The sequence below is a fragment of the Protopterus annectens genome, chromosome 1.part1, assembly GCF_019279795.1.
Source record: "Protopterus annectens isolate FY-2018-M chromosome 1.part1, PAN1.0, whole genome shotgun sequence".
Lineage (NCBI taxonomy): Eukaryota > Metazoa > Chordata > Ceratodontiformes > Protopteridae > Protopterus > Protopterus annectens.
In genome coordinates this window covers 250,231,297-250,303,385 of record NC_056726.1, presented here as the reverse complement: position 1 = coordinate 250,303,385, position 72,089 = coordinate 250,231,297, and positions in this window count along the sequence as shown.

Genomic DNA, 72,089 nt, shown 5'->3' with positions numbered 1-72,089 from the left:
GTGTGTAACAATTGGGATGTATTCCCCACCATACGCAGCATACATGGACACACAAGCAAACACACATGGCAGTACAGTGAATCAAACACCTGCTATCTTATGATACGTATGACAGACATGCAGCAGTATTGCCCGCATTACAATGTGTACCAACACTACCTTTGGCAATTGTGCTGATATATGCACATGGAAGGTCTTAAGTGTTACAGGTGTGGAGTGATTTACAGTCAGTGACACCCTGACCGCTGTGTAGGTTGTATGTCTTCACCTTCAATTAACAGAAACATAACTTAGTGTTTGCAGATGTTATGGTAGGATGGCTTGTGACACACCTTTGAGCTGTCTTCAGCAAACATCCATCTGCAAAGTTGGCCCACCACTTTATGCCCACTCATCCATCCATACCTGATGTACATCTTACCGTACTGTCAGTATTTCACCATATACAGTTGGCAATGATGGGGCTGCATTGCAACTGCATGTTGTAGTAAGACATAGATCACCTGCAAACATCAGCTACTGCACGCGCATGGTAGCTGAATGCACACCACTACATGTACATGTGTGTAGGTCCTACATTCCTGTCATTTAGCCATGTTAGTTGGGATTGCAATTGGTGGACATGTATGATGACATACATGACACATGGACTGTTGTATGATATGATAGTTGCCATGGCTAACCAGTACAGAGGGAATGTTAACTCAGTCTACATTGCTATCACACCTTATGTACTGTTAGCATTCAACAGCCATGGGCCGACCTTCCATGTGCATGTGTGTAATTGCTGTAGCCACCTGTCTGCACGAAGGACAGTAACAGCTATGCTATGTACATATGTGTTGTGTGTGTGTGGGGCATATACATATCCATGGCAGGTACATGTATGTTATATCTAAACATGAGTGTGTTTATTGGTGTACAGCAACAGTCATCTGTTACAGCTGTATATAACCCAGGACCCCTGTTATGTGTACAGCCGACCTGGTTATGAACAGTGGTATCATTGCATTGCATAACACATGATGCAACTGTGTCAGTACATGGGTGGTCTGTACAGTTGCTGTAGAGCTAGGTACAGTCCACTGGTCATGGGTAACATGGTGTTGTACTAATGTATGTTCTGCCACATGTATGGATGTGTGTTGCTGGTCCAAGGACATGGTGATGTCTGAGGGCTACATCCTAGAATGCGGCTTTTGGCACTGTGATCTGCACCTGACACATCTGTGATGGCCTTTGAGGGTGTACTGGTCAGTACATGTGAGTGGCCTTCATATACGTGGGGACACCACCACCTGGAGCGGTCCGTAATAGTGTTATGACCCACACGTCTGTATCTGAGGTATACGGTGGTAGTGCTATTGTGCACAACTGAGCCTTCAGCCAGGTGTTCCTCACTGCACAGATGTCAGTATTCCCCATTGTTAGATCTAGACTGGCAGCTGTGATTATGGATGCTACACATCTAGCACTATTTAGCATACACATACAATGCAGTTATCCTCTAGGTGTTAGGGTGTTAACCTGGTCTCAGGACATTCATCTATGAATGGCATTATATGGGTGAAGTAGCCACTCCTGCAGGACATCACCACGGGTGGTATTAGTGTGCCAGGTTTAGATTGGTACATCTAAGGTGATGGACAGCAGCAGATATCGTGTAAAAGACTGGTGTCAGATATACGTAGTGCAGCATTCATGCTAACAATGACAACTATCGATACACTGTGCCCTTCCGTGTTTAGAATCAGAGTGCATACAAAACAGCCTTTTGCTACTAAGTGTGTGAGCATGCCCAGTATGACATTGTGTAGATGGACACATAGTGCATTCCAAATGGACGTGTGCTACTAAGTATGTGAGCATGCCCAGTGACACCTTGTGTCAGTTATGTGGCTCTATGTGTATGGGCATGGCCATTGTAACCCTGTATAGCGATAGTGGTCGTCCATGCAACAGATGACCATACCCCACTTCAGGATGGATTCCTACATTGAACACACTGGTTCACAGGTGTGTACATCATAACTGCCAGCATTCATGTCGATGTCTGCATTCCTAGAAGATCATATTGACAGTCTTGAAAGGTGAAGTGTCTGTGGGGCATCTCGTATCTATGTAGTGTTGTAATAGTGGTCCGTAGATAGGCAGTTGCCCTGATCACACCACTGGGGTGTGTTTGCCTCTGTCTGCCTGGGGACAGTAATATGCTATTAGACTGCTCACACTCCATACAATCCCTATCAGCATCTTTTCCATTGCTGATGATGTCATCCACCTAGAAGTATGCCTGTGGGAGTGCTGTGTCCCAGTAATTTCGGTAGCGTATTCTGTAACTGCGTCATGCTGTAGTGTGATAAGGTAGTTAGGTCTGTGTTCTAATCCCAGCCATGACAATTGTGTGTGTTTCCATCTGCCTGGGGACAGAATAATGCTTTTAGACTGCTCACACTCCATAAATCCCTATCGGCGTCTTTTCCATTGCTGATGATGTCACCAACCTTGAAGTATGCCTCTGGGAGTGCTGTGTCCCAGTAATCTCAGTAGTGTGTTTTGTAACTGCGTAATACTGTAGTGTGATAAGGTTGTTAGGTCTGTGTTCTAATCCCAGCCATGCCAATTGTGTGTGTGCGTTTCCATCTGCCTGGGGACAGAATAATGCTTGTAGACTGCTCACACTCCATACAATCCCTATTGGCATCTTTTGCATTGCTGATGATGTCACCAACCTTGAAGTATGCCTCCTGGAGTGCTGTGTCCCAGTAATCTCGGTAGTGTGTTCTATAATTGCATAATGCTGTAGTGTGATAAGGTAGTTAAATCTGTGTTCTAATCCCAGCCATGCCAATTGTGTGTGTCTGTGTGTGTGTTTCCATCTGTCTGGGGACAGAATAAAGCTTGTAGACTGCTCACACTCCATACAATCCCTATCGGCGTCTTTTCCATTGCTGATGATGTCACCCATCTGGAAGTATGCCTCTGAGAGTGCTGTGTCACAGTAATCTTGGTAGCATGTTCTGTGACTGCATAGTGCTGTAGTGTGATAAGTTAGGTAGGTCTGTGTTCTAATCCCAGCCATGCCAACTGTGTGTGTGTGTTTCTATCTGCATAGGGACAGAATAATGCTTTTAGACTGCTCACACTCCATACAATCCCTATCAGTGTCTTTTCCATTGCTGATGATGTCACCCATCTAGAAGTAATCATCTGAAAGTGCTGTGCCCCAGTAATCTCGGTAGAGCGTTCTTTAACTGCGTAATGCTGTAGTGTGATAGAATTGACAGGTTGGTGTTCTATTCCAAGGCATGACAGGTGTGTGTGTTTTGTAGTCATATCCTATGTGTTGGTATCTGTGAGTGGCTAGCTCCAGGATGTGTTGAGCATGTTTTGTTGTTTTCCTATATAGTGTCCATAAGTGTCACAATCACCAAAGAGACTAGGTTGGCAAGACATACACATACATTTGCCAATAGGTCTGGTGAGTAAATGTCAGCAGTCCTAATCTTTCCCTTAATACAGTCTGACCGGTGTGACGCAAAGAAACACACTTGCTTTGAACATGTGGTTTCCTTTTCATTCTTGTCTAATGCTTTGGTGGCACGTGGTCCATTGTTGTGATATATATTCTATATCTACATATGTGTGTAGATATATATATGTATATGTGTATAAATATGTATATATATATATATATATATATATATATATATATATATATATATATATATATATATATATATATATATATATATTTGTGTGTGTGTGTGTGTGTGTGTGTGGACATTAGCACACATAAATCTACATGATGGAATACATGTCCTATACTGTTGAATGCCTGTGCTGGATGATCTGTACGTGATCACCTCAGATGTATGTATATCTGCCATGGCTTAGTGGTAAAGCACATTGTCTGTGGTGTGCAGGGTCCTGGGTTCGAGGTGTGTAGAGATTGGTTATTTTGTTGCTGGGAAGAACAAGGGACATCAAATACGATGATAGTAAGGCACTTTTAACCAGTTGTGTGCGGATTTGCATGACAGTAAGCAGTGGTTATTATTTTGGAGGCTCAGTATGGGTCATGTAACTATATATCAGAAGACAATACTATGCAAATGAGGTGGAAAATAGTGAATCCCATTTATCCCCAGGGTGTGATGCAGATCCCAAGAGTGTATGTGTATAGATAGCTGGGTGCAGGACTTGAATATAGGTGAAAGAATGGGGGTGTCAGGCATACTGTACGTACATTGGAGTCCTGTGTCTTGGGATTGCTCCTGCCTTAGCACGCCAAAGCTAGGGGTGTGTCTATACCTGCCTAGTGCAATTGGGAGGGACAACAGCAGTAAGAGAGTAGTCAAGGTGAACAAGCTGCGCAAACAGGTGATAATTAGCACAATCAGCAGATTACAGGCCCAACCCGACCCAGAACACTACGATAAAGTGAGCAAGCACCATACAAACATGGGTTTCTTCCACACTATACACCACCGGTGTATACATGCGGGAAAATTTTATGAAACAATCCAACGAAATGAGAAGGGCTGCAGCAGACAACATAGACCAACATGTGCAGGAGGCTGAGGGTGGTGAGGATGTGAGGCTGCCGAACAACCCTCATTGAGGAGACAAAGAAGAATTTACAGACCTACCAGGGGCTACATGAGCTGGATATAGTGGAGTGCTATGGGTGGACAGAGACCTCCTACAGCAGATTGTTGAGCTGTGCTGATCACACCTGACACATCGAGCAGGCCGAGGGAAACCCATCCCAGTGGATCCAAGGTATGTGTAGGCCTAGATATACTAGCCACAGGTACCTCCCAAAGCACAACTGAGGATATCATGGGGATCTCACAGGCATCTGCATCCAGAGTATTCCACCATTTCCTAGATGCCAAGTCACCACATGCCAGTGAGCACGTACATTTCCTCAACACACATGAGGTGTTGACCAGCAATATGCATCTCTTCCACCAAATGGCAGACTACTCTGGGGTAGTGGGTGCTATAGCCTGCATGCACGTATGCATCAAACACAACCTGGTGAGTGAGGAAGGGCCTACATTAACCGCATGGGGCATCCCCTCCATCAATTGCCAGGTTGTATGCAATGCCCAGGGCATTATACTGAATGTGTGTGCTGGTCTGCCCTGGAAGCTATGATGATTCTGATATATGGCATCTGACACAGCTGTACCACACCTTTGCCAATATGGACATCCCCTACAGTCACCTAGTGGGGGATGCTGGGTACCCACTGGAGCCATGGCTGATGACACCATAATGAGGAAACACACAGGCAAGACATATAATTGAGCGTGTGTTTGGGATGCTCAGGTCATGGTTCCAGTGTCTGGACACATCCAGTGGAGCCTTGCAGTATTCACCAGCTACATGCACCCAAATTGTTATGGTATGTGCTATGCTACACAATATGATCCTGCAGAAACAGTTGCAGCAGGAACAGCATGTGGCAGGGCCACACAGCCCCCCCACCAATGCCAAGGCCTGTACAAGCACAGAGTGACTCTGAGAAGGAACTACCTGAGCCAGACCCAGTAGGCGAAAGGAGGCATGCCCAGTATGACCTGGCCTTGGCAAAGAGGCAATGCATAGCATATGCACTGACACATTAGGTACCCAGGGAATGTCACCCTCTCTGACTCGCATAGTCAGTAAAAGGGATGCCAAACATGACACTACATGTGCTCAACCATGTATAGGAAGTGCACTGTGTGCATCCGACATAGGCAGCCCTCCAGCAGCATCCTTAGGTCTGGCACACCCTCAAGGTAATTCAATCAACCTACCAATTGGCAGTTGTATTAGAATGTGTTTTTACCTGTAGCTATGGTATGGATGTGAGCATGCAAGGGAATTTGGTGGCTGAATGTTAGGGCAGCGGACAGTACATGTCCATAGTGGCACCATGATATCTGTAGCACATATCGGGGTCACAATAGTAGCCAGAAGTACACAGGGTGTCCTAACCCACTGTGGGTTATGGGCTGAACAGTGTGTGTGTCCTTACAGCCCACACAAGTCTCAACCAGCTGGACAGGTGTAGACCAACACAGACAAATGCTGTACAATGGCCTCTGAATATGCCCAATGGATGACCCCCCCCCCCCACACAGACACACACAGACAGACTACAGCAGGCCAGGCAGTTGGATGTAGGCTGTGAAAGCTAAGGCATCTGAAACCAATATGTTGGTAATTAAAGCTAGGATCTGGAGTATACTGGTATGCCTCTAGCCAGCACAGTAGGTAGGTCCACACACTGAAATGGAGTACCTGACATACCAGTACAGTAGTAGCAAAAGTGTACAACTGTCAGCTGTGCCCCCCTTCCAACGTACACATGTAAAAGTCATGTGCGCCTCCCCGGTGCTGTGTAAGAATGTGGATACAGTTGGATGTCCCCCCACGCTGTGCAGAAATGTAGTAACAGTCAATGCCACATGACCAATGAATACCCTGCAGACACAGCATGCCACCTGTCACTGTACAACGCAGGGGTCGGCACCACAGTACTGACTACCTGGACATGTAACACATGCAATCCAGTTGACCATACTGGGCATGCTCAAACACGTGAAGGTATGATGGTAATGTCAGTCGACAACATGCGTAACAGTCATACTGGGCATGCTCACACACTTAAACACAAGACGGCCAGGTCTGCAAACACCAGTGGTCCAGACATATCTGCCGGTACATTGCTATACTGTTGGATGACTGTGCTGTAAGGTATGTGTGTGGTACTGTCTATTGTTTGTATATTTACCATGGTGTATTGGTAATTCAGACTAGCTGTGTGCGCAGGGTGTTGCTACCAACACTTGCAAAGGACGGTTCTTTGTTTGTGGCCAGAACAAGGCCATTGGATACAGAGTGAGTAAGGCACATTGCAGCAGTTGTGAGCAGTTGTGCGTGGGTTTGTGCGGTGTTAAGCACTGCTGACCTCTGATTACAGCTTCTCATACTCGCATACTGGTAGCCAAACATGCTTACACTCGCTCGTTCCCTCACTTGCACATGCACCAACATTGGTGCTTGCATTTGTCACTCACTCTGGGTGGGTGCGATTCCTTGTGATGCCTATGACACCGGACTACATGATTACAGTATTGGGTATGGCTGACCATTAGGCGACGGCATGGCATTCAACTGTACGGAATCGGCGGCCTGTCCAGTGAGTTAATCATATTATATGCGTGTTCCTTGTACAATCTGTTCCCATCTGGCTGATACATGAGAACCAATACTCTGCAATGCAGACAAGTAAATGTGTTTTGGGAACCATATCCATCTGTCGGGTCATGCTACCGCATACCTATTGAAGGTTTTCTACCTTTTAAATTGGCCAAAGTGAGACTTTAGGATTAACACCTGTCCCTCTTTGCGTGGGACAGTCCCTCATTAGCCGTATGTGTCATGCAAGAATAATCTAGGCATAGCAAATGTCCTGATTGCAGGACAATATTATATTCTACGTTTCTCTTATAGTTGCATGTAATAGTTATTGTATAAATGGCACTTCTATATGTTATGTAAAGTAGCATAAACAACTTGACTGCTGCTAGACTAAGCTTTGATTTGTGCTAATACATATATTTCTGTACTATGCATGGCTGTAGGTATGTTCTGACCTGGTACATCTGACATTTTTACGGAGCAGGCCTCACTTTGGCCATTTGGAAAGGTTGTAGCCCTATAGGACCTATATGTAGAGATGTCAGATTTGGCAAGGCAACACATACCCACAGTCAGTAGAAAACTGACTACTTCACCGGTTTCATAAGTAAAGGTTATTCTTGTAGCATTATAGCTGCTAATACTGTTTCCTATAACAGCTAGGTGTTTCACATACAACAAAATCGTTTTATGCAACCACTACAGACAATATATGGTTTCTTTGCCCAAAATCACAGGCCATGTGCCATAATAACATTCATTTTGCAGGACACAACTACCCAGAGGGGAGTGTCCCTCACAAAGGCGAACAGGTGGTAACCCCAAACTATTATGCTATCATCTACCTAAGGTAGTCGGCGGAATATGCACTTTCTGTCACTAGCAGACCTCACATACGAATGGGAGAGAATGAACACTGTATCACTGTATCAGGGACACTGCATGACACCCTCAGGGACACATTTAGATGATTGGTTCTATTAACCTGACACATTGGCAGTCACAGGACATATGTATTCATTCACACTTGTCAAGGTACATGCTGTTTATGACTCATACATGTTGTCATTAGTCATTATGTGTATTCCGCCACCTGCCCACCTAATATCACTAGTTCTGGAAGTGTTTAGTTAGGACTGTGTTAGATTCTGATTCGTAATCACGGACGTCCATGATAATCGGGTACAGGGCATTGATATAGTCCCTATGTGTTCCCCCAGTGGTTTACGGACTATTCAGTAGATGTGTTCTTCAGGTTTGAGAGGTATGGGCATCTGCTATGCCCACATAGGAATATTAATTACTTCCATGCGGCAGGCATAATACATCTCTGCCAACCAACACCTGCACACTTAGGCCCATTATTACATATCCATGATTCACCTACCTGACACCCCTCTACAGCACTCATGACTCATACTTACTGTGAGCGCAGCTGGGGTATGAACACACCCCTACACACTACACACTCTCCCCATCACAGGACACATGTTGTACGTTTTGTCAAACCATGTGTTATCAGACTTGCACAACCTACTGTTCCGTGTATGGCTACATCCTGGTCACATCATTCATTATTGGGTTGCCTATTAGAGAAATTTTTGGTGTCCCTCAAGGGACCCCGTGATCCATGTTTAAAGTGTAGAACTTGCAGATCTCTCCCACTGGTACTTTACTGCCGATGGTCTGGAAAGCAGCAGTGTATTTACCTTTATTGCGTGTCTGTATGTCTCACCGGCCTAGCTGGGGTGGTGTGGGAGGTAGACATTAGTTGATTGGACCTCCCACTAACATATGCCCGGTCTGAACATATGTTACCCATAATTGCTGCACAGTAGCCTAGGTATATACATGTGTATATCTACAGTAACATATATATATATATATATATATATATATATATATATATATATATATATATATATATCTATATCTATATATATATATATATATATAGATATATCTTTGTGTGTATATGTGTGTGTATATGTATATATACATATGAATAAATAAATAAATAAAATAAAATAAATGTTGTCATTAGTCATTACGTGTATTCCACCACCTGTCGAACTAATATCAGTAGTTCTGGAAGGGTTTAGTTAGGACTGTGTTAGATTCTGATTCATAATCATGGACGTCCATGATAATCAGGTACAGAGCACTGATAAAATCCCTATGTGTTCCCCCAGTGGTTTACGGACTATCCAGTAAATGTGCTCTTCGGGTTTGAGAGGTATGGGCATCTGCTATGCCCACATAGGAATATTAATTACTTCCACTGGGTGGGCCTAATACATCTCTGCCAACCAACACCTGCACACTTAGGCCCATTATTACATATCCATGATTCACCTACCTGACACCCCTCTACAGCACTCATGACTCATACTTACTGTGAGCGCAGCTGGGGTATGAACACACCCCTACACACTACACACTCTCCCCATCACAGGACACATGTCGTACGCTTTGTCAAACCATGTGTTATCAGACTTGCACAACCTACTGTGCCATGTATGGCTACATTCTGGTCACATCATTCATTATTGGGTTGCCTATTAGAGAAATTTTTGGTGTCCCTCAAGGGACCCCGTGATCCATGTTTAAAGTGTAGAACTTGCAGATCTCTCCCACTGGTACTTTACTGCCGATGGTCTGGAAAGCAGCAGTGTATTTACCTTTATTGTGTGTCTGTATGTCTCACCGGCCTAGCTGGGGTGGTGTGGGAGGTAGACATTAGTTGATTGGACCTCCCACTAACATATGCCCGGTCTGAACATATGTTACCCGTAATTGCTGCACAGTAGCCTAGGTATATACATGTATATATCTACAGTAACATATATACTTACTGTGAGCGCAGCTGTGGAATGAACACACCCCTACACACTGCCCACTCTCCCTGTCTTGGGACACATGTACGCTTTGTCAACCCATGTGTTATCAGACTTGCACAACCTACTGTTCTCTGTACAGCTACATCCTGGTCGCGTCAATCATCATAGGTTCGCTTGCATGGTGAATTTTTGTTGTCCTGCAAGGGACCCTATGATCCATGTTTAAAGTGTACACCTTGCAGATCTCTCCCACTATTTCTTTCCTGCCGGTGGTCTGGAAAGCAGCAGTGTATTTACCTTTATTGCATGTCTGTATGTCTGAACGTCCTAGCTGGGGAGGTGTGGGAGGTAAACGTTTGTTTATTGGACTTCCCACTAACATATGCCCAGTCTGAACATATGTTACCCATAATTGCTGTAACGTAACCTAGTTATGTACATGTGTATATCTACAGTAATATATATATAAATATATATATATATATATATATTTATATATATATATATATATATATATATATATATATATATTTTTTTTGTGTATATATGTGTATATATCTATATGTGTTGTATGTGTGTATATACTGGTGTTTCCCTTCACATTCATTATGAATGCTTTATTGTGACCATGTTCATTCACTCATATATCTGTCTGTACATACACATACATATACACCTACATACCTATTTACATTTCCTATACAGTTGAATGTCCACCGCGCATCCCTGCTGCCTTTACCTCCCTATATCCGAAGGATATTATTCTGGCCATCACATAAAATTAGTGGCCCTTACATGGCTTGTACCCAGAAACAGACACACATTAGTCACCGGTTTAACCACTACACCATCCGTGGTACATTCCGCATGGATGGCAGTTAGGATATATGACTTCACTACAAGTATTCAATAGTACTGGCAACAAATGTGACAGTTGGTTGGTGTACATATGTGTACAGACCTTTCAAACACTCAGGGACTAATTTCAACAGTGACAGGGACAAGACAAGGACAACTCAGGGACAATCCCGGACACTTTTACAATATTAGTACTATTAACTTGAAATGTGTTGACAGATTCAGAACATATGTATTAATATTTATTTTCTGAAGTTAAAAGCGTCTGTTACTCTAAATTATTGTCATTCATTCAAGTGTCATTCAACACCTTTCCTCCGAAGGTCACTGGTTTTAGGAGGGATTAAGAGGCTGGCCAGTTATTGTGCGAATTTTCTGACCATTGCTAGGGTTGCCACATTTTCATATGTCCAGGATGGGATATATTCGGAACACACCAGATTTTTTAGGCCAACACATACCCACGGTCAGTACAGGGTTTAGAACTTTAATTATTTTCCTAGATGAGAGCTTATTCCTGTAGCAGTTTAGTTACTTATTCTGTTTCTTGTAAGATTTACACATTTTACATACAGAAATAACTGTTTAGGCAACTGTTACATGAAATATGTTACATAGTTATTTCCTACAATCACAGAACATTTGCCATTGTATCATTCTTGGTTAGGACACACCTACCCAAACAGGGGACTGTCCCTCACAAAGAGGGACAGGAGGTACCTTGCTTACGTCAGTGCCTTAATCACCCTATACCAACTGCCACTATGCGAATGTGTAAAGTATATTTTCTCGATAATTCATGTGGGGAGCCATGCATCACGGGCAGGTGTTTGATCCCAGGTAATAGGTTCTGCATGACCGGCTGAAGGTGGAGCAGTCTCGTGAACCACTACTGCACGTACAACTTGTGTCCAGATGTCTACAGGATTGGACATCGTGTTGTGATACCAAGTCTGATGTTTAGACAGGATACTTATCCCATGAGGGCTATCCAAAAATTGAACAAGCCAATAACCTTCGATTTTTTTGGATTTACGAAAATGTGATAGGATTTTACATGCAAGGGATACATAGTTTGCAATTCTGACAATGCCTAGGGTGACACTGCCTACTAGTAGTGATCACTATGTGCAGATATGGCTGCGCCAAGCTAGCAGCGTGAGTATGGCTGGATGTGGTGGACGTTCAGGAATGGGGGGGGTTGTGTGCTGTAGAGGGGATGATGGGTATTCAATTATGCATCCAGGTGTGTTGTAGTTGGATGGCTCAGTTCCATCCAGACCATTATGTGGGTATGTGCCGGTGACGTTTCTATACATGTGTATCGCACATTTTAATATTCATATGTTTGTGTGATTGTGTTCTACAGTATGGCCTATCAGGTTGTATTGCGGATGTGTATGTTTGTTCTTTGTGTTTCTTTCTGATTCACCCACTCCTCCCACATACACCTCCAGTTCACCTATTGTGCATCCAACACATTCTCACCTTTGCAGATTATTACATTACCCGCCCCCCCCCACACCCATATTCCACATACTCCATCCATCCCTTCTCTGGTTGATGGCCCATGGCAATGTCAAGGGAACACATTGCATGCACTACATATCTCTGGTACCCTGTATGGTTGTGAGGACTACCCTAGCATTTTTCACCTTCCACATGCTGTACATCACACACATAGGTACACGCAAATACTTATCTTTCATGACATGGTAGGTAGACCTGGGTAATACCCATTCATCTTTGACACATCCTGACAAGGACAGCTTGGACTGCAAATGGGCAGATTTTGGCTGAATGCTCTGACCATTGGTAGGGTTGCCACCTTTTTATATGGCCAGGATGGGATATATTCTGGACACACATCAGATTTTACAGGCCAACACATACCCACAGTCAGTACAATGGATCGTACTTTTGTTTTATGCCTAAATGTAAGCTTATTGTTGTAGCAGTTTAGATGCTTCTTCTGTTTTGTTTACTTGCTTATTCTATTTCTTGTAACATGTAGGTATGTTACATATGGAAATAACTATTGTATGTGACTATTACATGAGATGTGAGACATAATTATGTCATATGGCTGCAGGATCTTTTACATTTATAATGGTTTTGGTATGGACACAAATGCCCAGATGGGTACTGTCCCTCACAATGTGGGACAGGTGGTAACCCTGACCATTGGGCTAGACTTAGCTATTGGTGGCACGCTAACACGATGCATTTCGCTTCCACTTGGTATAACTATCAACACTGCATTAGAATATGGGCACGGGGTTTTAAATGTCATTTGTTCGAGGGATGGCAACTAGATATTCGGCTACATGCATTTGTGTTTGCTTCTTATTTTTGTGTTCGCAAGAATTGTCTTGCATGCTTTGCATACGTTTCAGTATCCATGAACACTGACAGGTGTGATTACTATTGCAGGCAGGCTGTAATATTCAGCATTTTAGGTTGCACGTAAACAGCCGACATTTCCACACCTCCATGCAGCACTTCAACACGCCCCATGCACTCGTGCATGTTTCCTATGCACGTGGAAGTGGCAGCAGTGCACCTTCATTAATATGCATGTGGTGCTGCTGCACCATCTCTATGCTGCACGGTCGGCACAAGGCTAACACCGTCCTTGTGCCGAGCTTCATGAATCCCGGGGAGAGTCTTGGAATTAGTTCTGTTTAATTTCAAAATATTACATTAAGGTAATTTACAGGTCAGAATTCACTTTGTTGCTAAAAAAAAAAATTCCATTTTGTGTTATAGAACAATTCCAGTCACGCTACCATATTGCTGAGAGGAAACCATTTGTTATTGGCAATTCCAAGACTCAATACATGTTAAGGAGGGATGCCTTAAGTATAGAATAAGCCAGAGGCCACGTGCGTTAAGATGCCAACTTAATACACTCTAAGTTACAGTCAAGAAAGTTCACAACTATTTCTATAATATCACTAGTTGCTACATATAACATCAGCTATTGTTGGTAAGCTTTAAAATCGCGTCTACAGCTGCAGACAGTTATGTGGCAATTATAATTACTTCAAGGCTCCAGTTTTGGTGATAGGGATAAATTAAGTATGAACAATAATTATAAGAGGCAATTTAGTTATGCAGTTGGACTGACAGTGAGATGCAAGTTTAAAAGAACAGAGTCAGCATTCTCACATCCTCAGAGCTTCCCTGGGCCAAGCTCAAAGTGTGGGGTAGGGGTAGGCAGAATGTTGCAGAATGCCAGAGTGTGGCTTATGAATGTTACAGTTGATGCCGGGAGTTAAGAGGGAAGTAGAAAAGTATAGTCTTACTGTTCTAGTGATGTACATAGGAAAGATGTGGACATTTTTGACGCAGTCTAATTTGCAGGAACAATCAGTCAGTAAGCCACTATGTTTTATGTTTTACTGTTTCCTTTTCTAGTTCTGTTTAATTTCAAAATATTACATTAATATATGTGCCTAATAGAGGTTGTGAATATTGCAAGATAATAAATTGGACAACTACCAAGGTTCCAGAGAAAGGTGGAGAGGGGAGGAGTGGTCTGGTAAAGCAATATAGAGAAGGAAAGGAAGTTAAAAAAAATAAATCACTAAGTTTCAAGTATTAACTATGGGCAAGTATCTCTAAATAAAAGAAGAAATCAGTGATGAGAAAGGTTTACAACTAAACAGAATGGAGCGCATAGGGATTTTATTTGACCCAGTTATGTGTTACAGATGACTGTGCAGGCCATGCTGTATCTACAATTATATTAGATTGTCATATAATACATATGTTTCTGTTTTATGTTGTTTTTGTTTCTATAATGTTTTTCACATGAAGAAATCAAAGGTTGTAGGGTCTTGGTTAGGATCAAGGCCAGTTGGTAGGCAAAGCAGAGTGAAACAGACATATCACCTTTCTGTCTCATGTTGTTTTTGTTTCTATAATGTTTTTCCTGTGAAGAAATCAAAGGTTGCAGGATGCAGGTTCTTGGTTATGGACAGGGACAGTTGTTAGGCAAAACCGAGTGATCGGATGTATCACTATATCATATGATGCAAGTTTAAAAGCACACAGTCAGCGTTCACTCATCAGTGGAGCTTTCCTGGGTGAAGCTCAAAGTGTGGGGTAGGGGATGGTTGAATGCCAGGTTACAATCCGCATATGTTCCCAAATCCCTGAATATTGGGACCACTCTTAGCGGTGTGTTTTCAGTGAAGTAGTTTTCTAGGATGGTTGATCTCCCAAAGGGTATTATTATACATTACTTGACAATGAGTTTTAAGCTGTGGCTTTGGCATCAGTCATTTGACTGTGTTAGTCTTTCCTGTTAAAGGTCAAGCAGAGGTCTTTGTGATATCTGAACTCATGAACACTGGTTTACCAAACCTGTGCTCTAACCCCTGAGATATAAGGGGCCAAGAGTGTTGGCATATTGGCTGGGGTATTTACATCAGAGACACAAGGTTCTGGGGGTTGATTTTCACCTTTCATTGAACTTGACTAGGCTTAAAATGCTCCACAAGGGCAGCTAGCCTAGTACTTATCTGTAACCCTATGAACCTAAAATAACAGCAAGCCTATCCAACAACTAGTGATCAAAATCAAACCCTGTACCTTGTATCTCTGAGGTAAAGATCTTAAACATTATATCAATGACCTTGCACATCACCTGATGATACTGCTTGTGTATGTGGGTGGCATAAATAAGAGGTCCTGCACTTGACAGTTATGGACCTACTTTCATGGTAGCTAGTGAAACAGCCTAGTGAGGTTCATGAAATCCTGCTTAGCTTTAGTCTGATTTGTAGGTGGTGGTTGGTCATATTAGTTGTCAGAAATATAAGAATATTGTAGTAAGGACTTGACTTTGACTGAAGTATTCCTCTTAGAAGTTCCATCTGTTCTAGCTGTGCAGTTTCTGTGTCACATCATGGTCTAACTCCAGAAAATGTCACTTAGAAAGATACTTAACTTTGTCTCATTGGCTGTGCAGTTGTTTTGAATTTACCTTTCATCTTAGAATATAGACAAAGAAGAAAAAATGGAGTGATGTTTTTTAACAGTATTCTTGTAACATCCCCCCACCTTTTGAAGAAGGACTGCTTAAGCACACTTTTCCTAATTTTGATGTATCTCTTTTTCTTACAGAGCAGTTTATCAGCTCAGAACAACTTCAGAATGAAAGAGATACAGTTAATTTTTTAAGATGAGCATATCACTGAATAAATACGTTTGTTATATTAATTGTGAATATGATTACTTTCTCCTTATTCTAAGTCATGAAGTATATTTTGGCAAATAATAGTAGAAACCTGTGTGATAATAATATTCAGAGTTTATCTGCTAAACTACACTAATCTGGTGTGACAATAGGAGCATATGAGAGCTAATGAGATTGTGCACTGTATCATCATGTATACAGGAAGGTGGAGAGATGCATAGACTAATCTTAAGGGCCATCATGTTCTGATATCATTCCACAGTTTAACATTCAGAGATGGGTCTGACAGTCCCTTAACTCAGGCTTGTATGCAGATTTTATGCCGGCTGCTATAAAATGTTATTCTGTCACTGACATCCAAATAAAAATTCAGAAATAAAAGTATTCAGACTTTAATAACAGTAACACTTTGGAATAAACATATGTCATAGGAAGTAAACATGAACAGCAAAAAATAAAACTGTCAGTAAATATTGGAACATACTGAATGATAAGCTTTTAGGAAGAGAGCAATATAACAGATATATGAGTAACAGTTGTCAGGGACACAGAGCAAATCAGTCTAAAGTGCTTAAGCATAACTGCCTGTAAATGGAGAAACAGTGAAAAGTGCTAATAAATGAAGGTAAATTAAAGGCAGTCACAAAATAAATGAAAGAGCTACATGGAGTGATCTTACCTAGGGCCTGCTATGCACTGGAGAATGAAGCAAAACCAGATTAGATTTCCTCATATTCTTTCATGGATCTCTTATATAAGGACTGCAACAAGGACACTTAGGATGAAAACCACCATGTTGCAGACATATTTTTGCCATATTAACTTTATGTAAGATTTTTGATTCTACTGAGGGTTATTCCATATAGGCCAAATATTTCTCTCTGTGGAGTTCTTGAGAGTACAGATAGTATAAAGCTCCAAATAATTTTAGCTTCAATGCCTGTGTTGCTAACAATAAGCAAATATATAACTTCTGCAGATGCCAATAATGTAACCTTCTGTTTGTATTCTTTGTTGTCAAGGGTGGTATAATCTCCTACTGATGTGATTATTTCAAGTACTATCATGTACCATAGAACTATATGAAAATAAATGCAGTGCACTAAAATTAACTACATACTTTGAAAAGGTAACTTGAGACATTCTCTGTCCATATTTGTCATACATGTAACAAGACTGAACCTTTATTTTCAACAATTAGTAAACAAATTGAGGGTAATTCAATAAACCTTACATGGACCAATTCTCCTTGTAGGAATAGTGTAGTGGCCCGAACATGTAATGTGGCTACCAAGCAATCCAAGAGACATGACTGGGGACATGTAAAAGCGTACAGACATGGAGGTGTCCGCAGAATGCAAATCACCTCATCTGCTGGTGAAAAACATGCAAATTAGGAGATTTACAGATTAAGCAAGCATAAAGGCACCCGTGTAGGTGCCATGTTAGCAGAAAAAATGTACGTGCTTGCAAACTGTGTACCAGAGTATAAATATAAAAGTCCCATACATATCTCTAAACCTCTTACAGCAAGAAATCTGTACAAAGCCATAATTAAATGTGGGCAAAGGCCCCAAACCAGAGACAATTTTTAAATATTGCACTTACAAACTTAGAAAATTGATAGAATAACAGGTTTTGCAGTAGCATGAATTCTCTGAAGGGTAAGAAGTCTGAAACTCAAATGTCTGTCATTAGTTTCTAACTTCAGTCTTTAATGATTTGCCAGTAATTTTCCAGACAAACGCAATGTTATGAAACATGGACCCAAAATATGAGGCAAACATCTGGACATTCTGCAAAAATCTGTACAGTTGAGCTGTATGGTCCCCTACCCCTGACACACCCGTGTTCCTATAGAACTGCAGTAACATTTATGTTTGTCAGGTAATAGCAGCAGACCACACATTCTGAGGGCTGTCCCATTCAACTTGCTAACATGTTCCATTTCTACAATATGCAGGGTCAATGTACTATGTGTGTGGTTAATAGTGTCAGGAAGTAGACATCACTGACAGTTGGCTGTTGTGGCTTAGTGTTCTAAGTACATTACTGTGGTTATAAGGGTCCATGGTTCAAGACTGCCTGTGCCTACTGTTTTGCATGTCAGCTACACCTGCTGTAGGAGTTCTACAGACTGTGAAGTCAATATTTGTTACTGCAGGAAATCTGGACAATGGAGGGACAGGGAGGCCACAGATATGGACAGTACACAGCTCTGAGTAACCTAGTAGATGCCTAGTAGAACAGCAAGTTGTGACAAGTCAGACTAGTGTCAGGATATAAAGGCTGTCATGTAACTGTGTCAGTACTAACAAGTCAGTGGCCACCATCCATACCCCACGAATGACAAGGTTTCCCAGAATGTCCACACATATGCTTCATATATCTGTTCTGTTTATCATAACATTGCATTTGTCTGGCAAACTATTGCCAAACCAGTAAAAGTTGATGTGAAAACATCAATGACAGACAGCTGATACACAGACTTCATACCCATAAGAAAATCCAAGTTAATACAAACCATGCTACCAACTGTCTATGTTTGGAAGAGCAATATTAAGATCCTGTCCCCATGTGAGGACCTCTGTCAGAATGTTATATATGGCCCTGTCCAGATGTCTGGCTGTAACAGTTTGAGAGGTATGGCCAACATGTAGCCTTATAATAACAGTGCGATACAAACCATCTGAGGACCAGAACAGATGTATTGGGCACAATGCTGGCCAACCTATTAAATAGGTACAGTCAGAGGTGTACAGTCATCCATCTTAGATTTGTGTGAGTGTCTCCCCATTACATTACTTTACAGATGTCATCCACCTTAGATACATGTGATTGTGTCCCCATTACATTACTTTACAGATGGAATTCACCATAGATGCATTTGTGTGTGTGTGTGTGTGTGTGTGTGTGTGTGTGTGTGTGTGTCCATTACATTACTTTACAGATGCCATCCACCTTAGATGCATGTGTGTGTGTGTGTGTGTGTGTGTGTGTGTGTGTGTGTGTGTGTGTGTGTGTGTGTGTGTGTGTGTGTGTGTGTGTGTGTGTGTGTGTGTGTGTGTGTGTGTGTGTGTGTCCATTACATTACTTTACAGATGTCATCCACCTTTGAAATGTGTGTGTGTGTGTGTGTGTGTGTGTGTGTGTGTGTGTGTGTGTGCCCCTATTACATTACATTACAGATGTCATCCACATTAGATGCGCGGACATGTGTGTATGTGTCCCCATTACATTACTTTACGGATGTCATCCACCTTAGATGCATGTATGTGTGTGTGTGTGTGTGTGTGTGTGTGTGTGTGTGTGTGTGTGTGTGTGTATGTAGGTGTGTGTGTCTATTATATTACTTTGCAGATATCATCCATCTTAGATGAGTGCATGTGTGTGTGTGTGTGTGTGTGTGTGTGTGTGTGTGTGTGTGTCCATTACATTACTTTATAGATGTCATCCACCTTAGATGCATGTGTGTGTGTGTGTGTGTGTGTGTGTGTGTGTGTGTGTGTGTGTGTGTGTGTGTGTGTCCCTATTACGTTACTTTACAGATGTCACCCACCTTAGATGCGTGTGTTTGTGTGTGTGTGTGTGTGTGTGTGTGTGTGTGTGTGTGTGTGTGTGTGTGTGTGTGTGTGTGTGTGTGTGTTCCCATTACATTATTTTACAGATAACATCCACCTTAGATACACCCTTGCACATTCTCCAGGTGTATAAGCTCCATGGTGCATATGATAAACATGTACACTATAGTACATACAGCTAGGTAGTTAGGGGTTTGAACCTCAATGCTGCCAAGTGAGATACTCTAGAGGTGTGGGTGTGTGTAAAGCTTATCTCCTGTGTGTTTTAAGGCCTGTTCCAACCTGTTGACTGCCCCCATTGCATTACTTTGCAGGGTCTGTTGATGTCATAAACCTTAGATGCACTGTCTAACACTCTTCAGCCCATAAGTCTCAACTGTACAGAGATTTGCAGAATGTCCAGACATTTGCCTCATATATTTGGTCTGTTTCTCATAAAATTGTGGTTTTCTGGCAAATCATTGTCAAATCATTGATAGTTGAAGTCAGAAAATTATGACAGACATTTGAGTGTCAGACTTCATACATTTTACAAAATGAATGCTAATGCAAATCCTGTCATTCTATCAGTTATCTAAGTTTGTAAGAGCAATATGTAAAATGTGCCCTTATTTTCGGGCCTTTATTCCCCCCATTATTGAAAGCTTTGTCCAGATTTATTGCTCTAAGAGGTTGAGGGGTATGCCCCATACACATAAGCTCCGTGGTGGACGTAATAAGTATGTGGTACTATAGTGTGTACAACTAAATAGGTATGGGTTCTAATCTCAATACTGGCAACTGTGTGAGTGTATGTGTCTGTGTATGCATATCCCCTGTAGCAGCATGGCTGCCTTGCCTGTATGTGTCTGTGATGGTTATACCATTTTGTGTGCCTGTTCCACCCTGTTAGCTCCATCATCACTGACATATTCAGGGGCTACAGATGTCATCCGCCTTAGATGCAGAGTTAGAAATGTTCAAACCCAACAGCACTGTGGCGCATACAATACCTATGATGGACTACAATGTACATGACTAGATAGGTAGGTGTTCTAATTTCAAAACTCACAACTCTCTGTGGATGTGTGTTGGAATGCATGTCCCCCTGTAGCAGTGTGTGTCTGAGATAGTTATACCATTTTAAGTGTCTGTTAACATTCCAGTGGCATTCCTTACAGCACCTGCAGATGTCATCCACCTGAATAGTAGTGGCAGACACTGCAAAACTATATAAGCCCTGTGGCACATATGCTATGTATATAGTACTATCATATGTAAAACTAGGTAGGTAGGGATTCTACTCTCAACAAGGGCAGTTCATGAGTGTGTGCGTGTTTTTGTGTGTGTGTGTGTGTGTGTGTGTGTGTGTGTGTGTGTGTGTGTGTGTGTGTGTGTGTGTGTGTGTGTGTGTGTGTGTGTGTGTGTATGGATATCCCCTTGCAGCAGTGCGACTGTATTAGGGCTACCACCATACTTCTGGACCCCTTAGAGAAAGACATCTGGATAAAGCCATACATAAAAGTGGGACAAACACCAAATATTAGGCTCAATCTTTAAATATTTCTGTGACAAACATAGAAAGTAGATGGCATAACAGGTTGTGCATTCACATGCACATTTTGAAGGGTATGAAATCTGACAGGAAAATTTCTGTCATTATTGTCTAATGTCAGTCTTTAATTATTTCACAGTAATTTGCCAGAAAGCCACAATGTTATGACGATGGAACAAAAATATGTAGCAAACAGCAGGACATTCTGCAAAACTCTGTAGAGGTGAGAGGTACGGCTGCCACCTGTCCCACCCTGCAGGTTGCAGTCCATGTTTGGCCAGGTGCAACCTGTGGCTACAACTCAAACAATGCAGACGTCCCCAGAATGTAGCTCCAATAAATATTTCCTAAAGTTGACTACTAGTTGCATAAACCAGTTGTTTCACATCAGAAGCACCTTAATGTTATGAGAAATAGCATAATCTAAGGTAATGTGAAACAAAGAAGCTGTCATATTGGCAAACCAAGGGAAGTCCTGTCTGTTGCACTTGCCATGGGTAATTTATATTCTGCCAACTGTCACAATACTACAAGACACGTCCCACATTCCACATTCGATAAGGTGGCAACATTACTCTGTGTTGCCTATGTGTATGCAATATGTAGACATGTGTAGGTCCTCTGAGTAGCTGCTGCCCACAATGACCCACATGTATCTAGGCATGAATGCTAACTGCCACAACCCATATATGTAGGTACCGCCTAAGGCTGTGGCAACTGTCAGTAGTGAGCTGTCTGTCACTGACACATAAACTGATTTTAACACACTGCAATGGGGTCATACAGTGGGTATGAAATGTTGCTAAAGTCCTGGCCTCAAGCTGAATGCAGAAAACAGTACCATCATACCATACAGTGAGGACATGGCCCCACTGTTTCCCACATCAACAGGAACCACATAAGCACACAAACTGCATTGATAGACTTGGGTACTCAGTTGGATTACATGGTTGCATTCAGACATCAAGTAGTGGAAGTGGTCAGAAATGGCTGGTATGTGGTTCACCACATATGCAAAGGGACTGCATCCAGACAAAAGTTGGACATTTCCTCTTTATAGTCCTCAGTCAGTACAACAATACATTATTATCATGGCCAGTCTGGTATGTACCTATGCAGACATCTTCAGTAACTGGAAAGGCTATATTAACACCCAGAAAGGTTATCCATGGCCTTCAACACCTGTTGCATGCAGACAGCCTTGAATCAGTAGTGCCCAACTTGGTATCAGACAGGTTTTCCACAGGTGGGCTGTGGCATGCCTTGATGAGAATGTTGTGCGTAGCCCTTCAACAGCTGCCCCATATATGTGAGTCTACCTCTGTGTGCATTACCAGTACAACAGGCCAGAATTACATATGCAACATCAAAAAAAAAAAAAACAGCTGGAGAAACAATTTTGTCTCCCAGAGGCTGCTATATCTCAGGAATGCACTTCCCATACTTGTCAAACAGAATACCATGCACACCCTCATCAAGTGCATCTGTGATGAGCGGATGGGAAAACAAGAATCTGTCCCAGGGGTCTAACCTGTGTCCATCAATGCCAGGGGCAACAGGTGCTGATTGATGATTCTGTTGGTGATAAGGTAATGGCTAGGCTTGTAAGGGACCCAGGGCCAGTACTCTAGTAGCCTTCTATGGACCTATGAACCTGTAATCCTACGGAACTCTTATTATGCATGCAAGATTATGCTGTCTGCCTCCATTGAATCTCATGCACTGGTCCACACATAAGCACCTATGTAAACATGCACATTTACAGCCATACCTTGGTGAGGAAAAAGTCTCTGCATTACCACTATGCCTTCATGAGCCTCTGTAATGGAAGCAGGTCCCCAAGATTTAGACACACAGACACCTGGAACAGAAACAGAATAACATCTGCAGACAACAGTCAGCAGTACTAACAGCAATAAAGCATCGTGGCACAAAGGTACATACACTTTGATGTGTACACATGACAATTGCCACCAGACAGAACCTTACACGTCATAACACTACTACACTACAAACTGCAATTAACTGTACTATATTCATTCTGTGCATCAGACATATATTAGCATGTCCCTGCATCGATGGTATGGATAACAGTGAAGTGGCACAGGTATCATCACATGCACAGGTTATGGTGTGGGGTTGCCAAAGGCCTAGGCTGTGCCATACAGCTGACATAATGTGTGTACGTCTGGAGTGGTTCTGGTCAGCTGGGGCCATGGAGAGGAGCTGTGTCTGTCTGTTGGTAACATGCATGTAACAGTAATGTGTCAAGCTATGTGCTAGCCCTACATGAGGGTATGTTGGCCAGCTGTGGACTGTACATGGCAGAAAGTACAGTTCACCATCTCTGGCCATGAGCATGGGAACTGGTTCTGCCAGGACTGGCACTGGCACCACAATGCCCAGGGCCAGATGTGGTACTACTTGCTGATGGTGACTGGTGTCTGCTGAGTCTGTGTCCCTCATGGGACCACCCAGGGCCATGTGCCCATGGCCTGCCACATTGTGGTATGGACAGAACCCTCCCTTCAATAGTGCTGGTGGTACTGCTACTATGGGATTGTGACTGTGCACAGCCATGTGGGCTCTCAGCTGATGTTGTTGCTGACCTACGTCTATGTGTCCAATGCCCGACTCCCACCACATGATCCAGCACAGACATTGCATGGTTGAGGACTGACAATGTCTTCCCCCACTGTCTATCTACTACATCAGCGAAATGATGTAAGGCATCACCAGTGCCATGGAGGGAGTCATGCATGCCAGGCAATGTGGCATCCATGACCCTGAGCATCCATCTTGTGTACTGTTCAGAATGTGCCTGTGCACCCATGATGGACTGAAAGATGCATCAGATGACATGTGCTGTGACACCTCTGACAAGTGCTGGATGAGCAGCAGTCCTCCTTTGAGCAGCCCTGTCAATCTGCCTGTGTGGGACCTCACCAGCTCTCTAGCTATGACTAGTGTCTACAGTTACAGATGACATAGTCGCCACAGTCCCCTGTTTGATGCCACTGCCCTCTGACTGACAAATATCTGTGGCTGCTGGGGACTGGCTACATGTGGGCATACTGACTGTGTGCAGGGACATTGGGTGTGGAAGTGGGATGTCAACCAATGGGACAAATTCAGCCTGCAACAACTCCATCTGTGCCCCACAATGGCCAGCATCATCATCATCATCATCAGAGTCTGATGAGACACTGACATCAGGTTGTGAGGGGGCACACTTCAATCCCCATGGTTGCCTGTGAGGGGAAGACAACATGGCTACATAAATTCCTGCACTATAATGTTTGCTAATCTACACACACACACACACACACACACACACACACACACACACACACACACACACACACACACACACACACACACACACACACACACACACACACAAAGGTGAGCTGCCACAAAGGGATTATACAGACCACACATTCTGCCATGCACAACACACAACCAGACCACAACAGACACACTCTAGACAGGCCCTCAACAACATGCAGTGCAGCTACATCCAGTTACCATTGCTAGTATTGTATGCCTGTTAGATACATGACAAGTCAGAGTATTTGAGTGACCTTCCCCTAAAACACAGCGCACCCATTTATACAATAGTAATGCACCCCTGTATAGCAGACTGACTACACCTTTACAAAAATACATGCTAATATGTTACAGCTCCTGCAAATATGCTACTGTGATTACTTCAACAACTGGCTAAGCTTCTGGTGTCATTCAAAGGGGATCCAGTATCTGTTTTCCTGGGATGACATGATTGACATACCATGATGCTTTGCCAGAGATGGTCTGCACCTGTCACCCCTGGGATTCAGGTTACTGGCTATGGCTCTTGCCACCCATATAGTGTCTTTTTTAGGCAAAGTTCAAGGGACAAAACCACCACCGTAACAGGTACAAACATGCAAAATATGAAGGTAATGCTACTCAATGCTAGAAGTCTAAACCACAAAATGCACTCTTTCGAGGCACTGCTAAAAATGGAGAAAATTGATATCTGTGCAATAACTGAGACCTGGTTCAAGGCTCCAGAGACCACACCTGCAATACCAGGCTACAACTCTTACCACACTTTTCGGCTACCAAACCAGGACTGAAACACTAAAAGTGGAGGAGAATCCATATTCACCAAGAATATTCACAACACCAGGCTAGTTGCCCAACACAATGTGTCTGAAATTCTCCAGGTGCAACTAACACTAGGTAAGACTGCGATCCAAACTGTAGCTTGCTACACATCCCCCACCATGCCCCAAGATTTTCACTACACTTTTCTAAACATACTGGAAAATATTAAGATACAACCAAACACCCTAATACTGGGTGATTTCAACTACCCTGCCATTAACTGGGAAAACTACTTATGTACCAATACCTTTGCCCAACAGTTCTTGAAATTTATAAATTCCAATGCCCTGGATCAACTAATCCTTAGTTCCACCAGGGGCTCCAATATCCTAGATCTGGTCATTACCAAAATGGGAAATTGCTGCTCCTCACCTTATGGTCACACCCTCATTGGTCAGGTCAATAAGCTAATCACCCTTGACATCCACATCACACCCCATCCCCCAGTAAGGAACTCTCCATAAAAATCTTCTCCAAAGCCAACTTCATGCTACTCAAGCCAGAAGTGACAAACTTCATGACACCCATGTAGACGGGAACTGAAAGTTCGACTGCTGAATCCTACACTAAGGCACTGTACGAGCACATCCACTTGTGCATGAATCATGCCATCCTCAATAGAACCAAGACGCTCTCCTCAAAAAAAAGAAAGCCAATCTGGTGGTCCCTTGCCATAAACAAATTTTAAAGAAAAATGAAGAAACTGTTGCAGAAAAGAGGAAAATCCCAGGATGCAAATAAGTCCCTTACTCACCTCAGTAAGAAACTGAGAACCCTCATAAAATCCTCCAAAGCTAGTTATGAAAATAAAATTGCCAAAGATTCCAAAGACAACCACAAGGCATTCTATAGCTATGTCAAGAATCTAAATGGCAATGCTCAGATCTGCTCTGAGCTACAACAGAATGGCATTAAATATACTGATCCCAAGGATATTGACAATATCCTGGCAGATCGATTCAGTGCAAACTTCACCCCCCTCTCATCCCCTAAAGGGCCCATCTCAATATCAAAAGATTGCCAAATGCTGGTAATACGGGCAACACAGGTAAAAAATGCACTCTCCAAAGCTAAGAATACAGCATCCATGGGACCAGACAACATCCCAGGCTGTGTACTACATGAACTACAAAATGAAATGGCACCTCACCTAAGTGTCATGTTTAATCATAGCCTCACCTCAGGCTTCATGCCCACTGAGAGGCGCACAGCTACTGTTATCCCACTCCACAAGGGTGGGATCCACCTTGGATCCTGGGAACTATCACCCCATCAGTCTGACAACCTGATCTGCAAGGCCATGGAATGCATTATCATGGATCTTATAAACAAAGACATTGACAACCTTCAAACACTGGACCCCACACAGTTTGGGTTTGTGAAGGGCCAATCCTGTCTCCTGAACCTGATTGACTTCTTTGAATCAGTCTCCAGAGCCATTGACAAGGGTAAGGTGGTCCACACAGCCTATCTGGAACTCGCCAAGACCTTCAACACCTTCTCCCACTCTGGAATCATAGATAAACTTACTAAGCTGGGCATTAATCCCTACATCACTCGGTGGGTTGCCAACTGGCTTACTGACAGAACCCACCCTGTAAAAGTAGCTGACTCCAAATCCAGCTCCAGACAAGTGACAAGTGGAGTACCTCAGGGTTCAGGACTGGGACTTCTCTTGTTTGGCATCTACTTCTCTGAAGTACAGGCCAACACTAAGGGACTCTGGCTAACAAAGTTTGCAGATGACTGCAAACTGAGAGCCATTATTGAATCCCCAAATGATGTGGATATTCTACAAAAGGGCCTTACAGAAACAGATGCTTGGTCCAAGAGTCATGGGCTCAAGCTCAATCCACAAAATGTATAGTTATCCCCTTTGGGAAAAAACATGTACCCATGTATTACCACATAGGTGGCAGTACACTAAACACTGAAAGCGTGATAAGAGACTTAGGGACACAGGTCGACAGTGGTCTCATCTTCGATAACCACATCACCACAACAGTCAAGAAATCCTTCTATGTGGCACACCTCATCACTAAGGGCTTTTCATCCAGAAAAAAAGAAGATCATTGTCCCACTGTACTCATTCTTCATTAGACTCATTATAGAATACAATGCCCCATTTAGTATGTACCTCCCAAGACATCTGCAACAACTGGAAAGGCCACAGAAATACCTCACTAAAAGAATCACAGGCCTAAAGCAGATGCCCTATTCTGACCATCTAAAAAAACTCCACCTGTACTCTGTCACATATTATCTACTCAGAGGTGATCTCTGCTTAACTTACAAGGCCATGTCAATCCCAGAGCTGTTGGACATACTACACTTAAAGAAATCCCAGTCCCTCAGCAACACACCCTCCAGAGATCTAAACCTTGTCATCACAATGAACAAAATCTGCTGGAGGGATAGGTTCCTGACCCAGAGACTCCCCAGACTCTGGAATAGACTGCCCATACATGTCAAGTAGAGTGCCTTTTTGGCCCTCTTCAAAAGGAACATTGATGATTGGATGGGAGATAGGAAATTCACCCTGGGGATCAGCTCAGTCACCCTGCTAGACAGGGGTTCAGGGAAGTAAATACTTTGGGAAGAAATAGCCAGGGAATTGTTATGGCTAGGCTTGTATAGGCCCTAGGGTCAATAGCCTAGTACCAACCTATGAACGTATGATGCACTGCAGTGAACCCCACCACAAGTGAACATGCAAGTATTGCAATATGGTAAGCTTAACAGTAGTGTTCATGGCAAACTGGCAGCTGTTAACATGCCTAGGGTATAGATGAGCCGTAACAAGACAGTTCCGCACTCACTGGCTACAGGATGATGGTCCCCAGCCACACCAGAGGTACCTATGGATTTGTAGGGGAGCGGTATTGTCAGCAGACACACATGTGGCATTGGTGCAGGATAATATGTGCATTTATCAACATGTACTGTACAAACTGTGATACTACCCAAATTGCTGACATTCACAATGTGTGTTCACACATGGGCATTACAAAACCCCACCCACAAATGCAGATTGACCTGACATATGTGTACAGGTATGCGGAGGCTGCCACTATGAATGCTACTATATTAACATAATGACCACTGGCTCTTATCTGGACACTCCTTGGCTGTGGACTCTGTAGCACCCACCTCCACAACATATGTTGTGATAGTTTGTTGTGAGCTGGTGGCTGAACCCAGGTTTGCCAGGAACTCCTCTGTGGCTGAGAGTGGGGGTTGTATAGCAAGCCCTGTCCTGGTGCCAGCACAGTCCCTGGCCACAGCTGTGCTTTGCCATGCATGATGTATTATATATGTAGTATGGTGCCAGACCTGTTCATAGCTCCTATCCTGGTAGCCCACATCATTCACCATTGCTATTAATTTTGCCCACAGTGCAGTGTGTTCTTGCTGGCTATGGTGAGTCCTTGTCAACAGCACCCAGTAATGGAGTCTCAGGGCATCAATAATGGCAGCAGTCTCAGCTTCTGAGTAAGGTGGATTGCAACATTTATACATCCCACTTGAATGACATGAAGAGGGGAACACATCACAGGACCACATACATTGCTCACCATTATGTACACACCCTACACATCCACATTTGCCACCACTATCCACCGCTAACTCTCACATCATACCCCGCCTTCTATCACCACAGTATGTATGTGGCTATCAGCAACATAGTGGCTATACATCATGCATTGCCCTCCTGATCCTGATGTTTCATGCTTCTTGCTACATGTGCTATGCGGTGTTCAAATGTATTTACCTGTTGCACCTATTACTGTTTGTTCATAGCCTGTTTACATGGTATGCTGTGGTGTTAGCCTCCTACTGTTGTAATAAGCTCCTGGGCTGTAGGCCCACCCCTCAGGTCTCCCTCGCCTTCTTCCCTCACATTCTGGACTATATGACAGGACAATGTCCTACAGTTTCCCTTGCCAGTGTGGTTGATATCGGTGTCCTGGCACAGTGTAGCACCTGCCTCATGTACATGGATGGACAAACATCTACAAGCATCATCAAGGAACACACTGTGTGAGAGATGCAATGACAGTAGAAACCTGCAGTCCATGCTCTCTCCATGTCAAGGTCACATATCTGTCCCCAAACAGGTTGTCAACACAATCAGTACACCTCACACACCACCCACACCTATACAACACACACACACATATGCAGTGGACCTCAACATACACATCTGCAAACAAGGCAAAGCTACACGTGAATGACACAGCCATACACAGCTCATACCATGCATGGCCACACCTGTGTCCCACAGTCACACAGGCATCAGTACATGACAAACATGTTATAGGTTCATAGGTTCATAGGTTCATACTAGGCTATCTGCCCTAGGGGCCAGAGGTAAGCCTAGCCAGGTTATGTGGCTTTCTTCCACCCTTAGGTTGAAGAAAGAATACTATACTCATTAGTTTGCCGTGCCTCTGTCCAGCAGTGATACAGAGATGATGATCTCGGGTAAATGTCCTCGATCCTCATCCACAAGAGCCAAGATTCTTGAACAGAGCCTCATCGAGCTTCCTCTGGGATTCAGCATGGAAGTCTCTGGGTGATGAATCTGTCCCTCCTCCAGCATGTCCTTCCTATTTATATCCGTGTTGAGGTTTCTCTCTCTCTTGTGGCTGGCTCTGGTGGATTTGTATTTTTTGTTTTGGAGCATGTCCATTAATTCCGGGTTGGACATGGCCTTGTATGTCAGGCACAGGTCACCTCTGAGCAGACGGTATGCGACTGAATATTATATGTTATATGTTATACATGGGATACTTCATTGTGAGACACAGTGATGTGCCTCTCACCTAGCTTTATATGTGGATGGTAAAGCTTTCAGGTTTAACAACCCTTCCTCGGTGCAAGATAGACTAATCATTCTCTTCCACAGTTAAATACATTTAAATACAACATTCAATTGATTATTCAATAAAGCACAGCCAATCAAATTTAAGATATCTTTATGTATATAAAATAGCTTATAAAATATATATTAAAAAATAAGTTCATAATTCTAACTTATGCACAACAATTTATAAATAAAACTACTCTGAATAATTACTTTAAATAAGACATTCTATCTTTTAGGACAGGCTTTAATGGAATTTTGTATTTAAATGTATTTAAATGTGGAAGAAAATGATTACTCTATCATGCACTGAGGAAGGGTTGTTGAACCTGAAAGCTTTGCCTTTCTTGTTTTTATGAATAAACTTCATAGTATGCAGTTCCAGTCATTTCTTTTTCTGTGATTTGGTTACCTACAGACTGTTACTTCACCAATATTCTTGCTTCTCCTGTCGCTATGACTTTGTACAAATGTTTTGGCCATACCAGTGATTTTTCAGAGCACATCCACCACTGCTACTACCATTACTGAAGATGAGCTAAGGGTTAATGGATTACAGACTACGTGATCGAATCCGTTATTATCGATAACTAAGGTACTACTACAAAGGCAAGAGATGAATTCTACCAATATGTCTGATGACTTCTTTCAACAGCTAACTTTACTTGAGCAGAAGGTAAAGAAGTATAAAGTCTTGCAAAGGCAACATTTGAATTTCATGGCTTATCTAGATATGGGGATAGTACCCCGAGTACTACGAATTTTGAAAATGCCTTCATATGGAAATTCTAATCCTGTGCTTTTAAAAAGATGACAGGAGATGAACTTAAAATGATCCTTGAATATATGACACTTATGCATGATTTTTTTGTGGGCATAGAGAATGAGTTATGTAAAGAAATAAACAGTATGAAAAAAACACATTTTTTCACTACCAACATTTCTGACTCATATTGCTGAATATAATAAAATGTTAGAACGAATACATAGCAATGATCGCTACCTTGAAAATGATAAGCAGAAGAAGCTAAACAGAGATTTAAATGATTTCTCTAATGGACATATTTTCTCTTGGCCTAAAAACAAACAGCAAGAGAAATCTAGAGCTATGAATGCAGCTAATTCATCAACTGAAATTAGTGCCTTAACTAAGAAGAATTCTATGTATTCCCTTGACAATGTGTCTGTACCTTTAAATCCGACACAAGTTACTAACATAGAATCAAATGTAGTGGCCAATGAGGATGATGCTAATATGACACAACCTGTTCTAGAGACGTCAATGATGCAAACAAACATTCAGACGTTGGTGACATAAACAAACACTCAGGGAACCTCTGGTCCTGCAACGACATCAGTGAACAACTCCAGTATGGTGGATTTTCAGTGAAATATAACTACTTGCCAGCTAAAACTACCAGAAGAGGTACAGACAACAACGATAAAGTGTTTCCATTTGAGAGGTCACTCATTACAATGAAAGCGAGGGAGATCCCAGAGCAACCAGAGGTCAGTCAACAAGAGACCACAGCAGAGACGCAAGTATGTAACTTCATTACTGAAAATAAATGCTCAAAAAAATATGTACAATCTGTGACAAATAACAGTGTTATTGTAAATCTTTCTCAGCTCACAATGAATAATTCCATTTTATCATTATTCAGTAAGGGGCTAAAATTCATTCCTGCAAATGTTGACCATACAACAACTACTTTGACTGATTTAAAAACTTTGTCTTAATATTAATCTTAAACTTATTTTTAATAATTCTGCTATGCTTGAAAATAGAGTTCCAGTACATTCATTCCATTTAGTCATCCTATACTATTAGCATTTCACAACATTTGCGAAATACAATTATGTGAATATTATGATAACCATTGAAACTTCAAGAAGTTCTATAATTTAATGAAAAATGAGAGAGAAGCTCTTGAATTTTTATGCAGCATTGATAATGTTATTATTAAGGAAGCAGATAAGGGCGGTGCAATCATCATTATGAGTAGAGATGAATATTTGAAAGCTATACATTTGATTTTGGCTGATGATTCTGCTTTTAAAGAAATATATAATGAAGTGAAAAGAATTATTAATAACATCAATATATCTGTTTTTGATTTACAAGCTATGAATGATATAAGTGGTGAATGTTTTCAGTTTTTCAGTACCATGTCCTAAAATACCTATACTATATGGCCTTACCAAAATCGACAAAACTATTGCTGAACCACCAATATGACATATAATATCTGGAATGGGCTGGTCTACTGAGCTTATTTCATTATACCTACAGAATGCCTTGGCATGTTATTTAGAACATGTTAGAAATTATATAAAAGACACTGGCAATTTTTTTAAACAATTATATCACTTTTTTACAAGTAGAAAACAGAGACCATTCTTATTTGTCATACTTGATATAAAATCATTGTTCACAGTGATTCCTAAAGGATATGGGGTAAATTCTATTTGTGAATTATTATGCAGATATGGTATTTTGGGGTCTATATTAGAACATCGAAGTTTCAGAACTTCTAATGTTCTAATATCGACACCTACTAACCGAAAAATGATAAGACCGAAAATTGAAAACAGCAAATATTTTACTAGGGAAAAAAATTTGCTGATCTGAAACACATACACACAACACAAACACACCAAACAAACAGCTATCCACACACATACACCTACATTTTACATCTAAACCTACACTAAACTGTATATACACCACTATCTACCCACTTACCTTAACCCAAACCCTAACCCTAAGTTCTGCCACTATCACACACACACCTCACCCACGCCCTAACCCTAACTCACCTATCCCTCCCTAACCCTCACGTCCACACATTTGCACACTTACCTGACCCACACCCTTACCCTAACTCACCTATCCCACCCTAACCCTTACATCCACACAATCGGACACTTACCTGAACCTGACCCTAACTTTCCACCACAGAGCTGAAAATAGCGAAGTGACAGGAATGGACAACCAAATTCTTTCCCTAGGAAAGAACTCGGTTATCTTAATTTTCGCTATTTTCAGCTTTCGGTTAGTAAGTGTCGATATTAGAACATTCGAAGTTCTGAAACTTCGATGTTCTAATATAGACCTGTATTTTGTCAGGTAGATAGATAGAAAGTGTTTGTGAATTCCTTGAACTTGTCTTAAATAACAATATTTTTGTGTTCAATAATATGTACTATCATCAGACTTCAGGAGTGGCAATATGTACTCCCACTGCCAACACTTATGCAAATCTTGTGTTGGATAAATGGGAAACTGAATTTGTATATAATGCTCTGAATAGGTATAGCTCTAAAGTTACCTTTTTTAAAAGATTTGTGGATGATGAGTTTTTTTTACTTGGGAAGGCACTTATGATGAACTGAATGAGTATTGAATATATTAATAATAGCACTAACCTCTTGCATTTTTCTATGACTAGTTCATTAGATAATACTAAATTTTTAGACATAGAGTTGAGTAAAAATGGAGATGAGATACAAACAATGGTGCATAGGAAACTGGTTCATAAAAACAAATATCTCCACTATATCTGTATGCATGCTCCCCACATTTTTAAAAGAATTGTTAAGGGGCAATATACACGTATCTTTTAACTAAATGCACATGAAAATAGATGTGTACAACAAATGGACACTATTATCAATGAATTTAAACATAGAGGTTATGATGAAAAACTGTTATATGATACAAAAGAAGATGTTATGAGGGTGAGAGATGTAGAATTTCCACCTTATTTTAGTGACAAAAATATTGTGAATAATAGTGTTAGATCTAAAATAAATGAGAATATCCTTCGATACCCCACCACATATAATAGATGCAGTGATGGTGTAAGAAATACAGTTTTTAGAAAAATGGAACATTTTGAGAAGTGCACCAGAATTTTTAGATATTATTTATCATAAACCCAGCTTCTCTTATCGTAACTGTATGACTTTAAAACAATTATTATGCTACAAGGATATTAAATGTGGAAGTAATAATCAACCCACTATAAAAAAGGAATGTTTCCTTGTTTCAGTTGTAGCTTTTGCACATTCATTAATAATGAAGGTAACGTTATACATTTGGTTACTGGGAAAACATACACTGTAAAATGTTTTGCTGCTTGTAATACCCCTAATATAGTATATTTAGCAAATATAAGAGGAGGTGAAATGAATAATAAACTTAAATTGAAAGAATACAAAAATAACCACCACTATCTAAGTACCTGAGTCCAATAAACCACAGAATCCAACAAGTAAAAGATAAAAAATGGACACAGATAATGCTTCGGGCTCCAGTATAAAAGTCCTTGTTTAATAAACACAGTTACAAAAATACACAAACGCTTTCACAATATGCTGAGGAAGCATATTGTGAAAGTGCTTGTGTATTTTTGTAACTGTGTTTATTAAATGAGCCTCCGGATTCACAAATCCTCCGTGTAAGACTTAATAAGTCTTACTTGTAGGCTGCAGTTGAACGGTATGACGTCAGCGTGCCATGAATATTCATGAGGGCACGCTGACTCAACCGTAAGTCTTACACAGACTGGGTAGGAAAGCAGGGGGTGTGTCCGACTGCCAAGCAGAACGGCCATGCCCCTGCAAGGTTTGTAAAAGGAAAATGAAAGTATACAAGAGCGAGTCCGCTCAAATGTCCTTGTACTCAACACCACACTCCCTGACATTGTAAACCCCCATCACAGTTATGAAAAGTAAAAAATTAATTTTATTTTTTTTAAATTCCAAAAATAGCCGCCTGTATTTGCGCGTATGTGCGTGGGTGTGCCCACTGCTTAGCTGTAGTTAGCAATTCCGACATGGAAGAGCATAAGAAAGAATGTTTATGCAGCTCTCACCAAATAGCAATAATGTAATGGTAGAGTGTTCACACAAAGAAGAGGCATTCATGGTTCGAGCCCCATCACTCCCCTTCTTATTTATGTTTTAAATCAGTACATGGAATAATACCTGACACGCATGATTAAAATATCAGTAAAAAGCACTGAAATTGCCAAAGTATCAGTGAACAAAATATTACATTTTTAAAGGATCCTGATACATAATTGCTTGCAGTTAAGCAGCGCTTTACCCAGGGCAATAGAGTTGCCCATAGTTTAATAGCACTTTACCCAGCGCAATAGAGTTGCCCAAAGTTTAAGAGCGCTTTACCCAGCGCAATAGTGGTGTCCATAGCAAAATAGTGCTTTAACCAGCGCAGTCTGTTTGCGCTGACATGCATGCCGCGCCAACCAGCACACCATAGGGCAACGTGGAGCAACATAGAGCAAAGTTGCTTAAACACAGCCACACCCCCAGCCTGTCTGGACAGTATGAAAATAAAAGGAATGACAAGGTTCAAATCCAGGACTCTGTGCATCCTAATCAAAGCACAGAACCACTAAGCCATGACATCTTAGGAGAAACAGCCACGGTTAACATGCATATACTTAGTAATGGTAGATTAACCATTACTAAGCAGGTCTGCAGTCAGCCGAGAATTTTCAAAAATGGCCAATCACAAAAAAGTGTGGGAAATGTGGTATATTTAAGCACCATAGGTGGGAATACTCACCATAACTGATTGTAGCTCACATCTGCAGTTAGAATGGCTGGTGCAGGAGAGGGTACACACTTCTGAGCACAACGTTTGGGCATCGAGGAGTCAAAATACATGGTTTGGCTCCTTGTCTACCATCATGAGACAAGACTCCTGCAGGGCCAGTTCCAAGGGATGGAGTACAAGGCAGAGGCTTGGAACCGGTTAGCTCATGACCTCACCAGTGTCACAGGCATTCCTCGGACTGGTGAGCAGGTCCGTCACCACCATGCAGACCTGAAGAGATGGAAGCAGGACTGCCTGAACCAATGGATACAGGAGGCCCGTGGGATGCAGGATGCCCCACAACTGAGTAGTAGCCATGGAATGCAGTATGTAGGAATTGATAATTGATTCTGTATAACGGATAGGTATGTCTCAGTATCCCTTAATTTACTTTAATGCTACAGGTGACCGTGCTGCGAATCAGCAAGCCTGTGCAGATAGGCTGCAAAGGCTGCGCCACCAGGCAGGTTAGTGATTATTCTGCATATATTGTTATATAAAATAGGGGAGAGAGCATGAAATAAAGTGTTGTAGTCCAATAATACAGCCATAAATGGCCTGAATAACTCTTCTGCATGTACTGTCAGATAAAAAAGTCAGAGAGCCAGAAAAAGTGTAGTGACCCATTAAGAAAGGTAACATATGTCCAGAATAATATCTCTGCAGGTACTGTCATATAAAATAAGTGAGTGAGCCTGAAAAAGAGTGTTCTAACCTATTAATAAAGGTATAATATGCCTTGAATATGTCTTCCATATGCACCGTTATAACAATTAAAGGAGTGAGCCTGTGGAAAAGTGTGTAATGTCATTAATAAAGGTCTAAAACCCAGAGTGTGTCTGTGTCACTTAGTGTGAAATGTTGTTGTACACTTGCATTATACAAATAGTACTGTTTTAAAAAGTGCTGGCAATCCAGAGTTGTGCAGTCCCATATAAAGTGGGTGATGGAAGTACTAGTAGCTGTGAAGCATATATACAGTCCTCAACAGTCATTTACTGGCTGGCATGCATAAGTAAATCTGGCACACGAGTAGCATGTTAATTTGTTCCCCAGAAATGTGAGTGTGTGTTTCAAGAAATGCAGGGTTCTGTACAAATTGAAGTTAAAATGTCATGTGAAAACATACAGATATGTAAATTAAGAAATATAAATGCAATCAAGGAATATGTAGCAGTAACATCTGCATCTTGGACAGTTAGTATGTCAGATATAGGTCAGGCATATATTCAACTAGCCAAACCCATTATACAACCTAATGCATGGTGGCAAGTGTAATAATACATGTAGGGGATATACACCAGCAGTCACTAGGAACGTAGTGTAGAGTAAAAGTAATTATAAGATGTTAATCGAGGTTTTTTTCTACACCCTACTCTATGTGCATAAACCATGCAATTCTACACCTCAATGGTTATGTGTAATCTTAAATATTTGTTGGGACATATGTCCTATTGTTCTATGAATATTTGCATTCACGTTGATGCAAGTGCCCTGTTCAAACCCCACAATCATGGTGGCCTGTTGCTACCAAACATCCCTGCGTGCTGTTGGAATATCCACTGTCGTTCAATATATGCATGTGTTATGTTTGCTGTTCAACTGTTGGAACATTGGTGTGTTGGGTTAATGGGAATATTACTGCATGCTGTTACAACTAATCTGGAATGCTGTTGTTTATGTTGTAATTAAACACACCTAGTTCATAGGTTCATAGTTCATAGGTTCATACTAGGCTATCTGCCCGAGGGCATTTACAAGCCTAGCCCATCGTTTTGTGGCTTACGCCACCCCTTTAGTATGGGGAACTATACCCATTATTTTGCTGTGCCTCTGTCGAGCAGTGACACTGAGGTAATCCCTGGGGTATATCTGCGATCTCCCATCCATTGGTCAAGATTTCTCTTGAACAAGGCCAGCGAGGTGCTCTGCCTCACATGTACCGGGATTTTGTTCCACAGCATAGGGAGTCTTTGGGTGATGAATCTATTCCTCCAGCACGTCCTATTAATAGCCGTGTCGAGGTTTAAGTCTCCGCCTTGTGGCTCTGATGGATCTAGATTTTTGAGGTGAAGCATATTCATCAAATCTGGGTTTGACATGGCCTTGTATGTTAGGCAAAGGTCACCTCTGAGCAAGCGAAGCGACTGAATAGAGCTGGAGTTCTTTCAGTCGGGCAGCATAGGATAGATTTTTGAGACCCTTTATCCTTTTGGTGAGGAACTTTTGTGGCCTCTCCAGCTGCTGCAAGTGTCGGGTCAGATACATTCGAATGGGGCATTGTACTCAATCATTGGTCTGATGAGTGATGAGTAAAGGGAGACTATAACCTCCCTTGATCTAGATGAGAATCCTTCATGATAAGGTGGGCAATGTAGAAGGTCTTCCTAACTACTTTAGCTACATGGGTGTCGAATGACAGACTACTATCAACCTGGGTCCCCAGGTCCCTGATAACTTCTTCTGTGCTCAGTGGATTGCCACCTATTTGGTAGCTAGGGGTAACCTTGTTTTTCCCGAAGGGTATGACTATGCATTTTTGGCATTTAACTTTAGGCCGTGGCTCTGGCACCAGTTATCCGTTTCTGTGAGACCCTTCTGAAGGATATCTGTGTCAGATGTGTTTTCTACTATGGCCCAGTTTGCAGTCATCTGCAAACTTTGTCAGCCATAACCCTCCTGTGTTTGCTTGTACTGAAAAGTAGATGCCAAACAAGAGTGGGCCCAGGACTGAGCCCTGTGGGACACCACTTGTGACAGGCTTTGAGTCTGACATGGCGCCAGCAACTCTGACCCTATGGGTTCTGTCACTCAGCCAGTTTGCAACCCATCTTGTGATATATGGGTTAACATTTAAGCTGATGAGTTTTTCAATGATACCCGAGTGGGGTATTGTATCGAAGGCCTTAGCCAGATCGAGGTAGGCTGTATGGACTGCCTTACCCTCATCAATGGCTTTGGTGACTGTTTCAAAAGTCAACCAAGTTTAAAAGGCATGATCTGCCTTTGACAAAGCCAAACTGGGTTGGATCCAAAGTCTGCAAATTCCTATGTCTTTATTTATGAGGTCCATTATGATCCTCTCCATGGCTTTGCAGATAAGGCTTGTCAAGCTAATGGGCGGTAATTTCCAGGGTCGGTGGAGGCACCGCCTTTGTGAAGTGGGACCACAGTTGCAGTGCCACTCCTGGCACGTATCCAGAGGTAAGACTTTGATTAAACAGCTGTCCTAGCTGTGGGTTTAATTCCTCATTGAGTTCGTGGAGCACACAGCCGGGGACACCATCAGGTCCCATGGATGCTGTGTTTTTGCTTTGGAGAGAGCAGTTTTCACTTGGGCGCTGGAGATGTTTGGGGGCTGCAATCGTTTGGTATAGATATCTCTCCTTTTGGGGGGAGAAGTTTGCACTGAACCTGTCAGCCAGTATGTTGGCAATGTCTGTAGGATCAGTAATCTTCACATCATTTTGAACTAGTTCTGAGCATATCTGGGAGTTTCCTCCTAGGTTTCTAGCATAGCTAAAGAAGGCCTTATGATTGTCTTTTGAGTCTTTAGCTATTTTTCTCGAAATTTGCTTTGGATGATTTTATGAGAGCTCTTAGTTTGTTACTTATAGTGATCAAGGGTGTCTTACCTTTTAAGGATTTTGCTCTATCTTGTAGTAGCTTCCTCCTTTTGTTGTAGAGTTTGTTTATGGCTGGGGTCCACCAGACTGGACGCTTGCCTTTGGTACAAAGAGTCTTTGTTTTGCTTGGGATTGCCTTATCCATGCAGTCCTGCAGGTGCTGGTAGAAGACATTTGTAAGTGATTCAGCGGCTTGAGTACTGTTTTCCGCTGGCTCGGGGCCTTAAAGGAGACCACACTAGTCTTTAGAAGTGTGAAGTCGGCTTTGAGAAGTTCTTTACTGTGGTCTTTTTATTTCAGGTGGGGTGGGATGAGGACCTCCAGCGAGATTAGTTTGTGATCTGATCTCACCAGTGAGGGGTATACTTCCGGTGTTGAACATTGTGCTCCCATGTTCGTGATGATGAGATCAAGTATGTTATCTCCTCTTGTCGGAATGGTGACTAGTTGTTCCATGGCATTTGAGTTTATGAATTCCAGGAACTTTTGGGCTAGGGTGTTTGGGCTTGAGTAGTGTTCCCAGTCTATATTTGGGTAATTGAAGTCACCTAGTATGATGGTGTTTGGTGATACATTTATCCTCTAGTGTTTTCAGGAAGGCCATGTGAGGTTCCTGAGTTTGTGAGGGTGGCCTGTAACATGCTACAATTTGCAGAGCAGTCTTGCCTCACGGTTAATTGCACCTGGATGGTCTCCGATGCATCATGCGTTGCCACTAGTCTTGAGGTGTGGGTGTCCTTGATGAATATGGATACTCCCCCTCCTTTCTTGGTATTTTCCTGATTTTGGGGCCGGAGCATGATATGAGGTAAAACCTGATAGCTGGGGTGCTCTCAGGAGCCTTGAACCAGGTTTCTGTCACAGCACAGACATCGATGTTCTCCATACTGAGAAGGGCCTCGAGTCGTGCATTTTGAGATTTAGACTTCTGGCATTGAGCAGCATTACCCTTAGTTTTTTTCCTTTTTTGTGTTCTAGGGTGGTAGGTTTAGAATTTGAGCCTTGCCTAAAAAGGCACTATGGGGTGGCAAGAGCCTTTGCCAATATCCGAATCCCAGGGTGACAGGTGCAAGCCGTCCCTTGCAGCGTGGCTTGTCCAGCATGTCATCCCAGGCAGACAGATACTGGATCCCCTTTGAATGACACCAGTGTTTAAGCCAATTGTTAAAGCTGATCATCTTATCTCTGTATTGTGGCATCATTCTTGGTGAAGGTAGGATACTGCTTTTTAGTTATAGGATACGCTGATTAGATCAGTAGTATAGGTCGAGGAAGGTAGTTTCAAGGGAAAATTTGAAGAGTGGACTTTAGGTAGCCCGAATAGTTTAAACCTGCTTAACCGGTGCTGCCCTAGTGTGCAACAGTGGCAGCTCAGCTTCATCGGCGCTAAATCGCTAAATCGCTTAATGCTTGGCAAAATGCTTTATAGCAGGGGGCTGGAAAAGACAGGAAATGACCCAAAATGGCCAATAAACTACAAGTTACTGCCTTAAACCACTCCTCTGAGGACAAACAGGCAGTTCAGTACTCCCTACTCCCACTAGTGAGTAAAGAAACTACCCCTTGACCAAACAAGGAAAATGGAGAAAACAGGAACCAAGACAAAGCCCAGGGATCAGCAAAATCTGGTCTCTGGAACACTAGTTAGGAAAGTATGGAAAGCAAGGATATATATTTTTTTTTTTTTTTTTTTTTTTTTTTTTTTTACAGGAAAGCAGAAAACACAATAAATGCTATGATTTTCGATTAAATGCTATCAAAAGCTAGTACACTTGAGTGTATTAGCCTGTAGTTTAACTTTTAGGCAAAACTTAAACTAGCAAGTGCAGTAAACAGTTTTAGCTTTTAAACACAGTAAAAACAGTGCAAACTTGATAAAATAAGCAGAAACAGTAGTCGAAAGGCACAAAAAGTCGAAAAAGCCAAGAAAAATACTTAAAATCTGGAAAGGTAGTCTTTTCTGGTCTCTGCTGCTAGAGGAACACTGCTGGCCACCACGAGGAGCTGTGCCGAGTTCTCAATAGCTGGAAAAGCCCGCTAAAGCGTGCTTTATAGCAGGGGGCTGGAAAAGACAGGAAATGACCCAAAATGGCCAATAAACTACAAGTTACTGCCTTAAACCACTCCTCTGAGGACAAACAGGCAGTTCAGTACTCCCTACTCCCACTAGTGAGTAAAGAAACTACCCCTTGACCAAACAAGGAAAATGGAGAAAACAGGAACCAAGACAAAGCCCAGGGATCAGCAAAATCTGGTCTCTGGAACACTAGTTAGGAAAGTATGGAAAGCAAGGATATATATTTTTTTTGTTTTTTTCAAGTTCAAGTTTTTTTTTTTTTTACAGGAAAGCAGAAAACACAATAAATGCTATGATTTTCGATTAAATGCTATCAAAAGCTAGTACACTTGAGTGTATTAGCCTGTAGTTTAACTTTTAGGCAAAACTTAAACTAGCAAGTGCAGTAAACAGTTTTAGCTTTTAAACACAGTAAAAACAGTGCAAACTTGATAAAATAAGCAGAAACAGTAGTCGAAAGGCAAAAAAGTCGAAAAAGCCAAGAAAAATACTTAAAATCTGGAAAGGTAGTCTTTTCTGGTCTCTGCTGCTAGAGGAACACTGCTGGCCACCACGAGGAGCTGTGCAGAGTTCTCAATAGCTGGAAAAGCCCGCCAAGGCGTGCTTTATAGCAGCGGGGCCGAAAAGACAGGAAATGACCCAAAATGGCCAATAAACTACAAGTTACTGCCTTAAACCACTCCTCTGAGGACAAACAGGCAGTTCAGTACTCCCTACTCCCACTAGTGAGTAAAGAAACTACCCCTTGACCAAACAAGGAAAATGGAGAAAACAGGAACCAAGACAAAGCCCAGGGATCAGCAAAATCTGGTCTCTGGAACACTAGTTAGGAAAGTATGGAAAGCAAGGATATTTTTTTTTTTTTTTTTTGTTTTTTTTTACAGGAAAGCAGAAAACACAATAAATGCTATGATTTTCGATTAAATGCTATCAAAAGCTAGTACACTTGAGTGTATTAGCCTGTAGTTTAACTTTTAGGCAAAACTTAAACTAGCAAGTGCAGTAAACAGTTTTAGCTTTTAAACACAGTAAAAACAGTGCAAACTTGATAAAATAAGCAGAAACAGTAGTCGAAAGGCACAAAAAGTCGAAAAAGCCAAGAAAAATACTTAAAATCTGGAAAGGTAGTCTTTTCTGGTCTCTGCTGCTAGAGGAACACTGCTGGCCACCACGAGGAGCTGTGCCGAGTTCTCAATAGCTGGAAAAGCCCGCCAAAACGTGCTTTATAGCAGGGGGCTGGAAAAGACAGGAAATGACCCAAAATGGCCAATAAACTACAAGTTACTGCCTTAAACCACTCCTCTGAGGACAAACAGGCAGTTCAGTACTCCCTACTCCCACTAGTGAGTAAAGAAACTACCCCTTGATCAAAGAAGGAAAATGGAGAAAACAGGACGTATGGGAAGGCCAGTCCCAGCGGACCCACCTGTCCCTCCTCAGCTGGCGAGTGCACCTGGCACCAGCAGGTCCAGTGCCCAGCCCGGGCTCCCCTCCTCTGTTGGTCCTGTGCCACCTTTGGGTGGTAGCGCTGCAGGGGATGGGTCTCATCTCCCCTATGCAAGCATGGGCGGAGAAGGGCCACCTGTCACCCTTCAAAAGGTCCGGGCTGTGGTGCGTAGGGAGATCCAGCATTCAGTCGCTGATCCATTATGCCAGTTCGAGGCGAGAGTGGCACGTCTCATGGGGTTGCCTGCCTGTCCTGCACAGCCCCGAGCACAGCCACCCTCGGGGCTATGAAGGTGCAGTGGTGACTGCCCATGGGTGGGGATCTCAGTTCCACTGTTACCATCTGTGGGCTCATGGGCTTGTGATTTCCAAACATCCGTCCCTGTCAATTGTCTTCACCCACCCAATGTGTCATACACCTCCTCTGTAGGCATCTTGTCTGTTTACCACCCCAACCTACCTCCCCGAACATACCTACTTCCTCTACCTCACTTTCCACTCTCACCTGAAAAAAAAAAAAAAAAAAAAAAAAAAAAAAGAGCAATCTGTACCCACAAAAAAATTATGCCCCATACATAGCTGCCCATTTTGCACACATGTCCACTGGACATGTAAATTGATAATTATAATTGGCAATACAACATACTTTGTTGCCCTCACCCCTCTCCCAGGGGTGGAAGGTTTCAAATTTCACTCCAAATTTATGGTATATGCACAGCTGTTGCCGGTAAAGAAATGGGCAACTATGGACCTTCCCTACCCCTGTCCTGCACATCCCAAGCTTGTTTACCTAATGTCTGTTCATCTTTGTGCCCCCTTTTTCACCACTTTCCTATCTACCCATTTTCTTTTCTTTAAAAGAAATTAGCGCAGGGGTTAGCGGGAGTAAGCACTTTTAAGCGGTAGTAAGTAGGTTTAAGCGAGTGTGCACATGTGTGCACTTAGCTAAGCATCGCACAAACCCATGCAAACCCACTTACAACTGCTCAAAAGTGCCTTAGTCACTCTATGGAAGGGCCCTTGTTCTGCTCAGCAGGAAAAGAAAAGACCTTTGCCAGTCTCGAACCCCAGACCATTGACACAATAGACTGCATGAATTACCACTAAGCCACAGCAGATATGCAAATAATTTGGTGCTGACATAAATATATCATGCATTACACTGAGGGAATGTAAATGGAAATTAGGAATGGTATAACACAAATCCTGTTCTGTGGGTCTTTACCAGCAGTTGTTGTGGAATTGCATGACATGACTGTGAAAGGAGAACCAGCCATCCTAGCAGGGAATAATGTTACAGTAGCACCTTACAAACACCACACAGTATCAGACCAGGATAAATACTGGCAAAGTTGATTAGGGCAGAGGCCAAACACCCCAACTGTTACTGCTTTACAGGGATGTCCTTGATTTGTAAACAAATGTCAGCTGCGCCCCACTGAATCACTCTGGAAAGTATTAACATTAAGCAGACAAGTGTGGAATCACACGTAATGAATAATCTCAATAGGTGAGAGTAGACACTGCTTGCACATCAGAAAAGGTGTAGGTATACATATGCTCTGATTCCCAAGAAAGTCTCAACTGCAATATGTCTGTAATATATTACAGGTGTATCTAACGTATATGTACCTTTCACTGAGGCCATTCAAATACATACCTGAGAGTATCTGAGGCCTGGCAGAGGCAGAAACACACAGGCATATCAGCATTACTGCTGTTACACACTCTGCAAATAGCTTTGGAAGGAGTTCCACAAGTATGCCCTTATGTAGGAGTACAACACAGAAATATCACAGGATGTAGCCATGTACTGCTAACAACCAACTGTGACAATGCCAATGTGCCAGTGCTGAAAAGAGTGGTGTGGTGCACAGACAAAATATAATAGGCTAACCTCTAGCTACCATCTGGATATGTCCACAGGTGGGAGCTACGCAGACAGACTACTTGCCTTGACAGACTAACAGGTACACAGCAATCCCATATGTTCAGCAAGATAAACCTCACATGATAATATAAAATGCTCTTTGCAGTTCTGCACCACTACCCAAAGGTGCAACACACCTGTGTATTCAGGCAAAAACCAGGGTGTAGGTAGGCATACTCAGTACTTAAATATGTCCAGTTGTGTTGAGCAGCCTGTGCTAATTGCAACACAAACAAACCACAAACTGTTCAGAGGTGAGTAATGTAATAATTACAGTATAGCAGTTCACAAACACTGCATGTGCCACAGGAATGCAGTGCACTAACCACATTTGTATGGCAGTTAAATGTCTAATTCAGAAAGAAAGTACATACTCCCATGTATCCTGTGTTAGCACTTGGAGGGGTGAGTACATTTCTACACTGAGAAGTGTGTACTGGAAGCAGCAACATTCAGGTTTGAGTACAACATGCATATCACTGGCTACAACCCTAGCTTCAGATAAGAGACATATACCAACTTTCTGACTGACACAACAGTTTCCAGAGCAAACAAGCATGGCCCCACCTTGGAAAGCTGAAAGGGCTATGCCTACTTAACCTAACATTTTATAGCAGTGGGCTGCAAACACAGTGAGTAATGCAATCAGCACACAGCAGGCTGCATGCAATTACTGAATGGTGGGCAGCAATTAGTGCAAAGGCTGTCACATGCACAAGTGCAGATACCTAGAAAAGCAGGCTGTACCTGCTGTCCATACATGCAATAATATCCTTGCAGGTACAGGGAGATAGAGAGTGAGAGCAAGAGAGAGACAGAGACACAGACAGAGACAAAGACAACGGAGAGAGAAACCGAGACAGAAAAAGAAACAGGGGGAGAAAACCCAAAACAAACAACCAACCAAAAAAAAAAAAACCTACAAAACTGTAACAGACGGAGCAGGGAAATATAAAGGTAAGAAATGTGTAACTCATATGTATGTGTTGGCATGTAGTAGATGTTCCTGAAGAGTACTCTACACACTGCAAATCATCCATGTGTGGCAGCAGTACATATCTATCTGTATCTGTATATGTGCATAGGGCAAGGGACATACTGCAACTGTTAGTGAAGGGTGGACAGATATCTGTTGTTGAAGGTTGTTATGTGCATATATCTATGTAGGTCATAGTGTGTGGCATAGAAAACAGCATGCAGTGCTGATATATATGTCATGTGCTGGTTAAACGCTGTGGAACTGATTTGTCAGATCTGCTTTGTTACAGCCAGTGAGGCCTGCTAAAGCTACATGGGCCGAGGACACCTACATGCATTCTGCACAACACTGTGCAATATAATCACATAACTGTACATCCACAACTGTCGCATAACTGATATCCCCACCATGAAAGGTGGACTGTACATGTGCCTATATGTGCATCTATGTGTACAGCAATGGATGTGTACATGTATGTGTGTATATGGGGCCATATGTACTGCAACAGGTGTGTGGTGACCAAGGCATGGACTGTAGACAAGTGTTGATACTGCAGTGCCATTCCTCCTTTCCAAAACACTGTACCCATTAACTACCACATAGGTAGAGATCTACCCAACACTGAAGTTGTGATAAGGGAACATGGGACACAGGTGGACAGTAGCCACCTCTTTGATAAAGACAGTGCCACACTAGACCTGTAATCTGTCTGTGTGGTATGTGTCATGACAACAAGTGTGTCATCTAGGGAAATATAGGTCAATGTTCCCCTCTACTCATCACAATGCCCTGTGTGGTATGTACCTCACATGACAACTACAGCAGGTGGAAAGGCCACAGACATACCTCACAGAGGGTAATACTGGCCGCAAACAGATGCCCTCTACAGACTGACTCGCAAAACCACATCTAGACTGTATTGCATACCGGTCACACAGAGGTATGTCACACCCATAGCTGGGTGACAACCACCATGGCAACATTTCACAATCTCTCTGGGATACACGCTCTAGGGCCCTAAACCTCGTCAGCTCACTAAACAGCATATGCTGGAGGGATAGGTTCCTATCTCAGATATATGACATACACTGGAATAGACCCCATAGCAATAGCAAACAAGGCTCCTTATTAGCAGTTGTCATAAATACCCCTGATGATTGTTTGGGAGATTGGTAATACACCCAAGGAACCCCCTCTGTGGTTCTGGTTGGCAGGGGCAAGTGAAATCAAAGTACATGTGTGTCAGTGGTCAGGGTAGCATATGGCTAGGCTGCTGTAGGCCTTAGGGCCAATAGCATATAACCTACCTATGACACTATGCACTCACACGTGTACTCAATGCAATACCTGCTATGTGAGGTTGAATAAGAGTAATGCTAAATGTGTGCAAAGTCTGTAAAGGTGTGATAGGTTAGTGTGAAGTTGCATCTGACATGGTAGTGTCTATCCTAGCTGTGACGCCAGGGAAAGATGTGTATTGTACTGTTAGGCAGACATAGTAGTATGGCATACGATGTGACGTAGTTCCTTGTTGACAATCGTGGTGTCTCATTGTAGGCTAAAGCAATACATGTACGCTTAGTGAGTGGTACTGCTGGTGAATCCAACTCCCATAGGAACTGTAGTACTACCTGAAGCTGTAGGCCTAAACAGCACAGTACGGTGTGTGTTCACATTGCTTGGAAACACTGTCTTGTGTGTTTCCTGTAGTCTGCACAGAAGACAAAACTCAACATAAGGGTCTGTAAGTAGTGGCTTACAGTACTGTATGGTACATAGGTAATGCTCATCTGCGTTGGCATACAGTGGTGCATTGTATGTTTGTCTGATGTGTGTGTAATTATGCCTGCACCATGGCTGCAATCATATGTGTGTTACAGGGTATACATGTGTAGTCAGCAACATATATACTCTGTTACAGCAGTATGCCACCTATAGTAACAACTGTACACATTTGTTAGGCAGGGCTATGGCATCAATGACTAGGGTATTTGACTGGTACTACTGTAACTGTACTTTACATTCATTGCAATGGATGACATCTCTGTTTGTGCATTGGTGTGATATATACCCCTGTGTCGAGGTTGTGCATTGTGTCACAAAAAGTGTGCCGGGTACCTTTGTATAGTGGTGTGATATATGGAGTATGCCAGGCACTGTTAGTCAGTTGTGGCCTGAGAACCAATAAGTGGTAGCGAACGTGTGTAACCCCTGACAGATAAATGGATTATATATATGTCAGTAAACTGATATCTTTGGTTAAAGGTTTAAAGTGTGCCACAGGACTCATTCACACATATTGTTCATATCTTTTTCAGCCAGATGGCCCACCAACGCAACCCATCATATACAGCAGCGGAGGGAGATGAAGTGTCCAAAGCCTGGTGCAGCAGTAAACTATGCTGTTTTTCTGAAGCAACCAGCACCAGCAGGAGCGGACTGCACTGTGGCAGGATCTTGTTTGTCGGGTAAATTACATAGGCATGCATAACCAGATATATGAGCAGGCACGCCATCACTGCAGTGATTTAATTAAACATGTCCGGCGGCGTGCATCTGATATTCAAAGACAACAGCTTGCCACAGGTGGTGGGGTCACCATTCATCCCCCCTCACCAGATTGGAGTAGCTGCTCCTAAGCATGGTGGCTCCTGGACAACAGCAGCAACAATCTGTGACATGTGTTGTCATGGAGGCTGGAGCCACCCAGCATGTTCACATGGAGTGAGCAGGTAACATGCCCTATCTGTAGACTACTTAACTGTATTGTTAGATTATGTCTACGTGAGATGTGTACTGTGTGTTTAGCAGTTGTGCTGCCTAGTGTCATGCAATACTGATATTTGGAATATTATCTCTACACCTGTGACTGTTGACTGTTGTTCCACTGTAGTTTAGCATACCCACTGTAGCAACGCCACAGTTGTGGCCACTGACAAACTCTCTCATATTCTGGTAGGTCCCTCTGGTGTAACAGCAGGGCAGACTATCCATGCTGGTGAGTGTGGTATAACTGCAATGTTGGTAATGAAATGTGCATGTCATAGGTGAGGTGTAGGCCTTATACACGTAACACATCTACGCATAATGCATGCCGTGCATGTTTGCTGTAAGACGTTACACAACTTAGTAATGTCAGTAGCTGCCTCAATGACATGCAACACACAGAGCATCAGACACAGTTGTGGCAACACCGTACTGCACATTGGATAGGCATAGTTGCTACAGCTGTACACAATATAACACATTTATCATACACAGTACACAAAAAAATGCTACATATGACGTTACCACACACCCACTGTAAGGTCACACTTCAGTATCCCACATGTCATCCACACACACATGATGTACCTCAGAGGTAGAGGCCTATCATGGGGCTGTGCAACACTCTTCAACACATAACACAGTCGTGTTAGGCAATGCTCCCTATTGGGCACCTCACACAGCCATGTACAAAGTGGCTGTCTAATTATAAACGTAGCCACGGCACTGCAGTTCAGGTACAGCATGCTAGGTGGTGGTCTGTCACACATTAGTAGCCATGAGTGACCACAAGAATCATGATGATGATGGCACATGGTACTACACCCCATCCAGTTACAGTGAACACAGTACTACACATAGCAGTCATTGCTTTGCACCTCAGTTTTGTGTGTGTGCAAACATATGCACCTATACACAATATGCCTAGCATGTTGTGTGTGAGCTTACATATGCCAGTATACACAATATGCAAAGCAGTCACCATCTGTACAAAGTGTCACACATATGTCCTGGAATGCTATTGGGTGTATAGGTCACATGCCACACATTGGGTATGTGTGGTGTTTAATGTTGCAACCATAACCACTGTACAAGTGCCATGTTGAGCATTGGGATTCCTTCATGTCTACATGCACCACTCATCCCGTCTGTGTACATAGCAGGCATGTGCTACACCGGTGCCCACTATTATCTGCTATGGACACAGACACTGTAATCACACATGGCAATCTATGTGACACACAGATACATGCAGCCATGGTATGTATACCTGTGAGTGATGGTGCACAGGACATTGCAGAGCTGATAATACATGCACAGCAATGTTGTGTTCATGTACACATTGAGTTCCAGGGTGTAGCCAATCATTGAACAACTATACACATGCATCAAAGCCATGTATAATGTCATTAAATAGGGCCATCTACACTTGCACTGCATGGTCTTGAGTAACACATATTCTGCATGCTGACATGTGTGAAGTGACTGTTTGCCTTGTGATACTGGCACCCACCTTCACCCATTATTGAGTATGTGTTGGATTGCTGGTGTGTGGGTGTGTGTATGTGCTGTAGTGAGGAGTGTATTTGTGTGCATGTGTGCATGTGTGCATGTGTTCATGTGTGCATGCATGCATGTGTGCATGTGTTCATGTGTGCATGTGTGCATGTGTTCATGTGTTCATGTGTGCATGTGTGCATGTGTTCATGTGTGCATGTGTGCATGTGTGCATGTGTGCATGTGTGCTAACATCATGTACAGATTGTAAAGTGTGTTTCCTGTCTTCCTCTCACAGGTGCTGAGTTTGGGGTGGCTGAAAGCAGCAGGGAACCTGAAGTCACTGCCACTAATAGTGGAGATGATGAGACATGTATTTTGGCACAGGAAGGTTTGACAGGCTCTGTCGTTGGTCCACCAATCGACAGTACACAGCGTTCAACCCCATCTATGCGCACACTCATACTGCCGATACATCCCTCATTACCAATGGCCTTAGCCAAAGGACATCATACAGTTGGCATTGACCAGGAAAGTATGGTACCCATGGTACTTGCATCCCCTCACAGCAGCCATAGCCGGATTCCTGGAACGGTACCACAAAGGCGGATGTCCAGGGGTTCTCGGGGGAGCACCACTGGTCATATTGCCCCTGGCAGACATGCCCCCAGAGGTATTACAACCTCCAGTATGTTCTGGGCTGTAATGCAGGCAAAGGCACGTATGAAACGGCACACCAGACAGGGACTAAGGGTCCAAAGGGCCCATTACAGTGCTATCAATGACAGCATCTGTGACCTTGCCGGTGCCATCCGGAATTTCACAGAAGTCATTGATAGATGTTGGGGGGAGACAATAGACGCCCTCCACAATGTCTCTTCCATGAGCCAGGATGATGTGGGATGGGTGAGACATCGACGCGGACGCATGCCAGGAACAGCAACAGCTGGCAGTCAATGTGGATGGCACACAGATCACAGCCGCTCCCGTAGTGGCAGTACCAGCCCCAGCAAAGCTGGGGCTGGCCTGTCTATTGACCATCCTAGTAGACCATGTGCACGTGGCTCTGGCCAGTCCCAGCAGGGACAAAGGTCCAGTCATCATACTTCTGCCGCTGATGATAGTACCCAGTCAGGGTTGGTACCCGATACTGCCCGTAGCACCCCTGCCAGGTACAGGTACCATGTCTGTGCCCAAAGACAGTGATCTGTACAGCCTAGCAGGTACAGTCGGTGAGCTCTCTCAACTCAGTACTGGCAAGACCAGTCAGGAGGAGAAGGTAACCACACACACCACAAACCCAGTCTCACATAGAACTATCACAATTGCAAACCAAACACATAAACACACAAAAACATACTCGGAGGCACTGATTAAAAATCTACCAAAACAACAGAGGCCTCCAAAGCAGACACCCAAGCAACCGCCACCTCAAGACATAGCACATGCAACACATAGTTCACAAAGTCAGTGTGCTAAACAGTCACAGCCCTTAAGGCCAAACAACATGCCAGACACACTTGTAATAGGTGACTCCATAGTCAGACACACAGACGTCCCGCTCACCAGACTGAACAAGGAAAAGGTCACAGTAAGCTACCTGTCGGGAGCTAGAATCCGCCACATAACACAAGCACTCAAGTCACTCCACAGCAAGTACAAATATGACTCAGTCATTGTACATGCCGGTGTGAACGACCTGAGACATATCTCCCTGGACTACATGAAAAGAGACATAGAGGAGCTCTCTGAATATGTAGCCCAGGCTGGAATGACCCTGACCCTGAGCAGCATCTTACCCTCACCAAGAATGACACCACAGTACAAAGACAAAATGATCAGTTTTAACAACTGGCTTAATTACTGGTGTCATTCTAAGGGGATCCAATGTCTGTCTGCTTGGGATGACATGCTCGACAAGCCACGCTGCTTCGCAAGGGATGGCTTGCACCTGTTACCCCTGGGCTTCCGGATATTGGCCAAGGCTCTTGCCACCCCCATAGTGCCTTTTTTAGGCAAGGCTCAAATGACAAACCTATCTCCCTAGAAAACACAAGTGGAAAAAAACTAAGGGTAATGCTGCTCAATGCCAGAAGTCCAAACCTCAAGATGCACGCTCTCGAAGCCCTCCTCAGTATGGAGAACATCGATATCTGTGCAGTGACTGAAACCTGGTTCAAGGCTCCTGAGAGCACCCCAGCACTATCAGGTTTTACCTCATATCATGCTTTCCGGCCCCAAAACTTGGACCGAACCACAAAAGGAGGGGTAGTATCCATATTCATCAAAGATACCCACACCTCCAGGTTAGTGGCAACGCACGAAGCATCGGAGACCATCCAGGTGCAACTAACCATAGGCAAAACTGCCTTACAGTTTGTAGCATGCTCAAACTCAGGAACCCCACACAGCCTTCCTGAAGACACTGGAGAGTATAAATGTCTCTCCAAATACCATCATATTGGGAGACTTCAACTACCCAAACATAGACTGGGAACATTAATCAAGCCCCAACACCCTAGCCCAAAGGTTCCTAGAATTCATAAACTCAAATGCGATGGAACAACTAGTCACCATTCCCACAAGAGGAGACAATATACTAGACCTGATCATCACAAACATGGGGACAAAATGCTCCACACCGGAAGTATATCCCTCATTGGTAAAATCAGACCATAAATTAATCTCACTGGAAATCCACATCCCACCCCCTGCACAAAAGACCACAGTGAAGAACTTCTCAAAAGCCAACTTCACACTTCTTATGACTGAAGTGGTATACTTCAAGGCCCCTGGGCCAGCGGAAACCACAACCAACACTGCTGAATCCTTTACAAATGCCTTCTATGGGCACCTTCAAGAATGCATGGATCATGCAATCCCAAATAAAACCAAGACCCATTCCCCCAAAGGCAGGCGCCCGGTCTGGTGGACCCCAGCCATAAACAAACTTTACAACAGGAGGAGGACGCTACTACATGACAGAGCAAAATCCCTAAAAGGGAAGGCATCTCTGATCAGTACTAGCAAAAAACTACGATCACTCATAAAATCATCCAAGGCCAACTTTGAGAGAAAAATCGCAAAAGATACAAAAGACAATCACAAGGCCTTCTTTAGCTATGTTAGAAACCTGGGTGGAAACTCCCAGATATGCTCAGAGTTAGTCCAAAATGACACAAAATACACTGAACCCACTGACATTGCCAACATTCTGGCAGACAGGTTCAGTGCAGATTTCTCCTCCCCCTCCCTCCCAAAAGGAGAAATAACTATCCCAGCAGTGTAGCCTCCCTAACATCTCAGATGCCCAGGTGAGAGCCGCCCTCTCTACAGCTAAAAACACAGAATCAATGGGACCAGATGGTGTCCCGGGCTGTGTGCTAAGTGAACTCCAAGAGGAACTAAACCCACACATAAGGCTGCTGTTTAATCTTAGCCTTACTACAGGATACATACCCAAAGAGTGGCGTATGGCAACAGTGGTCCCACTTCACAAAGGCAGTGCTTCTACGGACCCTGGAAATTACCACCCCATAAGCTTGACGAGCCTGGTCTGCAAAGCTATGGAGAGGATCATTATGGAACTCATAAACAAAGACATTGGGGACCTACAGACATTGGATCCTACCCAATTTGGCTTTGTCAAGGGCAGATCCTGCCTTTTGAACTTGGTCGACTTTTCTGAAACAGTCACTAAGGCCATTGATGAGGGTAAGGCAGTTCACACAGCCTACCTTGACCTTGCAAAAGCCTTTGACACAATGCCCCACTCGGGCATCATAGACAAACTCACCAGCTTAAATGTAAACCCATATGTCACAAGATGGGTTGCAAACTGGCTCAAGGACAGAACCCACAGGGTCAGGGTTGCTGGACCTATGTCAGACTCTAAGCCGGTCACAAGCGGTGTCCCACAGGGCTCAGTCCTGGGGCCCCTCTTGTTCGGCAACTATTTTTCCGAGGTACAGGCAAACATAGGAGGATTGTGGCTGACAAAGTTCGCAGATGATTGCAAACTGGGCACCATAATTGATACTCCAGCGGACACAAACATCCTTCAGAAAGGCCTCATAGAAATGGATAATTGGTGCCAGAGCCATGGCCTTAAGCTGAAAACCAAAAAATTTATAGTCATACCCTTTGGGAAAAACAAGGTACCCACAAATTACCACATAGGTGGTAATCCATTAAGTACGGAAGAGGTAATCAGGGACCTATGGACCCAGGTTGACAGTAATCTCTCTTTTGCCACTCACATTGCCAAAGTGGTTAGGCAGACCTTCTATATTGCCCACCTTATCATGAAGGGTTTCACATCTAGATTAAGAGAGGTCATTATGCCCCTGTACTCTTCTCTTATCAGGCCAATGATTGAGTACAATGCCCCATTTGGGATGTATCTTACCCGACACCTGCAGCAGTTGGAAAGACCCCAAAAGTTCCTCACCAAGAGGATAAAGGGTCTTAAACGTATGTCATATGCTGCCCGACTGAAAAAACTCCAGCTCTATTCAGTCGTATACCGCCTACTCAGAGGTGATCTGTGTCTGACGCACAAGGCCATGTCCAATCCAGAATTAATGGACATGCTCCACCTCAGAAAATCCAAATCCATCAGAGCCACAAGAGCAAGAGACTTAAACCTCAACACAGAAATAAATAGGGCGTGCTGGAGGGACAGATTCATAACCCAGAGGCTCCCTACACTCTGGAACAGAATCCCAATCCATGTTAGGCAGAGCCCCTCACTAACTCTATTCAAGAGAAATCTTGACGAGTGGATGGGAGATCATAGGTTTACCCCGGGGGTCATCTCTGTGTCACTACTAGACAGAGGCACAGTAAACTAAACCCTAAATGGGCACAGTATTCTCATCCTAAGGGGTGGTGAAAGCCACACACACTCTGGCTAGGCTTATAAATGCCCTAGGGCAGATAGCCTAGTATGAACCTATGAACCTATGCACCTCCCATATATGGCAGCCACATGGTGGAGCTGTGTGCATGCAGACACACACACACAGTAACCAAAAATAGGGCTCACACATATACACACACATTACATCAACATTGGCCCATGCTGTACTGTTGCCCCCCCCACACACACACACACGCACACACACACACACACACACACACACACACACACACACACACACACACACACACACACACACACCACACACACACACACAAAAACATGTCGATTGGATGGGTCAATGTCTGGCTCTGGCAAACCAACAACACACCCTATGCATATGATGACACCTGTGCCACCTCCTGTCATCTGTAACATTAATGCAGGAACAGGCTAACATGGTTCTGATGCACAGGGTGACATTATAGCAGTGTAGCAATATTAGCAAGTTGTCAACAGGAAAGTGTAATGATATCCTTGTAGGTATATCTGAGCAGGCATTATGCATCACAGTTCTGATTGTCAGTGTAGCATTGTTTACACCAGTGTTAGGTCTAAGTATGTATTGTCCACCCATGTGCCACTTGGCTGAAGTGTACAGTGTTGCCAGCATGTGTTAGTGAGTGAACAGTACGTGTGTGGTGTGTGCATTATATATTAGCAGGTGTACATCTGTGAACATGGTGGGTGTGCACTGTCTGCATGTACGTGCATAGTGGACACATGGAACGTGTGACATACCCTGTTGTACACATTGTTAACATCTCATAGTATCTTTCGATGGCCAGTATGCATTCTACAACAGATATGTACTAACATTATGCTGTGGGTGATACTGTTGATACCTGTCAATGATTTGCAGTCTGGTAGTATACACAACCTCAACAGCATGACTATAAGCAATCATTAGATGATATCCTGACAAATGACACACAGTTGTAGGGAACTCAGTAACAGTTGGGGCCTTCTGATACTATACTATAACAGTGACCAGTGGTATTGACAGCCACCTGTACCTGGGACCACACCTGTTTGGCATATAGCCCTCTTAAGTACATGCAAACACACTGGGGATATGTCCATCCACATCTGGAATGCATGCATTGGCCTACAATGCATTCTCTGTATGAGAAGCATATCCTACACAAGGGTATCATACAGACAGATACCTGTTGTCCAATACATGCTGTATAGCAGAAAGCCGACTATGGCATAGTCATCCACATTTACTATACATACTATCCCGACAGTACCACATAGGTGGTAGCCCTCAATATGTATGTTGGGTAACAATGTGTACATACAGCCACGTGTTATGTCATCTGTCCTTGGTATCCACATATCCATAGGTATTTTGGAGTCCATCGGTGTGTCACATAAGACATTAGGGGCCTGAATGCATATCCACAGGGCTGTTGTACACCTATAATGACTGTCCATTATTGCCAATCGTTGTTGTGTATGAACATGTCTGACATATACCCCAGGCATATACCCTCACTCACAGTACTCTATATTAACTGTCATGGGTGTGTGTGGCACAGATGACCTTGGACGCATATCACTACAGTGGCCGGGCTTGTCACATACATACATATGTGACCTATGATCTGAGAAGCAGTGGAACAATCTGTCAAAGGAAACAAATGTATTCCTGTAGTATGCAGGCTTCACACCTATGTACACATCGAGGTCACATGTACACATATTTATTTGCCACGCAGATACCTGATGTGTGCAATGCACATACTGTTTTAATCATGATATGTCATAACATAGTAAAAGCAAAACCCACACTGCATTGACCAACTGAGTCGCTCACACACACACACTCAGCAATTGCAGGATTCAAACCCCTATCTAATGATGTTATGATACTAGAGACATACGCTTTAACACAGCGCACTATATGCTTTACTGGGTGGTTTTGTTTCTCCTGCTATATTTGTAGGATGCTGACATCATCAGACTTTCCAAAGAGGAATGTACCTCTTTTAATTTGTTTTCCCAGTCTCCACAAAGGGCACTCCTCTCAAAGGAGAACACACATATGCACACACCCCCCAACACACAATGTCAGCGTTTGCAGGATTAAAACCCCTACTTAACTATGTTATGATACTAGAGACATACGCATTAACATGGCGCACAGTATGCTTTACTGTGTGTTTTTTCTTCTCCTGCTATATTTGTATATAGATACACATAAACACTGTCAGCGTTTGCAGGATTCAACCCCCTACCTATGTTATGATATTAAAAACATACAAATTAACACGGCACACTATATTCTTTACTGGGTGGTTTCTATTCTTCTGCTATATTTGTAGGATGCTGACATCATCAGACTTTCCAAAGATGAATGTACCTCTTTTAATTTGTTTTCCCAGTCTCCAAAAAGGGCACTCTTCTCAAATGAACTCACACACATACACTCCTCCCCACACATACACACTCTCAGCATTTGCAGGATTTAAACCCCTACCTAACTATGTTGTGATATTAGAGACATACGCATTAACATGGCATGCTATATGCTTTACTAGGTGGTTTTTATTCTCCTGCTATATTTGTAGGATGCTGACATCATCAGACTTTCCAAAAAAAGAATATACCTCTTTTAATTTATTTTCCCAGTCTCCAAAAAGGGCAGTCCTTTCACAGGAAATCACACACATACACACACCCCCACACCCCCACACACACACTGTCAACATTTGCAGGATTCAAACCCCTACTTAACGATGTTACAATACTAGAGACATGTGCATTAATACAGCACACTATATGCTTTACAGGGTGGTTTTTATTCTCCTCCTATATTTGTAGGATGCTGACATCATCAGACTGGACATGGTAATGTGTATACACTTTGTTGTATGCAATGCCAGGAATGAGCCATGTGGGTCGGCAGGTGTCAACAGCTTGAACAGGACCACATAATCCTTACCTTGTGTGATCTATCTGTGGACACATTGATATCCCTTCATATGTCAACACATATTTATGCACAGATTATTGGTTTTGTGGATACAACATGTGTCAGGGATGTTGATAAAGTGTTATTCAAAGTCTATGTGGGACATGTGTAGCTCTGTTCAGTGATATATGTCCTGGGTGTCTACCTTGCAAACAGTCTAGCATGTTTGGGAACCATGATCTGAAAATGAACATACCACAGTTGGTAGGGCTGTGTGTTTGTCAGCTTCCAATAGCTCTGTGTATGACTTCAACACAGATGGACTCCATGGCCTTTCAGATCAGACTTCATAGGCTTACTGGACTATACTTCCCATGGTGTGTTGTGCACCTACACTTGTGGGGAGTGCCATATGTTGCTGTAACACAGTCAACGGTTCCAGATCCTGTGGAGAGGGTGAGGCTCAACAGACTGTTCAGGTGCAGGGTCTGTTTGTTCTGTAGTTCATGCATGACACATATTGGGAAATAATGTAATCCAATTGCTGCCATGCTTTTGGCTTTGGGGGGAGCTGTTCAGCCATTCTACATGTGATATCCCCTGGTATGATGACTGGGACTATGGTCAGTGGGAGGTGAGCATGTCTATATGGGCCTGTCTGACAGGATGTCGGCATTGTCAGTCAGGTACAGTTGGCCCTGACTCAGGACATATATGAGTGTACATTGCTATTTATGACATAGCTGAAGGAGGTGTCATAATTCAGTCTGGAATCCTTCTCAGCTACTCTTTATAAAACACCAACAAACCTGAGCACTAATCCCTGTTATTCTCTTTTACACACTTAACACCCTACTGATCCTTTGCGATCAGGCTATGGAGTATGTCAACATAATATCCTGCCATGTCCAGGGGTCAGTTTTGTGTGTACTCTCCAGTCCAGCTAGTGAATATTGTGGTTTTGACACATTGTCACATCTGCCTCATGTACACAGACAACCCTCTCCTCCTTCCAACCAACTCAGATATATGTGAGAGATGCAACAATATTGACATACAGGAGGCTGAGCTCTCTCGACCCATGACTGGCATAGTCTATCAGGTGGTGAAGATAACCACACACACCATATATCAGTTTCACATAAACCTAAAGCGGCAGCAATCAAACCACATTATCACACATAAACATACTTGGAGGCTCTACATAAACTCTGCCTAAGCAGCAGAGACCTCCAAAGCAGACACACAAACAACTGCTACCCCAAAACAATACCCACATATCACATAGTTCACAATGTCAGTGTGCCACACAGTCACTGCCCTTCAGGCTAAACAACACACCTAATACACTTGTAATAGGTGACACTTATTGTCAGACACACTGACATTCCACTCACCAGGCCAAACAAGGGAATAGTCACTTTGAGCTGTCTCTCGGGTGGCAGGATCCACAACATAACACATGCATTCAGGTCACTCCACAGCAAGTGCAGGACTGGCTCCAGCATTGTCCATGCTGGTGCGTACACCCTCAGACGTCCCTCCCTGGACCACATGACATGATACATAGAGGAACTATCTGATCATGTAGCCCAGGCCAGTATGACCCTGACCTTGTCTAGCATCTTACACTCACCAAGTATGATGTCCCAGTGTACCAACAAACTGATCACGTTTAACAGTTGGCTAACATATTGGTGTCATTCACAGGGGATACAGTGTCTGTCAGCCTGGGGTGACATGCTTGACATGCCACATATCTTCCCTATGGATAGCTTGCACCTGTCACCCTTGGACATTCGAATACTGGTTAAGGGAGTTGCTACCACCATACTGCCTTTTTTAAGCGGGGCTCAAAAGACAAACCCACCTCCATAGACATTACAGAGTACATGACACTGAGGGTAATGTTGCTCAACACCAGATGTGTTACCCTCAAATTGCGACCACTCAGGAATCTCCTCAATATGGACAACAGTGATATCTGTGCGCTAACAGACACCTGGTTCAGGCTCCCAAATGCACACCAGCACTACCAGGTTATATTTCATAACATGCTTTCTGACCACAAAACTCAGAATGGCCAAAACAAATAGGTGGAGTATCCATATACATCACTGATACACATACCTCCGGGTTGGTAGCACTGCACAAAGCATCACAGACCATATATATGCACCTAACATTGTGCATATCTGCCTTTTGGTTTGTTGCCTGCTACAGACCACCCTCCCAAACTCATGAACCACACTCATCTTTCCTGGGAACACTGGACAATATGAAGGTCTCCCTAAACACCATTATATGGGTGACTTCAATTACCCACACATTGAATGGGGATAGTACTCAGGCCCCAACACCCTCACCCAACAGTTGCTACTATTTGTACACTCATATGCAATGGCACAACCAGTCACCACACCCACAAGAGGGGGCAACATATTGGACATGATCATCACGAACATGGGGACTCTGTGTTCCACACCTGAGATATACCCCCCATTGGTAAGGTCAGAACATACATTTATCTCACTGGACATCCATATCCCGTCCACACACCCATCCTGGCTAATCTTGGTGAACATCTCAAAAGCAAATGTCACACTTCTCCAAACCAAGGTGGTATCCTTCAGAGACCCCGGGACAGTGGTAAGTATGGCTCTGACTGCTGAATCCTTTACATACACATTCTATGGACACCTAGTGGACTGCATGGATCGTGCTATCCCAAATAACAACTGGACTCACTCCTCTAATGGCAGGGGACCTGTCTGGTAGACCCCAGCCATTAATAAGCTATACAATGAAAGGAGGATGCTACTACAAGATAGAGCACAATCCCAGACAGGGAAGGCATCTGTGATCTGTACTACCAGACAGCTACAATCACTCATGTATTTATGTCAGGCCCACTTCTCACGGACAATTGCACCAGACACATAGGACACTCACAAGGCCTTGTTCAGTTAATTCAGGTACCTGTGTGGACACTCACTGATATGCTGTGAGTTACTGCATACTGACTAAGCATACCCTGAACCCACAGACATTGCCAAAATCCTGGCAAACAGGTTCAGTGCAGATGTCTCCCCCCAATCCCCCCTAAGGAGCTACTGTCCATCCCAACAGAGTGTAACCTCCCTGACATCACAAATAAACAGGTGAGTGCTGCCCTCCCCACAGCGGCCAACACAGCATCAATGGGACCAGACAGTGTCCCAGCCTGCATCTTACACGAGCTTCATGACAGATGTAACCCTCACATTACGTCACTGTTCAATATCAGAGTTACTGCAGGATATGTACCCATGGAATGGCGTACAGTGATAATGGTCCTGCTCCACAGAGTTGCTGCCACAACGGACCACAGACAATATCAGCCAATAAGGCTAACTAGCCTGTTCTGCAAATCTATGGAGCTTATTGTAATGGGACTCATGCACATAGACATCGGGAAACTACAGACACTGGGTCCTACACATTTCAGCGTTGTTGTGGGCAGATCTTGCCTCCTGGACCTGTTCATATTCTTTAAACAGTTACCAGGTCCGTCGGTGTAGGGACGGTTGTCCACACAGCCTGCCTGGACCTTGCACAACTCTTCGACACAATACCCCATTCGGCCATTATGCATAGGCTCACCGGCGTCGATATCGGCACATATTTAACACAATGGATTGCTACCTGGATCAGGGATAGCACCCACATGCTCAGTATTGCAGGTGCCATGTATGACTATACACCAGTTACACATGGCATCACACAAGGCTCAGTCCTGGGACCTCTCTTGTTCAGTATTTATTTGTGTGATGTACGGTTAACACAGGAAGAATATGGCTGACCATGTTCGCAGATGACTGCAAACTGGGTGCCATAATCAACTCTCCAGCTGGCACATGCATACTTAAATGGGGTCTCACAGAGATAGGATGACTGGTGCCTGAGCCATGGACTACAACTAAATGCCATTAGTTACATAGTCATCCCCTTTGGGAATAACAACATGTCCACACATTACCACATAGGTAGTAATCCATTACATATGGTAGTAGTTGTTAGGGGTTTGGGGACACAACTTGTTTGCACTCTCGCCTTTGACAATCACATTGCCAAAGTGGTTAGACAGAACTTCTATATAGCCCACCTTATCCCATATGGTTTCACATGTTGATCAAGTGAGGTCATTGTGCCCCTATACTCATCACGACCATGCTTAGTTCCAATGCCACATTTGGGATGTACCTTACCCGACACCTGCAGCAACTGTAATGGCCACAAATCTTCCACAACAAGCAAATGTAGGGACTCACATGGATGCCCTGCACAGTTCAGATACAGTAACTCCAGCTCTACTCAGTCGCTTATCACCTACACGAATGTATTGTGTGCCTGTAGTTTAAGGAAATATCTGATCCAGATTTAATGGACATGCTCCACCTCAAGATATCCAACTCCCTTGGAGCTACACACTCCAGGGGCATATACCTCAGCACAGATGTTAATAGGACATGCTGGAGGGACAGATTCTTATCCCAGAGGCTCCACTCACTCCGGATTGTAATCCCGGTTTTGCATGGGCAGAGCCACCCACTGACCACCTACAGGAGACATCTTGACAAGTGGATGGGTGATCGTATGTTTACCCATGGGATATCTTCTGGGTCCCTACTAGACAGAGGCACAATACACTAAACATAAATGGGCTATCTTGTGTGACCTACTATTCACAGGCACAGTGTTCTACTTTGACAGGGTTGCGAAAGCCAAACACACTCTGGCTAGGCTTGTACATGCCCTAGGGTGGATAGGCTAGTATCGACCTCTGAACCTATGCTAATGTTCAGGATGCACAATGTTTATTGCTGATACTGTTTGCAGGTTTTATCGTCTTTGCTTTCCCACTTTCTATGAACAACTTAGGTATCTGCAGAACATATTTGATTATGACAGGGTTCCACTATATTATATATGTGCCTGTTGTCCTATAACTGTGTGCACAGGGCAGATTGCTGGATAGTGAGAGGTTCTTGGGTTAACACATGCAACTGCCTGATATGTGTGGCCCACTGCTGTACTCCGACATGGCCTAAGTGTGTGAGCACTCCCAGTTCAGACTGTCAGTGTTCTGTTGCCTGACATGTGTCTCATTTATTCAAGTGTGTGAGCATGCCCAGTATGACCTTTCAGTATGTTGCTGTCTGAGGTCCACTACATCTGTTGATGTATGTGTACATGTCCAGTATTAACATTTCTACTGTGTATGTTGAAAGTCAGGTTCTATTCTTACTGCGGGACTCACCTTTGTGTCATAACTTGACAGAGATTATGCTGTGCCTGCAGGGTTTCCATGGAATACTTAGCATAGACTTAACATTTCTTCATACAGACTGACCATTGCAATACTGTCATGGCTTAGTGGTTCAGTACTATGACTATAGTGCACAGTATCCTGGGTTTGAGGCCCATCACTGATTTATATTTTCATACTGAGCAGACCAGACTGCTTAAGGGCCAGAAGAGCAAATATGAGCATGTTGCCTTTTGTTCAGCTATGCCCTACTTAGGTTCATAGGTTCATAGGTTCATACTAGGCTATCTGCCCTGAGGCATTTACAAGCCTAGCCAGAGTGTGTTTGGCTTTCTCCACCCTCTGAACTGATTTTACTGTGCCCTTTTTAAGGTTAGTTTACTGTGCCTCTGTCTAGTAGTGACACCAAAGTAATCCCCATGGTAAACTTACGATCTCCCATCCACTCGTCAAGATTCCTCTTGAAGAGAGTCAGTAAAGGGCTCTGCCTAACATGGACTGGGATTCTATTCCAGAGCGAAGGGAGCCTCTGGCTTAGGAATCTGTCCCTAAAGCATGTCCAATTTATTTTTGTGCTCAAGTTCAAGTCTCTTGAGCACATAGCTATACGGGATTTGGATGTTCTGAGATGGAGCATGTTCATTAATTCCGGGTTGGACATGGCTTTATACGTCAGGCATAGATCACCTCTAAGTAGGAGGTATGCAACTGAGTAAAGCTGTAGTTTCTTTAACCGAGCAGCATATGGCATCTGTTTGAGTCCCATGATCTTATTTGTGAGGTACTTTTGGGGTCTTTCTAGTTGCTGCAGATGTCAGGTAAGGTACATCCCAAATGAGGCATTGTATTCAATTATGGGCCTGATGAGGGATGAATAAAGGGGCACAATGACCTCCCCCGATGTAGATGTGAATCCTTTCATGATAAGGTGGGCTATATAGAAGGTCTTTCTAACCACTTTGGCAATGTGGTTGTCAAAGGGGAAATTAATGTCAACTTGGGTCCCCGGGTCCCTAATTACTTCTTCCATACTTAATGGATTCCCACCTATGTGGTAATTTGTGTGCACTTTGTTTTTGCCAAAGGGTATGACTATACACTTTTTAGCGTTTAGCTTTAGGACATGGCTCTGGCACCTGTTATCCATCTCTATGAGACCATTTTGGAGGATGCTTGTGTCAGCTGGAGAGTCAATTATGGCACCCAGTTTGCAGTTATCTGCAAACCTGGTCAGCCACAGTCCTCCCGTGTTAGCCTGTACCTCCAAAAAATATATGCCGAACACAAGAGGTCCCAGGACTGAGCCTTGTGGGATGCCACTTGTAACTGATTTAGAGTCTGACATGGCTCCAGCAATTCTGACTATGTGGGTTCTGTCCTTGAGCCAGTTTGCATCCCATCTTATGACATAGGGGTTTATATTTAAGCTGGAGAGCTTATCTATGATGCCCAAGTGGGGTATTGTGTCGAAGGCTTTTGCGAGGTCCAGGTAGGCTGTGTGGACTACCTTCCCCTCATCAATGGCCTTGGTGACTGTTTCAAAAAAATTGACCAAGTTTAAGAGGCAAGCTCTGCCCTTAACAAAGCCAAATTGGGTAGGATCCAGTGTCTGTAGGTCCCCAATGTCTTTGTTTATGAGTTCCATGATGATCCTCTCCATAACTTTGCAGACTGGGCTAGTCAGGCTTATGGGGTGATAGTTTCCAGGGTCTGTAGAGGCACCACCTTTGTGGAGTGGGACCACTGTTGCTGTACGCCATTCTTTGGGTTCTTATCCTGTAGTAAGGCTGAGATTGAACAGCAGCTGTATGTGGGGGTTTAGCTCTTCTTGGAGTTCATTTGGAACGCAGCCCGGGACACCATCCTGTCCCATTGATGCTGTGTTTTGTGCTTTGGAGAGGGCGGCTCTCACCTGAGCATCTGAGATGTCAGGGAGGCAGCACTCTGCTGGGATAGATATTTGCTCTTTAGGGGGGGAGGGGGGAGAAGTTTGCACTGAACCTATCTGCCAGGATGTTGGCAATGTCTGTGGGTTCAGTGTATTTATTGCCATTTTGGACCATCTCTGAGCATATCTGGGAGTTGCCACCCAGGTTCCTAACATAACTAAAGAAGGCTGTGTGATTATCTTTAGTGTCCTGTGCAATCTTTCTCTCGAAGCTGGCCTTGGATGATTTTATGAGGGATAATAGTTTTTTGCTAGTACTGATCAGAGATGCGTTCCCTTTTAGGGATTTTGCTCTATCATGTAGTAGCATCCTCCTTCTGTTGTACAGCTTATTTATGGCTGGGGTCCACCAGGCAGGACACCTGCCTTTGGATGATTAGGTCTTGGTTTTGTTTGGGATAGCATGATCCATGCATTCCTGAAGGTGTCCATAGAATGCATTTATAAAGGATTCTGCAGTTTGAGCCATACATTTCACTGGCCCGGGGGCCTTGAAGGATTCCACCTCGGTTTTGAAAAGTCTGACATTAGCTTTTGAGAAGTTTTTCACTGTGGTTTTCTGGGCTGTGGGTGGGATCGGGATGTGGATATCCAGTGGAATTAATTTATGGCCCGATCTTACCAATGAGGGGAATACCCCATGTTGGTGATGACCAGGTCCAGTATGTTATTCCCTCTTGGGGGGTGGTGACTAGCTGTTCCATAGCATTTGAGTTTATAAATTCTAGGAAACTTTGGCCTAGGGTGTTGGGCCTTGAGTACTGCTCCCAGTCAATGTTTGGGTAGTTGAAGTCACCCAATATAATGGTGTTTGGAGAGAACTTCATATACTTAGACACAGCTTGTCCAACATTGCTCAGTATTAACCAACATTGCTGGACGTTGCCCAGTATTACTCAACATTGACCACAGTAGTGCTAGTTGGTGTGTGCGATTTTCTTTACATATACTACATGGTGGTAAATGCTGTTTAGCACTGCTTTATATTGCTTAACACATGTCAATCATGTCTCAGGTGGTGCTGCAGGGCTGGCTATGTCGAATGCACATACTACACTCCCTATACATGTTTGGATTCAGGTGGTGTCAATTTAGGCATTCCTTTTACTATATGTGCGAGTCAGAGAGAGGTATCATTTCCAGGGTTCCTACTGAGCCAGTGTATGTGCTATATGTTGCCTCTTTGCCAAGGCCAAAGCATACTGGGCATGCCTCCTTCTGCCTACTGGAGCAGGCTCAGGTTGTTCCTCCTCCGAGTCACGCTCTGCCTGTGATGGCCTTGGCAATGGTGGGGGGCTGTTTGGCCCAGGCCTATGCTGGTCTTGCTGCAGCTGTTTTCACAGGATCATATTATGTAGCATAGCACATACCATGACAATTTGGGTACATGTAGTTGGTGAGTACTGCAAGGCTCCACCAGATGTGTCCAGGCACCGGAACTGTGACTTGAGCACCCCGAATACACGCTCGATTACATTTGGTGTTTGTGCGTGTGCCTCATTATGGTGTTCCTGTTTAGGTGTGTGTGTGTTTCTGATGGGTGTCATCAGTCACGGCTCCAGTGCATAGCCAGCATCTCCCACCAGGTGACCTTGTGGGATGTCCCCATTGGCAAATGTCTGGTACAGCTGCGTCAGATGCCAGGTATGGGAATCATGGTAGCTTCCAGGGCAGCCAGCACACACATTCAGTATTATGCCCTGGGCATCACACATGACCTGGCAGTCGATGGAGGGGAAGCCCTTGCGGTTGAAGTGGACCCTACTCTGCTCACCGGCTGATGCTTTGATGCATATGTGCGTGCAGTCTATTGCACCCTCTACCTTAGGGTATTCCGCTATTTGCTGGAAGAGACGCATATTGCTGGCCAATTCCTTGTGGGAATTGGGTAAACGATCTCCCATCCACTCGTCAAGATTCCTTTTAAAGAGAGTCAGTGAAGGGCTCTGCCTAACATGGACTGGGATTCTATTCCAGAGCGAAGGCAGCCTCTGGCTTAGGAATATGTCCCTAAAGCATCTCCAATTTATTTTTGTGCTCAAGTTCAAGTCTCTTGAGCACATAGCTATACGGGATTTGGATGTTCTGAGATGGAGCATGCTCATTAATTCCGGGTTGGACATGGCTTTATACGTCAAGCATAGATCGCCTCTTAGTAGGAGGTATGCAACTGAGTAAAGCTATAGTTTCTTTAACCGAGCAGTATATGGCATCTGTTTGAGTCCCATGATCCTATTTGTGAGGTACTTTTGGGGTCTTTCTAGTTGCTGCAGGTGTCAGGTAAGGTACATCCCAAATGGGGCATTGTATTCAATTATGGGCCTGATGAGGGATGAATAAAGGGGCACAATGACCTCCCTCGATGTAGATGTGAATCCTTTCATGATAAGGTGGGCTATATAGAAGGTCTTTCTAACCACTTTGGCAATGTAGTTGTCAAAGGGGAAATTACTGTCAACTTGGGTCCCCAGGTCCCTAATTACTTCTTCCATACTTAATGGATTCCCACCTATGTGGTAATTTGTGTGCACTTTGTTTTTGCCAAAGGGTATGACTATACACATTTTAGCATTTAGCTTTAGGCCATGGCTCTGGCACCTGTTATCCGTCTCTATGAGACCCTTTTGGAGGATGCTTGTGTCAGCTGGAGAGTAAATTATGGTGCCCAGTTTGCAGTCATCTGCAAACCTGGTCAGCCACAGTCCTCCTATGTTAGCCTGTACCTCCAAAAAATATATGCCGAACACAAGAGGTCCCAGGACTGAGCCTTGTGGGATGCCATTCGTAACTGGTTTAGAGTCTGACATGGCTCCAGCAATTCTGACTATGTGGGTTCTGTCCTTGAGCCAGTTTGCAACCCATCTTATGACATAGGGGTTTATATTTAAGCTGGAGAGCTTATCTATGATGCCCAAGTGGGGTATTGTGTCGAAGGCTTTTATGAGGTCCAGGTAGGCTGTGTGGACTACCTTCCCCTCATCAATGGCCTTGGTGACTGTTTCAAAAAAATTGACCAAGTTTAATAGGCAAGATCTGTCCTTAACAAAGCGAAATTGGGTAGGATCCAGTGCCTGTAGGTCCCCAATGTCTTTGTTTATGAGTTCCATGATGATCCTCTCCATAGCTTTGCAGAACAGGCTAGTCAGGCTTATGGGGTGATAGTTTCCAGGGTCTGTAGAGGCACCACCTTTGTGGAGTGGGACCACTGTTGCTGTACGCCATTCTTTGGGTACATATCCTGTAGTAAGGCTGAGATTGAACAGCAGCTGTATGTGGGGGTTTAGCTCTTCTTGGAGTTCATTTGGAATGCAGCCCGGGACACCATCTGATCCCATTGATGCTGTGTTTTTTGCTTTGGAGAGGGTGGCTCTCACCTGAGCATCTGAGATGTCAGGGAGGCAGCACTCTGCTGGGATAGATATTTGCTCTTTAGGTGGGGAAGAGGGGAGAAGTTTGCACTGAACCTGTCTGCCAGGATGTTGGCAATGTTTGTGGGTTCAGTGTATTTATTGTCATTTTGGACCAACTCTGAGCATATCTGGGAGTTGCCACCCAGGTTCCTAACATAACTAAGGAAGGCTGTGTGATTATTTTTAGTGTCCTGTGCAATCTTTCTCTCGAAGCTGGCCTTGGATGATTTTATGAGGGATAATAGTTTTTTTCTAGTACTGATCAGAGATGCGTTCCCTTTTAGGGATTTTGCTCTATCATGTAGTAGCATCCTCCTTCTGTTGTACAGTTTATTTATGGCTGGGGTCCACCAGGCAGGACACCTGCCTTTGGATGATTAGGTCTTGGTTTTGTTTGGGATAGCATGATCCATGCATTCCTGAAGGTGTCCATAGAATGCATTTATAAAGGATTCTGCAGTTTGAGCCATACTTTCCACTGGCCTGGGGGCCTTGAAGGATTCCACCTCGGTTTTGAGAAGTGTGACATTAGCTTTTGAGAAGTTTTTCACTGTGGTTTTCTGGGCTGTGGGTGGGATCGGGATGTGGATATCCAGTGGAATTAATTTATGGTCCGATCTTACCAATGAGGGGAATACCTCTCTTATGGAGCATAGAGTCCCCATGTTGGTGATGACCAGGTCCAGTATGTTATCCCCTCTTGGGGGGTGGTGACTAGTTGTTCCATAGCATTTGAGTTTATAAATTCTAGGAACCTTTGGTCTAGGGTGTTGGGCCTTGAGTACTGCTCCCAGTCAATGTTTGGGTAGTTGCAGTCACATAATATAATGGTGTTTGGAGAGACCTTCATATACTTAGACCCAGCTTGTCCAACATTGCTCAGTATTAACCAACATTGCTGGACGTTGCCCAGTATTACTCAACATTGACCACAGTAGTGCTAGTTGGTGTGTGCGATTTTCTTTACATATACTACATGGTGGTAAATGCTGTTTAGCACTGCTTTATATTGCTTAACACATGTCAATCATGCCTCAGGTGGTGCTGCAGGGCTGGCTATGTCGAATGCACATACTACACTCCCTATACATGTTTGGAAGCAGGTGGTGTCAATTTAGGCATCCCTTTTACTATATGTGTGAGTCAGAGAGAGGTATCATTTCCAGGGTTCCTACTGAGCCAGTGTATGTGCTATACGTTGCCTCTTTGCCAAGGCCAAAGCATACTGGGCATGCCTCCTTCTGCCTACTGGGGCAGGCTCAGGTTGTTCCTCCTCTGAGTCACGCACTGCCTGTGATGGCCTTGGCAATGGTGGGGGGCTGTTTGGCCCAGGCCTATGCTGGTCTTGCTGCAGCTGTTTTCACAGGATCATATTATGTAGCATAGCACACACCATGACAATTTGGGTACATGTAGTTGGTGAGTACTGCAAGGCTCCACCAGATGTGTCCAGGCACCGGAACCATGACTTGAACACCCCAAACACACGCTCGATTACATTTCGTATTTGTGCGGGTGCCTCATTATGGTGTTCCTGTTCAGGTGTGTGTGTGTTTCTGATGGGTGTCATCAGTCACGGCTCCAGTTCATAGCCAGCATCTCCCACCAGGTAACCTTGTGGGATGTCCCCATTGGCAAATGTCTGGTACAGCTGCCTCAGATGCCAGATATGGGAATCATGGTAGCTTCCAGGGCAGCCAGCACACACATTCAGTATTATGCCCTGGGCATCACACACGACCTGGCAGTCGATGGAGGAGAAGCCCTTGCAGTTGAAGTAGACCCTACCCCTCTCACCGGCTGGTGCTTTGATGCATATGTGCGTGCAGTCTATTGCACCCTCTACCTTAGGGTATTCCGCTATTTGCTGGAAGAGACGCATATTGCTGGCCAATTCCTTGTGGGAATTGGGGAAATATAGATGATCACTGACATGTGCTGTCATGGCATCCAGGAACTGGTGCAGTACCCTGGATGCTGATGCCTGTGATATCCCCATTATATCACCAGTTGGTCTCTGGAAGGTACCTGTTGCTAATATTCTTAGGCCAGCACATACCTTAGTTTCCACTGGAATGGGTACCCCTCTGTTGGTTCTGTGTGTGAGGCGTGGCCTGCACAGCTCAACAATTTGCTGCAAGAGGTCTCTGTCCACTCTATAGCACTCCACTATCTCCAGATCATGTAGCCCCTGGTAGGTTACCCTGGGCCTGTACACTCTGCTCCATCTCCTCACTGTGGGTTGTCCAGCAGCATTTGCATTATCACCACCCTCAGCATGTTGCATATGTCATCTTATAACAGCAATGGCAGCCCCTAACATTTCTTTGTCTCAGTGAAGCTTTTTCAGTTTTCACTTCTATTAGCTTACTGCAGTGTTGCAGTGTCTCTTGAGAGAAACATAATGGACTGTTGTTTGCAGAGTTTTAAGTGCTGGGATGGGCTGGACTAGTGTATTGCCTGTGTAATTGCCTTATTCTGATTGTTTTCACCTGTTAGCTCTGCTAGTATTTCCTGGTAACTTCCTACTATTTGGTGTGCTTCCTTTTTCCTTTCTGTTTCCTCAGGGGGGAGCGCCGCACACACAAGCGCAAACACGCACACACCTGCTAACACACGCGCACACATGCTTACACGGACTAAAACTTGCTTATTCTTGTTAAAACGCGTGCACACCAGTGCAAACATGCTTACAACTGTTTACACAGCCTTACATATGCTTACTCTGGCTTACACGTGCGCACACACGCTAACACGTGCACACACTGACTTACTCGGGTTTACTGGTGCGCACACTCGCGCATGCACGCTCAGCAAGAAACTTTGGTGTTATCCACGACATACACCTTCAATTTCTTTATTTTACCTAGCCTACCTGTTGACACACCTCTTTCAATGATATGTAAATGTCACCTGACACATGCCACTCAGCTCCAATGAGCTTCACTTCTTTCATACATGCCCCCCTCGTGATGTCACCTATCCTCTACTCTGTTACTCCCCTTATCCTACTCCTACACTCCACTGACTGTGCTCATTTGCTATGTAAACTTGCGATTCACTATCCTAACCCTCATTTGCATGTGATTGTTACTAATGCTTGGTTACATCTCTTAGACTGAGCTTCCCCCCTTAGCAACCTCTGCTCGGTGGCCATGTTGTCTTCAGCCTTCCAATCACTTGCATTGTAAATTCATATCAGCTATAAAATCCACATTTGTGGATCTTAATTATTGATTTTCTGTTTTTTAGGGCACAGCGCATTTGCGCGGCGCTTCACTATGCTTAAACCCCGGAGATCGGGATGAAAAAAAAATGTTATGTATTTTTATTTTGCATCACTTCACATTACCAATGGCCGTATTTTTGGCCGTTGGCATGCTTCCTCCTGTAA